This window comes from Rhea americana, unplaced genomic scaffold, assembly GCF_003343005.1.
Source record: "Rhea americana isolate MKP2758 unplaced genomic scaffold, rheAme1 scaffold_1, whole genome shotgun sequence".
NCBI classification, from domain to species: Eukaryota; Metazoa; Chordata; class Aves; order Rheiformes; family Rheidae; genus Rhea; species Rhea americana.
Window position 1 is genome coordinate 15,749,066 of NW_028185038.1, and position 70,772 is coordinate 15,819,837.

Genomic DNA, 70,772 nt, shown 5'->3' on the forward strand with positions numbered 1-70,772 from the left:
GGTGGCTTGCGGGGAGACGGGCCGAGACAAGGGAACGGGGAGGTTGAGCGAGAAAAGTGCCCTAAGGCCGGTGATTTGTGCGGGAGCCGCTGACGCAGAGCAGGATGCTGTGGGGGCACCAAAAAAAAGGGGGTGGTGGCGGGGGGGAAGCATGTAACCTTGCCCTGGTTGGGGAATTGTTGCCCCTAAGGTAAGCAAGTGCTGGAATTTATTTGGAACTCGGTARAGGAACCAAGGCTAAGGTATAATTYGTCCCAGAAAGTACGGAAAAGAARCAAATGCGTRCTGAGTGTGATCCAGGCAATCGAAAAAAGGAGTTTCTGGGATCTTTTGCGGAGTTAAACCTTGCAAGGCCACCGGTATGTAGGCRATATATAAGGCCRAGATTGCCCTCAGTGYTAGAAACACTAAATTTTGGGTATGRATGGRGCAAAAGTAGGACCAAGRTGAATAAAGTMTTTTCAAGCTGGATGTTTATTCCAAGACTGAGCAGGGAAGGGATGTTACAACAGTGGTGAAAAGGAGGATCTAGAAACATTAAAAAAAAAAAGTTTAAAATCAATCTAAGAAGAACCAGTAAATGGATATGGAGAGCGGTGATAGTATTGCACCCCCATAGTGGTATGGGAGGTAGAATAAAGGGCAACAGAAGTGTTAAGCTATAGTAGTTGTGTGTAATTAATAGCACTTAAGAATAATAAATTGTAAATAATTGTGTGTAACTAATGATGGTATGAAGGATAGAGTTGTAAAAACGCAAGTTCTATTAATTAGTTCACTAGTTCATTGATTTATTAGATTTTTTATTAGTGGTTATTGAATGAACAATGTCATCTCTTTTATCAGTTCCGTCTCAAGCCTGCAATCTACAGAGAGAGGAGTTGGACCAAAGACAAAGTCCTGGCCCCAAAGTTTGTCWTGTTTTGGGAAAGGTGAATGATCTTTGCTTGCTCTCTTCAACCTGTCAGGGAGCTTTGGGGAGTTCTGAACCGGTAGCACATTTTCAATCTTAGAAACACGTTTTTTAAAGTATTTGAAAAAGCTGCAAATGCACAGATTCCCTTTTTTAAACTTCAGAAGTATTCTTAAGGGAATTAGCATGGATGGATGCTACCAAATATTCACAATAACATGACCTGTGTTTCCTTGTCTCTTCTTGGAATATGGGTTGACTGCAACGAAAGGAAAGTCACAGGATTTATTAGGTAAGGAGGTTCCTAGTTCATGAGCTGCCTAATTTGAGCAGTTCAGACTCCTCCAAACAGCATTTCACACCAACTGGGTCAGCTTAATGGTGACAACAGACTGCTTGTACTGTAAAACTGAGAGAAAGAGCCTATCTCCATGGTTCCTGCTGTTCAGCTTGAAGGACCTGAGCTTCCAAGTTTAATTCCCCAAACTATTAGAGTTGCACAGCTCCTGTGCAACTGTGYAATGGAACATGGCACTAGGAACCTTATACAATCCGGAGAAGAAACCAAAAAAAAGTATATATGAATGCAAAGATCATCATGGCTGAATGAGAGAAAGTTGAGAGCAAGTAAGAGTGCTGTAAATGTCTCCAGGGGGGACCAAGCATTCACTGCAGGGATTTGAAAAGATCTTCTTTCTGTGGATGTTTTTATTACTCCTTCGGTAGTATTTAATGCACCATACTAGGATAGAAACTTTGACATTGGGCTGTTGTCTTATCTTACACAGTGATTGCAATGTTTGGAGACCTTAAGGCCAAAGAATCTGAATTCCTCTAAAATCAAATGCTTAGTTCCTCCAAAAAAAAGAGAAGGAGTGTAAGCCTTGCCCCACATACACACATATTAACCTCTACCTATTAGGTATTTCACAGCAAGGAATGGGTTCCGAGAGCTGTTAGGACTCCTGGRTGATGCTTGGCTAAAGCGCAAGGCAAAGCATGCTATATAGGGAGGGACAGGACCAGCAGTCTTGCTGCAGAGCGTYGCTGGCAGAAACCCAGCCTCCAAGGCAGGGGGAGCCCACAAAAGGAGACAGCAGCCTGCAAGCACATCTCAGGGCCCATGGCTGGAAACCTCGACCTGGCCAGGACTCTGTGCTAAGCACTCCGCTGAGTCTTGAAAGGGGAAGAATTGAAGACAGGGTGAAGGATATGGAAAGTACTTTCTTGCGAATGATGTATGGGGGAGGAAGAAGGAAACAATCAGATGGGCTGGGGATGGCAGGAGGTCTGTTTTACTTTTCTGGGTGCCTGATGGACCCAGCTGACAGGGCAGAGCTCCTGTGTCAGCTGCTGCGCACCAAGGGCCAATGCTGCAGTTTGCACTTAACCAGTTTCAAACAGACCAGCACCCCGATGCTCAGCTTTACACAAGCATGTCATCCCTCCCTTCCTTAAAGGGAACATCTGGGATGTGAGAAACTGAGGGCTGCCTATCTGATCCACTGCTTTAGTTACACGCTCTGCATTCTTAGCTGCATGCAGGCTGAGCAAAAAGCAGGCATGGGCTCTTGTGCAGAGACAGCAGGGCACGCAAGGCAGTGACAGCAGGCTATGTAGCCGCAAAAACTGCACCTGGACAAAAATCTGCAACAATATGATGCTGCTGGAAAGCCTAGGCCCTACACTGTGCACATGCCRTCCAGTCACATGCATGGTAGGAAGTGCGTTCCCCCTCACTCCCTGGAAATGGCTTAGCCTGGTAATGGTTTTCCTATCAGGGATGCAGTTTCACATAGAAGAGGACGAAGAAGATGGAATAATTTATCAAGGAAAAGTGGATTTTAAATCATCAGGATTACCTCAGAAGTTTGCTGTTTCCAAGCAGTGTTTCTGCTAGYTTAGAGTATGCTTAAAGAATTACAAAATCGACTGAGAATTGCATAAGGCAAGGAACTCCTCCATTATTTTAACAGCCACCTTTGTATCCGGTGGCTAGTTTGTGTTCCCACATCTTAGTATTTCCTAAATTCACCCATTCCAAGCAGTCAGCCACTTGAGTTATGTGATGGTATTAGAACCTTAGTTCCTTAAAGCCATTAATTCTTAAAATAAGTGATTAGAAGATTGTTCTAAGTACATAACAAAATGTCTCCAAATCAGTCTCTCCAGTTTCCATGGATCCCACCTCACATCCTTATACTGCTTTCGTTTTTATCAATGTGTGCATCTAGGTGGACACATGCATTTATTAAACCATGAAGACAGCACACTGAAAGTGGTAGGGTAGCAACAGTACAGCACTTTATGAAGTTAACATGCTGCATCTGAGAAAGCATATTAGCTCAAGCTCAGCTTTTGATTATATGGTTCATAGACTAGTTGATTTATGTCCATCTCAATCCTACTGGTTGAGCATCTCAATGCTTGTCCTTCAGGTCATACTCAAAAACTACTTCAATACTCCATGCCATTTACATTTTTTTCATCTCTCTTCTACAGACCCTCTCCCCATTTTTCTTCACATACATAACCGAGTCTTCAAGGCTCTTGTTGTTTGCCAAARTGGAAGTAGCATCTTTCTGCTTTTAAGATTRTAACTGCACTGCTACTGAACATATGTTGCACTTCAGCATCCTATTTTTCCTTTCGTATATTTCTGTCATGTATAGTGGGGTTTGAGAACTGTGGCAAGTGTTACCGTATTTTACAGCATGTCAGTATATAAATAACCAACAAAAAAAGTACTACTCCTTTAGAATGAGTTAAAAAAAATAGGAAAGATGGGGGAAGGGAAAAATTATAGTCAGGGTAGTCAGCAAAATGTGACTTAACTCAGGATGCCTCCAGTGGGTGCATGCAGCCAGGGAAGGGCAYGTGGGACATGACTATGTCTTGCAGCCCWCCTGGGAAACCTGCATGCTCAATTACCTCTCTCAAATGCCTATACACCAATGCACGCAGCATGGGGAATAAACGGGAAGAATTAGAKATGTGTGTGCAGTCACAGGGCCRTGATCTCATTGCAATTACAGGGATATGGCAGATAGCTTGCATAGACTGGAATGCTGCCATGGATGGCTWCATGTTTTTTAGGAAAGATGGACCAGGAAGGTGAGGTGGTAAGAGTTGCTCTTTATGTTAGAGAGCAACTGGAATGTATCRAACTCTGCCTAGGCATGAATGAAGTCAAGAGTTTATGGGTGAGGATTAAAAGGCAGGCTAACATAGGGGACACTGTTGTGGGTGTTTACTGCAGGCCACCTGATCAGGAACAGAAAGCCAGTGAGGCCTTCTACAGACAGCTGGAAGTAGCCTCACACTCACAGGCCCTGATTCTCATGGAGGACTTCAACCACCCTGATATCTGCTGGAAGGACAACACAGCTGGGCGCAAACAGTCCTCACACTCACAGGCCCTGATTCTCATGGAGGACTTCAACCACCCTGATATCTGCTGGAAGGACAACACAGCTGGGCGCAAACAGTCCAGGAGGTTCCTGCAGAGCACTGATGGCAACTTTTTACACAGATGGCAGAAAAGCCAATAAGCAGAGATGTGCTCTGGACCTTGTACTAACTAACAAAGAAGGAGTGGTTGGAGGTGTAAAGGTTGGGGGCAGCCTTGGCTGCAGTGACCTTGGCTGCAGTGACCATGAGATGGTGCTTCAGGAGAACCACTTTTAGCCTCTACAGGGACCTCCTTGGAGGAATCCCATGGCTTAGGACCCTAGAAGGAAGAGGAGTCCAAGACAGCTGCTTAATATTCAAGGATCACTTCCTCCAGACTTAAGATTGGTGCATCCCTATGAGGAAGAAGTCCAGTAAACTMAACCATTTTGTGATTTGGTGTAAATAAAGACGAGTGATTCATATAATCACCTAAGTTCATTTTAGGARATGAATGCCTAAAAATGTGTGTAGTGTTCAAATGAGAGAGAAAGACTGGTGCTCCAAAGGCATGATTCAAAACAGTTATCTGGCCATGTCCCTCTTCAGCACACAATATATGTAACAAACACCCTGAAAATAAGGTGTTACTATTCTTAAGAAAACACCCACCTGCATGCTTTTTATGTCACACATTACAAAATGTAGAACACAGACTTTTAAAAAAATAGCTTTTTCAAAGAGTAACCAAGTCAAATCTAGGTATTTAGACAACTGAGAGCACTTGTTTCATGTAAGTGGTTTATTTTAAAGAATTTACAGGTATTTCTGGGGCTTTACCACTTCATAAAATGACAGGGTAGTCACATGAACAGACACAGGCAGATTAAACCATATGCTCAGAAAAGCTCTTCTTTACCTGTAAGAAAAATTGAAGCATATTAGAAACCTTCAAAGTATCTTTTTTCTTTTTGTATCCTCCAGTGTGAATACATTATCAATTCATTCATCTTCCCTGCCACAACCCCTCTTTCAAACCTATTTTCCCATAACATTTTAAAATTTGAGTCTGCTTATTTCCCTTCAGATTTTTTTTTCCCAGAATCAATCTAAGGTACAGAAAATTCACTGCATATTTTCAGGGCACTATTAAAAAAATTAAAGCAATAACCACAAATGAATCCARTAACCCACAGATCCATAAAAAGACACAAACGCATGCCAAATGCAGGTGCATGCTATCATAGATACATTTTTTTTCTTAAAATTACTGGTCTTCAAGAACTTTTTATATAGACAGAGATTCAAATTAGCAGTGGGACTGGAACAGCAGTTTCCCAACTCTTGAGGAAGGGAAGTTTCTGTAACCAGCAAAACTGAACTTGGCTTCCTCCTTTAACTGCAAAATTATCTGTATTTATTTTAAARTATAGTTGATCTTCTATTTTGTAACTTTACCTCTTGTCTTGGTTGAACCTCTTTTTCTGATTAATCCCTGGTTTTGATATTATGAGAAAAAAAAACAGAACAAGCAGGTTAGGAAGCAGCTCATGCAAATTAAGGCAAAACTCCACATGTATTTATAACCTGTATTGCGAGGAGCACAATACAGCACGTACTTGCAGTACTGCATATCTTGTATTCCAGGCATTTTATAAACACACAGGATATTAACATATGTATTTGCATCTTTCATTATAACAGAAGTTTTTAAARTGTTAGATGTAATATACACTAGCTACATGCAGTTACAAATTACAGTTTAAGCTCACGCATCGTTTTGTAACCTGCGGCGCACACACTCACMAAACATCTTTCTCAGGGAAATACGTAAAATATTGACTTAAAATATTGACTCAAAAATGTGCATCTTACTCAAAGTYCAACAGACTTCCAAATCCCTCCTTCCAAATCCACTCCCAATCGCTCAGCTTCTGAGGGCCACAATGGACTGGTACACCCACAGGCAATTAAGTTACCTGGGATGGTCTCCCTCATTTAACGCTATATCGTAGCAATGTACTGGGCTGTTTAAATAGACAGAGCAACAAAACCCCAGGTAGAGGAAGGGTAAAAAAAAAAGTCTACTCAAATCCAAAAAGGAGCAGGRAAAACACTGCTTGCTCAGGAAAGGACATTGTGTCAAAGCTAAAGATTTATTTTACTAGCTTTTTAAGTGTATGCGAAAAAATGACCAGAAAAAAAAAGTTAAATATCACACTAGTTAGTAGAACTACCTCAGGCTGAAAAACATAGGATTCATGCCATGTCTTCCCTTTGKCGTTAGAACCTATATGTCTTTACTTTCCCATTAAGCTGACAGAAGCAAGACATACAAGCATTATATGATTTTAGAACAAGTCATATTTCACATTTTTAAAGATACTCACAGAGCAGCAGCACCAGAGATGATCTCAATAAGCTCCTTGGTAATTACAGCTTGGCGGGTACGGTTGAATGTCAAGGTCAATTTGTCAATCATCTCAGCTAGAAAAAAATTAAACGTATAATAAGTATTCAAATTCAGATGAAGAGAAGTTGTATGAATAGAATACCAAATAGCATTGTTAACCCAACCAGCAGGGCTACGGGTAGCCCTATTCCAAATCACAGCAGCTCCTTTCAGTCACCAATATCCTTTATGCAACACTCAAGTCTCATCATTGTGACAGATTATAAGCTACTGTCTCCCATTAATACCAACTGCACACTTGCTGCTGCACTGTCCTCAGTTTGGACATCTTTTAAGGGATACTTGGATATTCTCAACTTGCTGCATGACCAGTGGTATTTAACTCCTATTTATCCTTTAAATTGGTGCATTTTATCCTTTAAATTGGTGCATTTTATCCTTTAAATTGGTGCATTACTAATTACATTGGGCTTGCAAGCAGAAAGATTTATAGAGATTTTGGAAGTCCTTAGACCAGCCACATCAGAAGAGTCTACAGAATTCTTGGCCATTATAAGATTAGCTTAATATCTCATGTACTTACAAAAAAAAATCTGGTATTCTACTTCCAGCCACCTAAGTCTTGCTTCTTGTATTAAAACCRCAGGTATACTTAACAGCTATCTCTCTATCCAGGGACTAAGTATGGTTCACACATTCATCCTGGTGTCAAATCAAAAAAAAATGGACTTGGGTTGTGATTAAATGATAAATTGTTTCTTTTGTTATCCCTCTGAAAGCAAAGGGCTATGTAAATGAGAGTCAGTTTCTTCATGATGAACTGCTGGAGTCCCAGAAAACCCATAGAGCAGCCTTACAAGCATTTTTGCTAGCGTTGTCCATAGCAGTCATCCGAGCACTTTGCTCACTGGTGGTGGATTCTTTCAGGGAGTAGTACAGAATATTTGCTAGTGTAAATTCCTGGTAGTTTCTCAGCACATCAGCATCAATATCATCRTAGATACTAAGGCTTTCTGTAAAACATGAAAGAGTGGAATTAGAGAAATCCAAGCCCATGACATTCAAGTTACCATTCATTTGAAATAACTGAGTTGCCTTTTCTTCTCAGTCTTCATACATTGGCCTAGATCTATTCTTCTTTTTGAATTATCATATATGTACTACTCTTAATTGGATACTTGGAACATTAAGCTCTTGTCAACTTTTTAAAATTCTTACATTTGGACTGAAGGAAAAAAAGAGTATTTTTTTTCCTTCCAAATCTGTCTTTTTGATTCCTCTTTAAAAAAGTCCAAGAAGGTAGACTGGTAGATAATCTACAGTAAACGAGTACAGAAACATTCTGGGGAATATTCAGAATGTTTTTTTCTGCGATCTGTCTCGTCACATACCTGGTGGTTTCTAGGTCACTACTTACCAGAACCAGCAACTGTTTCAAGAGAGAATATTGGTTTTTCATCAGTCTTGTAGGAGATGACAGATCTATTAYGGGGGTGGGGGGGGAGAGAGAAAAAAAAGCAGCATAATATCTTAATTGAACTGAAAAGCCTAAATTTAACATTTAAAATCCAACAGGAACAGACAACTTTTGGCCTTCTTATTCCTGAAAGCTTTGTGATACTCCTGGTGAAATATCAGTGCATCATTACGTATTTATAGTATCTAACTGCGAAGAGAACAGCATCCAGTATAAAAATAAAAACTCCAACTACAGTCTTCAAATACAATAACTCTTCATATACAACAACAAAATGCACTCCTAAAGAAATAAACATACCAATTCACATTCAGTTTTCATGCTATTTCATTGGACTAAYATGCTGTTTGAAAGTCTTCTATCCAACACCTTTCCAGCACACTTCTAGAACACACGCCAAAAGAGCAGTTTTAGTTTTCTCTTACCTGAACCGATTGTAGATGACGGATCCTTCATCAAATTCATACCCAGAGTTTAGCAGCTCTGAAGCAATGACTGAAGCATCTCCAAAGCTAGGAGGTCTCCGTCCTACTTCTTTGAATGTCAGCAGGAAGTAATTGCTATGTGTCCTGCAGTAACATGCCCTCTGTATTAGAACCAAGTTAATGTTCAAGTAGAACTAAGTAGCACCAAATGCAAGCAGCCGCAGTAACTCACTGGTGTTCATAAAACTAAGCATTATAGTGAAGTCTGGCTTAAGAGAAATGTTACTTTTTTTAAATTAAATTATCACAATAGGTTTGTGATAAACACTCATTTGCAACAGTGCTAGTGTTGCTAGCTCTGACTCTCATTCCAATATAACATTGTCATGCAGCAGTTTCACAAAAAGTCCAAGGGAGCAAAACCTATTTTAGCAGACTTGCAGATTTTTTAAACAGAAACTTGCATTTATCATAGCTCCATAAAAAGTAACTGTCTGCGGATGCCAAACAGCTTTCTGAAGAGCCTCAACATTCATTTCTACTATAGAAAACAAAACAATAAACCCAACCCAAACCAGATCCCTCTACTTCTTTTTACCTTTGAAGTAGACCTCTGATCTTGTCACCTACTCCAACCACCATAACTTCTTTCCCTGCGTTTGAGAGGTTGGTTATCTCATTCTTCATGGTTTTAGCAATAGATGTATGAATAGCTCCACACAGGCCTCGATCAGAGGACACACCAATAAGTAGGTACTTCTTCTTGTCCTCGGGTGCTTTAATTTCTGCTTTCTCATACAGAGCTGAAGAAAAAGACAGGTAACTTATTCAAGGGTACCAGGAAGCAAACAGGTGACACCAAAATACCTTTAACTTTTTCTAATTAAAATCATTTCTAAAGAGGCTTCAAATTACAGCGAGATGAATTTTATCTCCTTGACAGTCATTAAAGGTTACATGTGGTGTGACCAGATATGACAAAAACAAAACAAACCCCACCACCCACCCAGCATCCTCTTCCTCCACAATTAAAAGCCAGCTACATTTCTATATTCAACATCATTAAATAAACATCACTATTTAAGRTTAACAGTGCAAATCCAGTTTCTCAGGAGCCTGTGGAGCCCAGAACTTTACAACAAAGTTTGTCAATAACAGTAGTACCACAGCTGACAGTAAGCGCATACCACAAAACTTCATTAACAGAAAGMAGCAGGCCAACAATTACAAGTAGTGTTGACTTTATGACAAGCAARATTAAGTATAGAACACTACACTTAAAAAATAAACATGAATCATAATGAATTTCATATTAGAGCTCTTAAAAATGACTTTCTAAAAATTACCTATGAGGATAAGGAATACACAAGGTGACAGTGCCCTAGGGATACAAATTCTTTTGAAGATCTACCCAAAAGGTTAAAACAGATCTAGATGTTCAAACAACACCATGAAAGTCTCCCTCTTCTGCTCCTATATCACATAGCATGGAGTGCTCTATTACCCAGYGCTCCTGTTCCATATACTCTAGCAGGCTTCAGTTCCCTCTCAGCTCTTGCATATTTTGCTGCAGATACCATCTTCATGGACTTTGTAATTTTCTGAATGTTCTTGATGGATTTTAAACGTCTGGTAACTGCAAGATTAACAGTTGAAGGTCAAAACTGGGCTATATTGAGCATGATGTCAAAAACAAAGAAAAAACATTAACAATATTTGTCCAAAAAATGTCTCACTAAGTCCCTCAAAGACRAGAAATAAGTAACTAAAAAACAAACCAATAAGATCTAAAGTTCTTAGAGCAGTAACCTGGTTAACCCAAATGCTTCCTTACAATAGATTCCCCCCCCCCACACAAAAACCTATATTTATGCCAAAAGAGAAGTTTAAGATTAAACTGTATGTCACAGAAGTCTTACTCCCTTTCCTTCCACATCTACCTTTTTCTCAAATACACCATTTGATGTACACTATAGTATTGAGTCTTTTTTTTCCCCCTCCTCTCATCATCTGAGAAAAGACGATAAAGAGACAGAACAAACTCATTCCTCTGTTCAGATTCTGGCCAAATAAAGTTCATAAAAATACCAATGTAAGAAGAAAACAAATCAGTTGTCCTAAATTTAGCCCCAGGACAATATCCCTATATAAGAACCTAAGACTAATGGGGCTTAAAGAGGCATTATCAAAGCTGAACTAGCAGCGAACCTTGTTTTCCAACGTTGGACAAATACACAAAGAAGTCAAACTAATGTAAGAGAAAGTAAGTTAGATTTTTAAATCTGAGTGAGAATCTACTTTAGCACATTTGATTAAATTATTTTAAAAATATGTTGGAGTAAAACTATACTGTGTTGCTTAAATGACATTTAAGTTCATACTAAAAACATTTCAAATAATGCTTTTTTGGAAAGCGCTTCTTCAACATAAAACATATTGGAGCTTTATATATGAATGCTGTGATGCATCATAATCACTTCATCTACCTGGGGAAGTCACAAGATAATTAACATTGTATTTTTAACACATGGTCTTCCTGCAACAGCATCCCCCYCTTGCAATTAGAGGGGAGCAATACTCACTGTCCTTCAGAGTTGCCATATTCCTGACTTGGCCCCTGAAAACGAACACAGCACACATTAGGGTCGCTCGCTAGCGCTCCGCCAAACCCGCATCTGTTCAAATCAGGGTCCCCCCAAGAGAAACGAGATTTAAGAATTGCTGTTTCTTACAAAACACCCGTAGGAAGGTCGCTTCACTCCSGACCCATGCCCCGCGCCCGCGCTGGCCCTTTTCTTCGCCCCTTACGCCGCTGTGGCGCATTTAACGCCGTCTTTTTCTCTCCTACAGCGCTCCCACCGCCCCGGGTGAGGCGCAGCGCGACACGGGGCCGGCAGCGCCGGKCAGCGCCGCAGCGGAGCTCCCAAACCCTAACCCCCCGGCTCCCCRAGGGCCGCCCGCCGCGGCCCGCCCGCCGCGCCGCGCCAGGCCGTTACCATTGCGGCTGGTAAAGGGCGACAGCGGCGGCACGGACGAACATGGCGGCGGCGCCTCCACCGCGGCCCCGCTGAAGGTCAGCGCGCCCGCAGCGCGCATGCGCCCAGCGGGCGGCGGCGGAAGTGCTTCCGGGGCGCGCGCCGCCGCTTCCGGTGGAGGGGAAAAGGGGGGGGGAGGGGAATAGCGCCGCCGCCGCCATCATGGGGAAATCAGATTTCCTCAGCCCCAAGGCCATCGCCAACCGCATCAAGTCTAAAGGGCTGCAGAAGCTGCGCTGGTACTGCCAGATGTGCCAGAAACAGTGCCGCGACGAGGTGAGCGCGGCCGGCGGCGCTGGGCCTGCGGCGGGCCCCCATCGCCCTGAGGGGGGSGGTGGCAGTGGGGGGGCGCTGGGCCTCCGATCCCCCTCGCGGGGGTCCCMGATCCCCTTCGGGGGGCCCTTGGTGCCTGTGGGAAAGCGCGGRGGGCTCTGACCCGCCTTGTAGGGGGTCCCTGAAACCTTGCAGGGCGCTGATGCCCTTTGGGGCGGGCCCAGGGGGTGCGCGGAGACCACCTGCGGGACCCGTCGCCTTTGGGGGTATGCTTGTTTCCTTGAGGGGAGCACGAAGGGGGTCGTGACTCCGTTTGGGAGGTTCCAGTACTCCTTAGGGGGACCCTGATCCCCTAGTGGGGAGTTTAGCGGTGTTTGGTCATTCCAGTGATCGGGAAGAAGGTCTGATGCCTTTGCGGGGAGCATGGGAGACTCTGGGCTGATTSACAGGAATCCCCAACCTTTTTAGGGGTGCTCCTTATCCTTTCTGGAGGAATCACGGGGGTCCTGATCCTCTTCTGGCGAGTTCCCCTGTGGCAGGAGTGATGTACAAGCAATGGGAGAGAGAGCATGGGGTGGCCTCAGCCCCCCTGGGGGGACCCTGATCCTCCCTGCTGAGGGACTGGTGCGGTTAAGATGGGGTGACTCTGATCTGGCTTTGAGGGGAGGTCATACGTGCCCAAGGGATGCATGTCTGGAGCACAGATTGCTTCCCCTTGCTCCTGATTCTGACAGATTTTGTTCCTGCTTCTCCTGTTTTCAAGAGATACTTTTTTTTTYCTTTCCTATGAAACTGCCCCCTCTCCTTTTCACCTCTCTGCTCACTTGCRCCCAGATCCTCATGGGATGTCAATGTCCTTTTTCTCCCCATTTTCATCAAAGATTTGCCCATAAAGTACCTCCTCTCAGGCTAATGGTGCTTTTAAATTCAGTTTTGCATGAATAGCCTATTTAATGTGCTATAGAGAAAGAAGGAAAACATCCAGTGGATGTTTAATTGTATTTTTCTTCAGCTGTTTCTGTTTCTTGAGCATGTCCATATGTTTCTTCAGCTATTGCCTTCCCAGAAGCTGCAGGTGAAAAAGTATCACTGCTTCATAACCAGGTCTTTTGCAAGGGGACGGAGACCCCATAGAAAGAAAGCTGTTGTAAATTAAATCATACTCTGATTAGTGTTGTACTAGACAAAAAAAAAAAAAAAAAGAAAAAGGTCAAACATTCTATATCTAGGTGATTTTGGGGGAGCTCTGATGGCTTTAACCCTGTGCCAGAGGTGATCAAATATTGCAGTTCATAGTTTGAGCCCTCCCAGGACACTGTCTCCTCCTTACACGTTTGGTATCAGTGTTGGTCAGGTAGGAAGCTGGCAGGTATTTGCAGTCTCTTTTATGAACATCTGGACGGATCCTAAATGCACCTGGGTGGCACAGAGTCTGTTCCCATTCCACAAGGGACAAACAGGACTGCTGCAATGTCCCAGCTCTTCGCTCTCTCAGATCTTCTTACCTGATGGCTCTTGGCCTCATGAAGAGCTCTCTCTCTGGCTTGCCTGGTTAGGGGGAGCAGCTGCCCGGTGCTAGATATTTTTTGCAGAGCTTCTAAGAGATTTCATTTATAAAATATTAATGCTCTTCAGCTTTGTGACTTTTTTAAATTGAGGTAAAGACAGACAACATACTTATTTTTCTTTTATAGAATGGCTTCAAATGTCATTGCATGTCTGAGTCCCACCAGAGGCAATTGCTGCTGGCTTCTGAAAATCCTCAGCAATTCATGGATTACTTCTCTGAGTAAGTTTCGTAGATATTCTCACCCAKGTCTTCATTCTTCAATCAAATCCACGTTGTCATACCTGTAGGGCCCAGTCATGTCTATTGAAGGCACTTTATTCAGATGGTATTTTAGTGTTAGCTGTTTTTAATGGCTATTTGAAAGGTTAAGCCATGACACTTTTGAAACGTACAAGGTTTCAGGGAACCATGATATTAAAAAAAAATTGACAATTTAATCTCATATTTAATGGTATCACTTTAAGTTGCTCTATCTTACCTGATACCACATAGTTCTGCTCCAGCTAATTGACTATGACACGCGCAGAGTGTGTCCTTTTTAGATCTTTGACTTCTTTTGTCTCTGAAAAGAGCTAAAAGAGCCATTACAGAGAGATAAGGAGTGGTATGACTAGCATCCCACACAGTTTCCCCTGATTCCTTTGTCCGGCTATGACCTACGTGATAGCTGGGTTGACTGGAGCTGTCTTCAGCACAAATCTGAAGTGAGGCTTTATGCTCAAGCCATTGAATTTGCAGTGAGATGAGTGATCAATCTACCACTGTTTCCCTTTGTACTGCTGTGTGTCTTGTGTCAGTGTTAGTCAACCTTGGAAGTTACCTGGTAATGAATACCAGCGATTAGTGAAAAGTGTTCCCATTTCATCCTTTCTGTTTCATCCTTTTGAAAGGGTATTATCCTTTTGAAGATAAAACTTGTGTGTGCATGTGCAATATTGTGTTTCTTTGTGCATACGTACTGCATTTAATGTTACCTTACTGAAAAAGAGAAATGATTATCTGAATGTCGTAATATTCGCTTCAGAATAATATTTCTGTATTGTAACTATTTCTTTTTTGATGACAATAAAAAATTGCTTTGTAATTGGTTAAGTTTTACTAAAATACTTTCTTTTTTGTTTCCTAAGGGAATTCCGAAATGATTTCCTAGAACTACTCAGGAGGCGCTTTGGTAAACATTTTACTGTTTGTTTTTTTGTTTTAATGTCTTTTTTGGGGTCAGTGCAAGAAGTTTGGGTTAGTTTCTTCTAGGTCACRTACTTGTATTTAATAATAATTTTGTATTTCAGGAACGAAGAGAGTCCACAATAATATTGTATACAATGAATATATCAGTCATCGAGAGCACATCCACATGAATGCTACGCAATGGGAGACACTGACTGATTTTACTAAGTGGTTGGGTAGAGAAGGTAAATATAGTTATTCAGAGTAGAAGAGTTTTAAAATTATTGAGTAATTGGATTGCTGATAATAAATCTATAAAAGATGGTGTTAATTCCCCTGTTTCCTTTTTCTTTCTTCCTCTTGCCACCTGTATGTATAGTAGCAGATGTCCAAATATATTCCTGTGCTAATCATTAGGAATCTGCTTGTGAAAAGTATCAGAGGTCTAGGATGAATGCATCAATCATTAACCTTTTCTTGTTTCATCTGCCAGTTTATACTTACTAGAGTTATTGCTAAATTCTAAGTCAATGTCCAATAGTTGCTAATTTAAAAAATAAGAACTACTACAGAACGTTTCTTGTGACTGCAGAATCCGTCCATATATAAGGTGACAAGAAGAAGTGAGTGGTCACTTCTTTCATTCCTGGCCTAGTGAAAGGGTTAAAGCTTCAGATCTGCAATCTTCTATTCAATGAGAGGAACAGAAATTATATGGCACTGTGGTATGATCTAAAGTTTGCATTTATTCTGATTGCCTGTGTCCTGCAGGATACATTCATGAGTCATGTCATGTTTGCAAAATCACTCTAATGAGAGTTGGTAACAGTAGTGCAGCATAGTAAGGCTTTCTGTGACATAATACTGTTTTGTATATATTGTTTACATATGTTAGATTTCTATTTTCTTCCTTGTTAAAATACTGTAAAGGAAACATTTCCTTCAATAAGGAAAGGATGCTAAAACACCTCAATTTATTATGCGCTCTGGCCTTTTTGAAATGGCTAGTTAAAGAGCAGAAACAGATGCTTAAGATGGGTCAAAGTCAATTTTACTGGACCATAAGGGATACATTGATTCTGTTAAAGTATCTTCATTGCTATGGTAAACATGACCTGTGAAAATGATCTTGATATTTTATTGGTTCCCTGCTTGTCTATGTTAATGTTAATCTTACTTAGTTGTGGGCTGGCTTTGGTGGTAAGCTAATTTTTGTGTTGATTTTTTAGGTCTTTGCAAGGTTGATGAGACTCCAAAAGGCTGGTATATCCAATATATTGATAGAGACCCAGAGACTATTCGCAGGCAACAAGAACAAGAGAGGAAGAAGAAGCAGGACCTTGATGATGAAGAAAAAACTGCTAAATTCATTGAAAAACAAGTTAGAAGAGGTTTGGAGGGCAAGGAACTGGTGAGGAAAATTACACTATTTATCAGTCTTCAACTCATAAGTCCTCGTAGTTAAATTAATGCTGAATTTGATGCTATTAAGATTCTTTCAGTGGTATTTCCTGTGCAATCAGTTAGAAGGTGGGAAGCAATCTTCATGCTTCAGATTACCAGTTGGTCACCAGTTCCAACTGCTGAGCATCTTTAACTACTTTGCTGAATAGACTCTTCTCAGAGGCTTCTGTAGCCTCAAGACAGCAACCTTGACTACCTTGTTTCTGTTGAAATTACAGTTTATTACATTTCCTGGACTAACCGATTTGCTAACGGTTGTTAGAGCTGATGAGCGTCTAGGTCCTCTATGGAATCACAGTTCCAAAAAGGCAGAAATAGAAGTTTCAGCTCCTTTAAGATGTGATGTGTTTTTGAAATCGGCTGGAGTTGTTTACTGTATCCCTGTTGAGCCATCTTGGCCATTTCAGATTTTGATTTAGACTGTCTTCTCCCTTACTTGAATCATCACGTTAACTTGCTTATGTTCTGAATTTTCTGTTAAATAATTATCTTACATTGTAACCTGCTCTGGATAAAAACTTGGAATTACTTTGTACCTGGCTTGCTTTAGTTCTACATAAGTGATGATTACTGCTGTTCAAGTGATTAGTAACTTAAACCTCTCTGTTGAATTCAAGAGGAGAGAATAAGCAATACAACAACCAGCATGGCATCTCTTCGTGTGTGGTATGTCACTGACTTTTAGGGCTGCAAATAACAAGTACCTTTTGCAGTAAGGAGGCTGAGATAACTAGGAAGGCTGAGATAAGCAAATCACCATAGTGAAAAGTCTTATTTTGGTAGTCCTACACTAATGTTCAGGAGCTGTTTCTTTGGCATCGTTCCATGGCTTCATAACGCGTTGTTGCCTGGGATTAGAACCTCCCATTTGATCTCAGGTATTGATAGGTGCATTTCAATGCTGTTATAAACAATTATCTTTTTCTTAATTTAAAACTAATTGAAATTTAAATGGTCTGAGCCTTCAGTGCTAAAAACTTGGAAAGATTCTGGGATTTTCCTTCTTTGGTTTATCAGACAGTCCAGAAACCAGTCTAATCATGCTAGTTCAGAAAGAGAAAGTTATTACAGTAAGCAACTTTCTTTTTGTGCTGGGATCTGGCAAGTTTAAACAGCATCTCTGTAGAGACCGTTAATTAGACAATTTTACACAGGGGCCTGTAATGAAATAATATTTTCAGTTCATAATCTTCTTAATGGATCAAGCCAGGGTGAATATTACAGCTACTAGATAATCTTGCAGTAGCATGTAAAACTGAGCTAATCAATGATCACCAAAAATGATATCCTGGGTCAGTTTGACTCTTCAAATGTCTTTTCTATTCTTTTGGCAGGAAAAGCCAGTCTATACTGAGCTGAACAGGGAAAATGAAGAAGAAAAAGGTAACTRGATTTTGACATATGTCTTACTGGAGCTTATTTTGTGATTAAGACAGGAGATGAGCGCTGAGACTTGCTCAGTGTTCATAACGTGCTTTGGTATCAGTTATTGAGAGCACTGGAAATGTGGAAATACAGATAATTCTTCTGTCTATTTTTTTTAAGTAATTTATTTAAAAAGCTGAACCAAACTATCATTTAGCAAGTATTTTCAACTTTATGACCTTTTCCATTTATAGTTTTTAAAAATCGTAACAGCCTTCGATACAGTTTTATTTAAAGAGAAATAGAGTAACATCTTTTTATTTTTTAGTTGCATTTAATTTAAACAAAGGAGCAAGTACTTCAATAGCAGCATCTTCTAAAACAAGGTGAGAAAAGAATTTAAGGACAATCCCTACTATTGTAAAGTATTTATGTGGCAGTACTATTTGGATGGGCAGGAAGATATACTTTGTCCTGGAAAGTTTGTAGTCTAATATCTCATCCTGTACTGTTATTCAGGATGAATATAAGCGTATTAGATGATTTCATGGTTCCTTTTGCATTTAAAGTGGATGAAGGGGAGTATCTTAGATGTATGCTGTGAGAAGCCCTCTTAAATTCCGCAAGGTTCATGGCAGATGCCCATAAAGTAACAGGCAGTTATAGCTTTCTCTGAGAAGATACTAATATATGAAAGGGTGGATAAGGGATCTAATCAAAGCATTTGAAGTGAATGCCATTTAGTCCCAACAGCTTTCTACCCATTTGTGACTTGTTAATTTCAGTTTTTAGAAGGTTTGATTGCATTGTCTAATTGGAGGTAATAAGTTCAACTTAAATGCTGATCAAAGAAAATATCTGATGTATATCTTTCTAAAGTTCATGAGCTTAGTTCTCATCTTATGAGAATCACAGGACAAAAGGGATCAATAATGCATGCAATACAGAGTTATAGCAGTCTAAAGCTGTTTGATGAACAGTATACTTTTTCTTGTGAGGCAATACTGTAATTAAGTGTATTACAGGTAAAACGAAAGATTACCTCTCATCACAAGCTCAGCTCTTAGATAAGATATCTGATGGGAGATATGCCAGGCAGAAAATGAGACAATAAACTAGTTCTTTGCAATAATAGATACAGATTTCAGGCTTTGAGTATTTTTCAATACTTGTAAATTATCTCAAAGTGTTGAATTGTACTTGAGTCTGAAATTTAATGCAGACACTCATCTGAATAGTTTCTCTCTGAGAGAAATACTTAGATCTGTTTTTAAGCTGCTTTCTAAAATTTGGCTAAATTTGAAATCTTACATCAGTCATCTAAATTTTTCAGAGCATATGGCAGATAGTTTTCTGTAAATTTTGAAATGGTGATATAGAAGCAAAGTTAGGACACAGTTCACAGTAAAATGGCCTGACCGTGGTTTCTGTGTCTTTCGTGATACAGAAATCTCTTCAGAGTTGTATATGGATACCTCTTCCCTGTGTCAATGTAAAGGTGTGTTCTGCAGCTGTGAGATACTTTGGCTGTTACTGCTGATCAGCTGAGGTCAACTTGATATCCAATGTCCTAGTGCAGTGTACAGCAGGACTTCCTGGCTTCCCACCTTCTCTGCTTACCGCCCTTGCTGCAGAAACCTGTCCAGGGCTAGGATTTGTGTTTCCTGATCAGAAATAGGGGCAGGAGATTGTAAGTTGTGGATGGTGTAGGTCTGGGGAAGGAGATGCTGCTGGTTGGGWATAGAGAAGGAGTTGGAGCCTTGCTGAGAAGGGGAGCAGGAGGTGGAGGTGTGCCTTCACCTGAACATCAGTGTGGATGGCATAGAGGTAGGAGCTGCCACTGCCAGTGTGATGCTGTATCTCATGCTGACCACCCTTGAGCAAATTAGGAGCCCCTGACTTAGTTTGACTTCATCAATAATTTATATCCTCCAATCACTGCTTAAATCATACAGTGGGGCTGCTGCAGTGGACAAGTTGATGTAGGATTAGAACTACTTGTAATTAAGGAATGAGAAGCTATTGGCATGTGACATGGCCAGTTTATACTAGTTGCTGTGATGTTGGTGTGGGCCTTTAACATAAATGATTGTTTTTCTGTCTGGTGTTTGCTTTCTCAGATGATATAGGGAACAGTTATATCCTCTTAACCTTCACTGTGCTACAGAAACTGGYCTACACTGTGCAAGCCTCATTTCCTCATTCCCCTGATCAGATGAATATCCCCTTCCTTGCCCTTGTTCCAGCTTCAGCTAATCTTTCTTGAACAGGGGAGCTGATCAGAGTTGTGTAAATGAAATCTCACCACAGCTTATACAAGGCACTAATACTTGTCTGTCTTGATGCCCGCTAGGATTATATTTGACTCTTTCATGCCTGGTTCGCAATGGTAGCTCTCATCACTGAATATAGCCAGATCCCTTTCTGCTTTTGTTGTTCTTAAACACTGGTGATCTCCCAGTAGATAGCACCTAATCAGGGTAAATTTATCCAAAGTATATGAGCTTGCCTGATGTGCTGCTGAATTTTATTAAAAAAAAAAATACAGTTCTGAAGAAAACCAGTCCTTCCTTGTGTTCAGTTCATTCTTGTGTCCTCCTTACTGATGATACACCTGAACTGTGTTGGCAATCTCCTACTCTTTGTCCCAGAGCCCTTAATGAAAATGTTAAGATTTGTTTTAGTACTGTCACCCGGGAATCCCTCAGTAACTTTTGCAGCCAGATATATTTTCTTCTTAAATGTAGACATTGCAGTTGTTATTTTTCAATTGTATGTTACCCTTTATGAGATTTTATTTTAAGTGCTTGCTATTGGATTTGTGATTTCATGTGCTATTTCTTCTAGAATTCTGCTATGGAGATTATCCCATCTTCTGCAGAAATACATATTTTCTTCTGAATTTTGCTTCTAATACCATTTCTGTATCTTCATTCCCATTATGTATTTTCCTTTGCTAGTTTATGTAACATCCTCACCACTGAATGCAGGCAGAACATCAGCTTTGTCGTAAGGCCATACTAAGATTGTCTTAATCTCTACCTCACAGCAGCCTGCTTCACCTTTCTGCATGAATGAACGTCTAAATTTTTTTACTACATTTGAATGTCTTTTGTACAGCCTAACTCGGGCTGCTTTTAGTTTACCTAAGTGTTCCTAAATGTTGGGAGGTGACTTTTTGTGTTGATTGGCCTTTCTTTTATACCCTGGAGGCTGTTTGCTTGTTTTGAATATCATTTTGAAGGTGGTGTATATTTGCAGGATGTGGAGCCCTCCCTTCAGATCCCTGCAGATTCCTCTCCCTTCTCTTCCTGTGCCTCTGTCTGGCAGGAATCTAGGCTTCTGCCGTGTTTGAGAATTGCTAAGTCCCAGAGGTGACTTCACTAATACCACAAGTTTGTCCTTTCAGATTTGAGAATCTTATTTGCAGACCTGCTTTTGTCTTTTCCATTTAACTCAAGCCCTTGATTGACTCTTTGCTTTTGCACTGGTGAATTGATCATTAGGTTGTTTTCATTTACCTGGACGGCCAGCAGGAAGCGTCAGAGCAAGTGGAATTTATACCTCAAGGAGATCAGTTCTAGCTGACAAGTGCAATCCTAGAGAAGGAGACATGCAGGGTCTGGACGGTGGCTTGCGCAACTGAAATCCTATAGATCAGCAGTCGTTTTGCACAACCAGTCCATCAAATGCATCTTGGTAGAGGAGACAATTTAAGGTGTGCTGTGAAAACACCATCTTACTCTTCCAGCAGTGTCCTTGGACCAAATGCACTGAAGATGGTGGAAGGGGCAGTTAAGAGAAAAGAATCTTCTCATAGCTCTGGTCAGTCCAAAGAGAAAAAGAAGAAATCTGCACTGGATGAGATTATGGAGGTAATAATTGTGCAAGGATCTGTATCTTTATAACTGAACATCTATGGCAATGAGTCCACTTTGCAAGACCTTCCTTTGGAGTGATCCTAGACCTTCAGTTCATGTGGAATTCAGACTTTCACATCTTATCAGGCAAAACAATATGACTTCCCCTTTAAAAGTAGTTTCTGCTGTTCAAATATACCTTATTCCTAAGATGGTCAAAGTTTTGGAAGTAAAGGAATACAGATTTTACAGGAAAATATATAGAATAGAAAAAAAAGTTTCAATCTCCTTTCTTTTATCATGGATTCCTGGATCTCATCAGATTGATTTTTATGCAGCAAATGCACTGACCTACTGACCTGGCCTGCTTCCCCGCCCCCCCCACCCCGCCTTGATGTGAGCATGGAGTATTGGTTCAGCTTTTTGAAGGGGTGGAAAAGCTGTAGTGGTAAGAGGAAATATATGGTGATTATTTGTTATTGATCTGTAGCTTGAAGAAGAGAAGAAAAGAACAGCTCGAACAGACTACTGGTTGCAGCCTGTAAGTATCTTAAAAATGATTATTTTGCCAAATTCAACCAAGTTCTGCATCTCTAAATCTGCTTTTGATTTGAAGTAGGTATAGATCCAAAAACAGATTTCTAACTAAATGCACTCTTATTTTCCAAGCTGCCAAATGTGAAATATTTATCTTAGCTGGGAGGAATTCACTCTTCCCAGTTGAGCGTGATCTGTAGCCTGAAGTGTCATATATTCAGTCTCAAATGGGGTAGAATTCTGTATTTAAGCAGATGGTACTTTGAGTTCCTACAGATTGCATTTAAATTATGAGATCACTTGAAGTCCCTTTCTTCCTACACTGATAATTGACTCACATAGAAACGTAGAAGTGAACATCACCCTTTGAGCTAAGAGACCTTGTCTAAGCTTTTACTTTTTGACTGGACTTTTAGATTCAGAAGTCCTGCTCTTGACTCCTCATGGGCTGTCATATTACATCTTTGATTCAAATGTAACTGTATTTGTAAAAATAATGAAAGCCTCTGAGAGATAATGCTCTGAGGCAGTAATCTGAGGATAAAGAGCATGTTCCTAAATGCCAGGTTTTTACGGTCATTGTTTCTTGTGCTATGTTGTACGGCATCACCGCTTGTGGTCGCGGGCAGTGGGCAACCAGTTTAAATTGTGTACTTTTTTGTATATTTTGTCATTTTCATCTCTCTCTCTCTCTTTTTTTTTTTTTTCTTTTTCTCTTCCTCTCCAGGAAATCATTGTAAAAATTGTAACAAAAAAACTTGGAGAGAATTATCACAAGAAGAAGGCAGTTGTTAAGGTAAATTATCTGGCAAAGCATGCAAATGGAAGCTTGTGGGGTTGGTTAGGCCCTTCTGGTATCAAATGACTTCTGAAGTTTTCTACTTCTTTGTGCAAATTGTTCAGCCTTGAACCAAAACTAATAGGGGCTGAAACTGCACTGTAACTTTATTAGGGCTTATTCTAGGCGGAGAGTGAATCTCTGGGTTGGTTTAATGGCATTTGCTCAGTGATCCTGTCTTAAGCACGGTTTTTATCCTGCGTAGTTTGTCGTTATTACCACATCCATCTTAGAGAATAGTCTCTGTGTATGTAATGTAACAAAGAGCAATGCAATTGCATTTTAATCTGAGACTGGTCAGTTTTGCACTGGATTTAAATTGCAAGCTGCCTTTGAACAAGGTCCCATTTGCGTATAAACTCTTCAGTCTGTAAGCCTTGCTCTTTGTTCTGAAGTGCTTGCTTTTAGCCACTGCCAATGAAATGATGTTGTACTAGGCAGTCCCAGTGCTCAACAGTCTCTGGCAAGAGTGCCAAAGATGGCACCCAGGCATGTTTTGAATCGTCCACAGCAGGGTTTAGAGCTGGAAATCACAGCTTTTTCTGGTAGACAGGTTTATGAGTCCCAACTGCTGGCTTCCACTGAGCTTTGAATGTGAGAGATTGAACATGGTTTATGCTGAATGCAAAGATGATCAGTGCCATTTTGCTTCCTTCAGAGGCAGTATCCCAGTTGTCACTGAGTGTCTGGCTTCCAATCAGCTTAGCCTCCATAAGAGCAAGAAGCCTCTGGTTTATTCTCCTCCTTGAGGGAGTGGCTGAGATAGCTGATCTGAGATAGGATGACAAAATCAGTGGTCTTACGTTCCAAAGACGACCAGTTGTTGATGCTCAAGAGGAGCCCTTTTAATCTAGCTTTAATTTCAGAATGGGGCCAGTCATCAGGTTGTGAAAACTGGATACTTTTAGGACAACTCAGAAGTGCTACTTCCTTTTGAAAATGTAGAAGTGCAGTCTCATGGACCTGAATCTATTAATTTTGAAAATGAAAATTCAGATAAAAATTGTAAACGTAATAGTCACTGATTGACCTGTATGTTTCATAACAGGAAGTAATTGACAAATACACTGCGGTTGTGAAGATGATTGATTCTGGAGACAAACTGAAGCTTGATCAGACGCATCTGGAGACTGTAATACCAGCACCAGGTACAACTGTTTCATTATGTTTGTTTTCCACCCTACCTGTCACATTAAAATTTACATTTTACTTCTTTTAAACCATAATTAATCGATTTGAAATTACCCTAATGATAGCCCTCTTGTTTCATCTGTTCTTGGACAGCGTTTTGTAAGATGCTCTGATCATTTACCAAGTGTCTTCTGTTATTTTTTGGTGAAAAGTTGCATTGCTTCTGCTTGGAGTCCTCACAATCCTTTCTGACAAGAATTACTCTTTCTTCTAACAATTTATATGTGCTTTATGAATCAGTTTGTTTGACTAGAGGAAAGTATTTCTCTCCATCTGTCAGTTAGCATCTCTGGGAGCCCTACAGAGCCCTTGATGATATTTATCCCATATGTTCACTCTAAAGTCATCCCTCAAGTAGCTGTGGGTGCTTGGCGGAGCTTGCCTCATCTCATGTTTGCTTCAGTGGCATGTCTTTGGCTGTGACGCAGTAATGTTTGTATGTGGCATCTGATCAGTATTTCAGGGGTCATTCGGGGTGGCAGCAGACAGACCCAATGTCATTGTAGAGGGAAACAGGATGCAGGTTTTGGGGATTCACAGATTCTTCACTGTCTGCTGAGCTGACATACCATGCTCCACATTTCTGCAGGTGATGAAGAGCTGGTTGGTGTTCATGAACACTGTTAAGCATAATGGCACTGCCAGATGAGCTCTGCTTACCTTTGTATAAGAATTGATCCCTTGAGGAACTGCCTATGAGACAAAAGTCAAAAAGCGTGTGCACTTAAGCTTTTTGCATAGAGAATGGGACATGGAAGAACTGGCTTGGGCTTCCTTCCATGACACAGATTCAGTGACTTCTGCCTGTCATGTCAGTGTAGCCTGGAGCAGTAAACTTAGGCGCACTTCAGAGATGAGCAGACTGTAAGGGCCTGCTGAGTGTTCCTTGGTGAGTCTCTAGAAGAAACCTTCTCTGGCTTAGCTCTCAGTGAAGTTGAGCACAACTCCACCAGAAGAAATTGAGAGCCCTATTGTGCAACTACTTTCCTATTTCTCATTTCAGGCAAGAAAGTTTTGGTATTAAATGGTGGTTACAGAGGAAATGAAGGCATCTTGGAATCTATCAATGAGAAGAGCTTTTCAGCAACTATAACTATTGACTCTGTAAGTATTAAACACTACAAGATCTAGCTTGTGCAGAGCAGTTTTCCTGTGTAGTCAGCCCATTGCAGACTAATGGCCTTTTAAGGCTGTATGATCAGGTCTGTGTGCATGTGGCTGTTTCTCTGCTTTCCATTGCAAGACCAATTTTTGAAATCGTTGATACGGCAGGAAGGATACTGGGCTCAAAGACAAAGCTTATAGTGGAAAGACCCTGTTAGGATCCTGCTCAAAGAGCAGCTGCAGAAACTCATCTTGTATTAGATGCTGGAGAATTTACATGGGGAGAGACCTTACAGAGGCCCTAACCACAAGAGAAGCTTCGGAGCAGAGGATCATGATATGTTAGTTTTACAAAGTGAGGGCAGTCTTTCTGTGGCTCTGGTGCTTGTAGCTGTTAGGATTTCTCATTTTTGCATGAACTTTGAGTTTAAAGATGAAAAATGGATGAAGCTACTCTGCGTAACCAGTGATGTCTGTGAGAATTTTTCTTTTATTTGTATTCAAAAACAAATCTTTTACTACTTTTAATAAGTTCACAGTGAAACAATTCAAAAAGCTGCTTATGTTTGCCCCAAAATTGCAAGGACTTTAAATAACACAAGAAGTGTCCTAAAAGTAAAATGATTTCCAGGGAAGTGGTGAGACTCAGTCACATTCCCCAGACAGATTGCAAATAATGAAATAGAAATCATTGTGTTGTGAACAAATGCTAAACTTGCAATATATTGAATGCGTTCTGTTATGCATCCCCTGTACAGGAGCCAGCGTGTAGTTATGTTTGGCTTTTGGACAGAGCTGTTAAACAGAAAGGCAGTAATTGTGTTTTTACTGTGACAGCACTGGGTAAAGATTCCAGTGTTTTTGATACATAGGCTTTTCACTTCCATTACTGATCACATTAGTTGCACTCCCTGAAAGATGTCTAAATACAGAGAGATTTGATATGGCCTGTTTAGCTATGTTATTTTAAGCTATGTATTGGGAAATTCAGCCAACAAGTTTGTATTTTGAACTTATTTCTTGCACTACATTCTTCTCCAGGGACCTTTAAAAGGACGCCGAGTTGAAGGTATCCAGTATGAAGACATTTCCAAACTTGCCTGAGGTGCTGATTATGTAATTATGGATCAGTGATGACTCCCCGAAAACAACTTTCTGGCATCTTGCAGGCAGACACAAGACTCTACCATGTCAGAGTTTTAACTGTGTGTGTATATGTATTTATAATGTATATAGAAATTAATCACAAACAAATTGGATTTATTTAAAGATCACTATAAATTTGTTACATAAAACATTTGTGGAAATCTTTATCAGAGAAAATATTTCATCTGGTTCTATGTCAAAGTTATGTTAGAATATTTGATTCAATTTCCTTTTGTAAAATGTAGCAGATAGCTGCAAGCTGGAGTCTTTTATTTAATAACTATGTTAGAAGTTCTGTAAAATGACCTACAAATAGCTGCCTAAGGCAGACAGTGTGTGTTGGAGCCAATGGAGTTTAAACAACACATTTTTCAGTCTGCAGCCAAAATTGAGTTTTGGCTGTAGAAACAAGGGAAGGGATTAAGAGAATAACAGGAAGGTAACAGCGCTGCAGGGGATTTTTTTTCCTGGATTTTGTAAGAATGGTCTGTTTTATTAAGTGCTGTCACCAATTCTATTTTTAGTTAGCACATCAGCTGTAGCAGAATGCTTTTAATCAGTCCTCTCCATCAGCCTCTGATCTTGTGGTCAGACTTCCTAATAATACCARTATGCAACTTACCTGCATATGGCCTCCAAGTTGAGTGGCTTCTAAAATGCCAACCTAACTGTGCGCAGATATTAAGTTAGTAATTGCTGCTCTGGCTTCTCCAGAGCCTTTTCCTTTGTTCATATTTCTTTTGTCTCTGTGCTCTGCTATGATGCTAAATGAGTGTCATTACTTTTTTACTTATTGAAAAATGTGACATTTTGTACAGTATTTTATTTTTAAGCCAGTTCAGGAATAAATATAAACCTCTCTCAGGTTAATGTATTCCTTATCAGCATCTGAAACATGGGACAGAGCTCTGTATCCACCAAAGAGGATAGTAAGGAAGTACCCAGCTGGTGCTCTATCTTATCACGTAAGAGAAAGATATAAGTCATACCAGACAGAATACAGATCAACATCTTATGGTCCAGTCTATCTCTGATTAATTTGTGAATTCGATAAATTTGTTAATTTGATTAATATCTGAAATCTAGTGGAAGGAAAAATGCTAATAACCCCTTGCATTCCCAAGCAGATCTCAGCTGTGTAGAGAGCAGTTGGTGTCTGATGCTCCAAGGCTTCTACCATCAGTGCTTTTTGGGGAGACTGATAATATTTGGATCTACCTGCTAGCACAGCAGTTTTCTGTGGTTGAGCAAAATCCTTCCAAAAGGCTTGATTTGTTCTCAGAAGAAGGGCTCAGCTCCTTCCTTCGTGGGCTGAGGGTTGGATAGGGCAAGATGCCATCATGATGTGTATGTATCAGTTATGTTGCAGCCTAAAAGTTGAGGGCAGCTAGAAGCAAAGTAACTGTTCCCTGTCCTCTCCCCTGCCTCAGAGAGTCATTTTYCTGTTGATTTGTGGTTTCCAGGGGACCCCTGCAGGAAAATTCATAGACTACAGAAGTTAAATCAAACAAACAGCTGCTTTCTGGAATAACCTGAAATAACCTTATGCAGCTCATCACATAGCTTTCYAGGAACCCAGGACATAAATGCAAGGCAGAGTTGAGCAGTAAAACAGTATCTAAGAATGTAGAATTACAAGGAAAGAAACTGAGGACAGGAAAGGAGACACACTTGTCTATAAATGGAGGTTATAGCTGCAGCTCGAGTTGTGTTAGCAGCTGTGTGCCTCTCCTCGAAGAACAGATATCAAAGGAGGAGAGGTTCTTTCCTCCCACCACACACACACAAGGCCTTGTTAAATATTGGAACTCATAGCTGCAGGATGTTGTGGAGGCCAAAAACATAAATGAGTTCAAAGAAATACTGAATAGCTTGTAGAGAAACTGCGAACACCACTGAATTACTTTGGAAAGACACTTCAAACGTGTTAATCCTCTCTTCCTAGACACTGTGTCTGCAGGAAGGATCAYGGAGAAGTCTGCAGCTCATGGATGAAGGAAACTAAAGTTCAGAAGGGCAAGTAGATTACTTGAGTCCTTATCTTAGATTAGGGCTGCGGAGAAGAACTTGGCCAATGTTTTTTTTCTAAGGCTGCCTGAAAGCGAACCTTTAAATCTGGATCTATGTACATGCATGTATATATTCATTTCAGTAGTGATCCCATTCATTGCTTGATACTCCTCAAGACATCTGTTGGGAGCTAATCCCACTGGAAGGGGGGAAGCTTTTAATACTGATGATGATTTCGATATAGCCTGAATTCGAGGCTCTTTCTCCTATTTTCCCAGATTAATTCCTAGGTGTCAACTGCAAGAAAATAACACTATTGACATTTTTTTCAGAAAAATAGGCTCAAGGAAGTCTCAGGCTCGTGTAATTCACCTTCCTGTGATATGGCAGCATCAGCTATTTCAAGATCATTTTTGACAGCTGTTTAAGCTATCCTTAAAGGCCTTCATTTCTGGAGAGTGCATGCCTTTCTCATGATACCTATATCAGAGCCCATGTTCATTTTCTGTTAGATTTCCTGTATATCTAATGCACAGCCTCCTGGCTGTGGTTTAAAAACCAGTTCTTTTTGCCTAGTTGTAGCTCCTGTACTGCTAAACACTTTTACAAGTGTACCAAGAAATGTATATTATAAAATAATTGGAATTTTTAATGGAATATAATATCCACTAAATCAGACATGGCAAGTGCAAGATATTTACTGCAATCCAACATGTCACTTTATTGCAGAATTATTATTTTTTTAAACAGGAAAGGAAGTTACATTGCTTTGAAACACTAATCACTTCCAAAGCAGATGGTTGTGAAGTCACCTTTGGTCGATCTGGCTTGTTAGGCTGAAGATATTGTTCAGAATAGTTGTTTTGGGCATGAACGACCACAAAGGGATTATTTTTGTGTAGTAAACAGGTTTAGTGTTCGAGCCTTCAGGGTTTCTTCAGAAAACTGTACAGGTGGGGGACAAGGTAATCTTTGTAATGGCCGTCTATGAAACCTTTCCCACTGTTGTGCACAAACCAGCACTGCACGTCTGTCCCAAACACGCGGTCTGTCCTGTAGTCCTTCTGCAATCCCCTGTGAGGGAGAAACCAACCTAGATGAGGGTCATGGCATGACAGATAGACAAAAATACATCAGTAATCCTACTCATCTGTGGTGCTGCTCCGCAGGCATGGTGAGGTGTGTGTCATCACCGGCACACAGTGGAAACAACCACAAGATGCAGTGAATTGTACAATTCTGTGACACCTGTGCCCTTCCGTGGGGGTCTGAGGGACAGACGTGTTGAGTGGGGCTAACACAGCCTGTCTAAGGTCGGAAAACTGTAAGGCAGAACTGGTCCTGCCCTTCTGAGCACGAGTGACTCACAAATATGAGAGAATCCAACTTGCCTTATAGTCTGATGTGGTGTACGCTTTGCCAGCAGCTAAAAACAGATCATTTGTTAACAGAGGGAATGTTTGCAGGAGATCCTTGACAGTTAGTAAGTCTAGAGTCACTGAAGTCATTAAAAAAAACAATAACCAATCAGGTCCAGAAAGAGAGGAATAAAGCAGTAATCTGTAATTCTTGGCTGTGCTGTCCTCTGATCACAAATCCTACCTGGTAACGGTGAACTTGTTTCCTTTCACTTCCATGGTGGCTTGTGGTTTCTCCAGAACTTGMCCAGGTCTTTGGTTGTGGATATACACATCCGGTTCAGACACAAACTGACCTGATCAAGGAGAGGTTTAAAACCCTTTACATTTTGTAGCCTTTGTGACTCTCATGTAAGCTGCTCCCTGGCACATTTGCAAAATGGAACTAGCTGCTGCAGGCAAACTGCTCTTGCCTGTGTCACAGCACACCACGTCTCCAGTGCCGTAGGATCATCCACATGGGGAGGATAAAAAGCTCTGCTGCAGTCAGCTGCTTAAGCGGAGAGGAGCTGCAAAGAATATTTGGGAAAACCTCCCTGTAGCTTATGGGATTCACTCATCATAGAAGGAGAGCTGTGTGGGTCACAGTGTCATCAAGGTTGGTCAGGCCTTTTCTGAAAGCACCTTCCCAAGCTGGGACTAAGGAATCATAGAACCAGTAAGGTTGGAAGGGACCTCTGGAGATCACCTAGTCCAACCTCCCTGCTCAGCAGGGTCACCTAGAGCATGTTAGGCAGGGTTGCATCCAGGCAGGCCTTGAAGATCTCCAGAGCAGGAGACTCCACAACCTCTCTGGGATCTCCTGGTTTATGCACATTTTCTCTTGGATATCAGAAGTTTGGAGAACTAGAGCTGTTACCTTTTTTGAGGTATCAGCCTTGCTTGTTTGGCTTAGTCCTTCCACCTCGTGTAAGCAGAGGGAAGCAAGCTTCAAGCCACACTGGGGCTAATACTTCCAAAGGAGACTGGGGCAAGCACTGAAGAGAGAGCTGATCAGCTTGAGCTCAGCTGTGTTCTGCAATATCTGTGGGGCTTCCAGGACATTTTCCCATTCAGGACACAGAGATCAGCCAATTCACTCAAAGATTTTGCAAAACCCTTTCTAGTGTCCTCTACCCATCAGCCCATGCTAGCCCTTACCTATCAGCCCATGTGCTGCCGTGGAGAATTGGTTTTCAGGGGGAATATAGATTCCCAGGAAATCAACATTAACAGGATGATTCTTCCAAACGCGGTGCAACAAAACCATGAAGGACATTTTCTCACCCACAGTGATAGTAACGTTGCTTTCTTTCTTCACAGATATGAGAAGCCTAGCAGAGACACAGAGCAAAAGCAAGGACTCAGTTCAGCTGCCCTCACATAAAGCATCTCATGCCTCTCGAGATGCTCTGGGACAGCCAGAACATGCATGCGGGGCTGGCAGACATGACAGAAGACCCACTAGAAACTCGTGGCCCTGGGAGTGGTACCTAGTGGCCTGGCAGGACAGCGTTAATAGGACACAGCATGCCATGTTCAGGCAAACAAATCCTGCCCTACAGGTCTAAGATCCTCTTACAATTCGTGGAGATTTTGGAAGTGATTCCTTTGCCTAAACAGGTGTCTACAGCTGCAGGCAATGCTAACTTGGCTGCTAGCTGTTAATCTGCGGATGAAGGTCTCCTGGACATTGGGAGACATGTCTCCTAGCTGCTTGTGGATGTCAGGAATCCTTAGAGTACCTCAAAGAGCATTAGATGCTTGTGTTCAGGCAACTGATTCTGGCCTTAGTCAATACAGTCAGGAGCAGGGAGAGGAATTCAGCTCTTCCTGCTTATGTTTGATCAGCCGAATCCCTCTCTTGGCTTTATTGCCTAATCCCCACTAACTATAATGAAAGCTCAGATATCTAGCTGAGATGCACGTGCCCACATGTAGGCACACTGTGACCTGGATCCCACCCACATCTGGACAAGCTTAGTTCCAAACAGTTTCCATACGTCAAACAATAAATGCTCCTCAACTTACTGTTTCCGAATAATGTGTCCTGTGTCAGACCAGGTCAGCGTGATGCTGTAAGAGCCATCTTTCAGTGTTATTGTTTCTGTACTGATCTCCACTTTCAAGCCTTTGTTTTTGAAGTAAAACCCAATTTTGCCAAAGTAGGTACTAAGTTTATTATTTTCAGTCTTCTTGGCTCCAATGAGCTGCCCATTGACCACGACTCCTGGGAAGAGCAGAGAGGCAGATGTGGGCTAATCGTACTGCCTGGCAGTATGCTTCTGATCCATTTCAATGCAAAATAAAACCAGTTATCTTCAAGTACCATCAGCAGGGGTTTAACACTGAGCACAATCTCGTAGATCTGTTGTGTTCTTTTAAATTCCTTAAGAAGGTAGCTGCTAGGGTTGGAAGACAATGTGAGCTCTTACAGCATCACATGAAAAATATCTCTTCTAAATACCCCACTGCAACACTGCCTGCATCGATGGCAGACAGCAGTTTGAGGACCTGACAAAAATCGCTTGATTCTCAGCCATATCTGTCCTTACAGAAAAGAGCAGCCCCTGTCATGTTTTAGCAAGCAGACCTCAATTATTGGAAAAGCAAGTACATGAAGACAACAAGATTCACCCTGAACTGCTTTAAGCAATAGCCTTTGCTATTTGGAGAATGCAAGCAGCAAACTGGATCCCAGGAACGAGGTTCTGTGCTCTACTCACTGAGCCGGAATTACCCCCAGAAACTTGATGCTTTTGGTTTATGTGAATCAGTGACCTTAACGGCATGCAATTCATTTGTGTTTGATAAAATTGGTGTGATGAGAACAGCAACAGGGCAGAAATCATAGAATAATTTAGGCTGGATCTCAGAAAGTCCCTAGTCCAATTCTGGGCTCAGAAGAGCAAGTTGCTCAGGGCCTTGTTCAGTATAGTGTTGAGTATCTCCAGGATTGGAGATTTCTTCACCTATCTTGGCAGCGTTTGGCCAGCCTCACGGTGAAAAAGTTTTTCCTAATATCTAATCTCTAATCAACATTTTACCTGTTGCAACTTGTGTCTGTTACCTCTTTTCTTTTTGCTGTGCATCCCCTAGAAGAGCCTAGTTTCATCTTCTCATTACCTTCCAATTACATAGTTGTAGATAGCAACAAGCCCTACCCTGAGTCTTCTTTTCTCGAGACTGACCAATCCCAGCTCTTTCAGCCTCTTACTGTGCTCCAGCCCTATAATCATCTTGGTGGCCACCACTGGGTTTGATCCCATTTGTCAACACTTTCTTTTACTGGCAAACCCCAAACGAACACGGTACTCCAGATGTGAAGGGAAATAATCACTTTTGTCAGTTTGCAGGCCCCACTCCTGTTAGCATGTAGGCATTTGCCCTGCTCTCAACACCTTTCAGACTCTGGAGGAAGAAAAGTGCTACAACATAAACCATTCTCTTTACTCCCTTACCAGTACCAGGATCGGAAACCAAGTTTAGGATCTTTCCAGGCTCTGAGTTGATATTAAAGCAGATGTTCTTCTGGCTCTTGGGCAGATGTATGATGAAATGTGGGTCATTGTCAACTGAAACATGAAAATAAAGATATATGCATGAGAAACAGCCAGTACAAGATGTGAGGGACAAAAACACCGAGCCACTTTTCTCAGGGTATTTTGAGGCACTTTTCCACACTCCTCAGAATAGGAAAAGGACCCTCTGGGCACCAGCAAGAGCTAAGGAAGGTCTCAGATGCTCCTCACAAAAGCCTCTCAGACACTTTCTCCCCTAAGGCATGACATTCTTGGCTAGAGGAGCAGCTCTGAGAGCACTGAGCCACTGGGTTRACTGTTTGGCTGCACACTACAGCCTCATCCAGGAGTCCCCAAGGTTTTGCTTTATTTACTCAAGATGGAACACAGACTCCAGGTGAGGCCAAGAACCCATCTGGACACCAGATAGCCAGGGACCATCCCTACGGCCTAGATTCAGGAAATGACCCAGGTCAGACACATCCCTCTTCTCGGTGTTGCCTGCTGGCCTACCCTGGCCAGCTTCCATTCATTTACTGGTGTTCTTCACTTTTGGAAGCGTTTACCTTGTCCTATTCACTATACAAAAGCCCAGACCCTTGACTAGACATTTCTTCACAAGAAGCAGTAGTGTAGCTACCATTCAAGGGTGGAGGAGTGTTTGTCCTTTCTTGAACTTAGCCTTCATTTCTTTTTGTTGATTCTCATCAACTGCTTCATTTTATTCCACTTGATGCCAGAGTCTGTTCTGACCAACATTTCCAAGAATGCAAAGAATTTCCAGCACAAAACACGCGTATAAGATGGRTAGGTAACTGTCTTGCTCCCTTTCTTTTCCAAGCAGCAACTTTAACTGTCTCAAAGACTTAGATTAACCCTTGATCTGTGCTTAGGTGTTTGACAGCTCTCTGGTAGCTATGTAAATACACACATTCAAACACGACACGCGCGCGCTCCCTGAGTTCTTGTAGTTACACAGCTTTCGTAGGCAATGGGTCTCCCAGCTGGTTTTGTGCAAGTTAGGCATTAAACTGTGGCACAGGCCCAAGTGTTAACAAGATCCATCAGTCATCACTGCATTCAGAGATTTTTATCTACCACAGAGCACTTGTGCTGTCGTTTACAGTGGCAGTAACTTCACATTAGCTTTGCTACTGCAGCCAAGCTGAAAGMGAACTCCATGAACAGCCTCAGAGAAGAGCGTAGGAGAACATGGGATCTCTGGGAGCCTACTAGGATCTAAACCACTCTCATGTTTGTAACATAGAGTATATATATATATTTTTCAMAACTTCATCTATTCAAATTGAAAATCACTCAGTATTTTATAACAAAAAGCTTCAAACTTGGAAAATAGATGGATTTGTATGAATTTGACTGTGGTGGCTTTCTGTTTGGGATGTACCTAGTTGGGCCTTGCACAGACCATCAACAAAGGTTGTATCTAGGACCTTTCACACTGATGTTCTCTGCAACAGCTGTGGCATAGCTTCCTCAGCCAGCCCCAGCAATTGCTTTCTTCTCTTGTGGACTAGCCCCTAAATGAAGATACAGCTTGTACACAAACTAGAAAATGCAGCACGAAAAAGCAAGACACCTTTACCAGTGTATGAATAGACTCAGTGCAAAGCACTGCAAGAACATAAAGACAAATAGTCTCCTGTCATAGGTGGTGCAAGAAATGTTTGCTTTTTATTAGGTAAATAATGCATTAGCTGAGGCACGATCTATTGCTAAATTTCTGTGTCTGGTCTCACTTTACTCCAGTTGTCCCCACTGCTTGTTATAGGTGCTCGCCATCCTACCATAGAAACTGAAATCTCAAAGTTCCCAATAACTCTGCCTATCTATCTCCTTTTTTTTTATTTATTAGGTGATGAGTGTTGCTGTTTGCCATTTCTTTTGCAGAGAAATGCTGTAGCAATCACCCATAGCACCTGAAAAGAATAACTTGTCCCAGCACAAAACAGAGATATCCAAAATCCTTAGGTGTTTTGCAGTATGGACTGACTATTCTGGACACTGAGCTGTCAACAATAGCAGAGYGTGGATGAGACTAAAGAAATGAGGCTTTGCATTCTCCTTTCCCCCCGTGATAGCTGTTGGACAAATGTCTTTCTTTGCTTCCTTCGTTTCTTTTTACCTTGACCCAGCTGAGGGTCTGCTGTATCGGTATGCAGCTACTACTGCTCAGACCCCACCTTGAACTGACTGTTAGTGTCYGTTCTCAAATTATTCCTTTCCCAGAAAAGTAAATACATCTCAATTGACAGTGAGGGGGAAAGTGTGTTTTAGAGCCAGTGCATCATCACTTAGAGAAGGCAACATCTTCCGTGACCAATGAGATAAAGATAAAACATCTTTTCTTATTATTCTACACAGGATGTCTATAAAGCCTTTGGTGCTATGGTATACAACAGGAAAAGAGAATAGTTAACGCCTTTTACCTCTGTTTATGCTCACGGCGGACACAGGGGGACTCATTTGTTCAGGCATGAAGCTCACCGGTACGGCTGTGGCATTGGCCCAGGGGGGGATACCTTTATTATTATTAGGAGCATTTGGAGTTAAWCCTAAYGTACCTGTTAAGAGACAGTCATAAWTAGCCTTTTGTTARTATAGACATTTTTAATAGTGTAATTTTTAAAGCAAYGCGGTAAATCAGAGTCTGACGTCATTATCCCACAGTAACGGAGGCAGACCGTTGTTTCCTGCGATAGACAGATGTGTCTAAAGGAGTCCAGAAGACTCAGGGGTTCTGCCTATGGGATAGTGCAGTTATGATGAGAGCTGTGCAAGGATAGGCAGAAAAGTCTTCTTTAGATTACCTATTCTGTGCCTTATATGTACAGACATTTTGGTATAGTCTACAATATTTTCCACAGTCCTAAGCACAGATCTGCTTAGATATTTTTACAAACTCTGTCCTCTGCTAAGGTTCAAGAGTCATGTCCCACTCCCACTGAAATCCGCAGGAGTCTTGAACTCGGTTTCAATGAGGAAGGTTTTGATTATTCTGTCAAACATCAAATGGAACAAATGACCTTTGCTAATATCACTTAAGTCATCTGCACCTTCTAGATCAAGATAACTCTGATTTGAATTAATCAGCTGGTGCCATGTATAAGGAATTCCCACAGCAATACATGCCATATCAGTGCAGAACTGGTAGTCATGAGTTGTAATGCATAGCATAAATAACAGCTATCTTATTCCTCTTTGGGTCTCTACTGCAGACTTTACAAYTGGAAAGAAAAATAAGTGAACCAAACAGTAACAACTGACAGTCTTAAAAACCTCATTTTATTGAGCCAGCGCCAGGACTTTTTTTTTTATAGTTATCCAGGAGTCTGAGAACTGGGAATGCAGGACATGCTTGGAGTTTCAGCGAAGCTATAATCATTTCCAGTGTTAAATGCCAGGAGGATGGTTTTGTCTATCCCAGTAATGTAGGTTGCCTCTTTGTTTCACTACTGATTATAGACCCARTGTCATATCTCCTGTTTATTAAAAATGGTCACCAGACTGAGTTGCCTGAGCAGCTGCTATTTCATTTTCGATGCTTCCATTACATYGCACTTGCACTATTACCCCAACATCAGCAATCACATTTTTTTCTAATCAAAGACTGATGAGGGCACAAAATAACTGCTTTCAAGTTTTATTGGAAGCAAACTATTTATGGCTGTGCAGGGATGACTTTAGGCCTACTGGACACCTACAGATGTCCAYGGCTATTGCTTTGAGACTGACTATCATATAATGCCAGAAAAAGCCAACTCTGTCTTGTTTCACTGGACAAAAGATTGTTCTAACAATCTTGGAATGTATATTGAAGAAACAGATTTAAAGGAGCAATCCAGACATTCAATTAACAAGTGACCCTATACTGTTAGGATAACTCAGATTCCATGTAGGCTTGTGGCTGATGGATAAATATCTTGAGAAGCTTCCGAGTCTAAGGCCAAAAGGCAGYGGTAAGACATGACTTGCTCAATTCCACAGCTTGATTCAAGTGTGGGCATTTAAATGGATCTATATTGATTATAAGAAATAAATCTGTGACACTGGAGGTTTATYGAAAAGCTCATCATTTCAGTCTTGGCACACTCAGTCCCCACTGAAACCAATGACCCCAAAGAGCACTYGTGTGACAGAAGGTTCTCAAAGTGGCTGAAGATTGTTCAGCTCTCCCTGAAAATAACTGGACAAACCATGACACTGACCTGGGCAGCAGCCCCTTCTGGGGTCTTTGGGCTGGTCTGCCAGCATTATCTCGTCCTTTTCAGAGTTCTCTATGAGCATGGCTGTGAAGGGGGTGACGATGTGATGGTCAAGAGACATCTGTAGGATGGATTTAGTGATGTTCCTCTTCAAAGCTGCGGTGGGGGCCATGTTTCTGGGTGGAAAATAAAGTAGAAGACATGGTTAGCTGCTTCTCAGGCCGTCTGCTGGGAAGAGCTGTGATGCTGGTTATGCCTCTGCAGACCAGACACAGATRCGAGCTGGAAGGATCAAGGTGCAGCAAGAAGGAAGGGCTGAAGGCCTGCATGAATGACTCTCTGTAGCTTCCTCAGGCTTCGATCTCACCTCAGAGAGCCCAATTCAAACTCTCGAGCTCAGCGGGAGACATTTTACCGCTTCAGGGAGGATTCATCAAACTTTCTAAACACAGTGGGCTTTATCCTGAGCCCCGTCTTAGCTTTTACTTGGGCTCTGTGAGACAAATATCCCTTTCATTTCATTCACTCAGCCCACAGCCGTCTGACCCTTATTCCCCTAAYCAACTAAACCCGAACTCTGTTCCCTGGTATCTACGAGTGCTAAGAATAGGAAGAGCATGAAGAGCTGAAGATATCACTCGCCTGAGTTGATATTTGTTTACCTTACCCATTTGAAACCTTCTGAGAGGCTTTATCTCCCTGTAGTCTCAGGGAGGACCAGACTGCTCTCAGGCTTCACTTCCCTCATAGGCCGTGTTTCTCCTCACCTCTCTGCTAGCATCTGATTGACGGTCAGATAAGCCCACAGCTTCTTAGTGAATTCAGGATCTGCGTATTTGTCTTTCTTCATTAAGCCATCCAGTTCTTCRACATCTCGCAGGGTTTCCATAACCAGCTCGGCATTTGCCTTTGTAGTAAATGAGAGAGAGAGAGGAGATAAYGGAGGATGAGCCAGGAGAATGGGGCAGCTCCATGTTCCCTTCCTGGCCAACTCTTCGCATGGTTGACATTAAAGACCCTCTCTGGCTCTGCCCATGGTCACTTCTGGATCAGAAAGTCCCAGCACTGCTGGTCCAACAGGCATGAGGAAGGCAGCTCTGCCAAGAGGGGCTTGGTTAAATAAATAAAGCAGACAGCAGCAGTAACTRAAGAGGGGCTACTACATGCCAGAAGCAGCAGCAGCAGCTTTTCCATTGCTCTTCACAGAGCTCTGATAGCCTTCCTTCGGGCTTTTCATGTCCAATCCCTACTGTGCAATGGAGGCCAAATTCTGCTTTTTCCTCCAGGCCCTTGGACATGACTGTGTTTTGCAAGGAAGAAAATTGAATATGTTTGATTTTTGCGGCAAATAAAGAACAGCAAATCCTAAGCCCTTTAAGAGTCCAGAAAATGAGGATTTTTCTCAGAAACAAAGATTTGGTACTTCTCTTCTGCCCCATCCCACTCCACTTAGAAGAGTAGCCCTGAGACACAGAGAAAGTCTCATTGCACATGCCACAAGGCAGAATATACAAGGACAGTGCTAGGACTTGCCCCACACCAGCTGGAACCTCCCCTACAGCAGGACGTTCAGCCATCAGAGAAGCTATGTTGGAGGATCTCCCTTGTTCCTCTGCAAAACACGAAGGAGGACTCCATAACTTTAGAGCAACAATCTAACTTGCAGTTAAATTTTATACGATGCCAATGTTATATTAGAAGGTGGTTCCTCTGCAGGCTGCAGGACACAGGCAGTGACTATCTATAGCTGCACTTGAAGCAATTGTGAAGCATCAGTTGGACAAACCCTCTACRACGCTCCCCAAGCTCTCGCCAGGACCCAGGCAGACAAGATACTCTGCCGGCCCTAACAACCAGCAAAGCGATGGTGCACGTGAACGAATGCCTTCTTCAGGTATCGTAGAGAGAACGTCACTCACTGCTGTAGCTGTGACGATGCTTTCCAAGTGCTGCAGGTTTTCTGTGTCGACCTTCCCAGCCACTACTATCTCCGAGCCACCAAAGTAGTTGTGGAAGCTGCTCTGGGTGACGTCTGACACTGACTCCTGGGGGTAGTTGAACTGAATCTTCTTCAAGAGTGGGGTGGAGACTTGGTTGTAGAATTTCTGAAATGGGAGGAGATRGAGAAGTGAATCTGTTGTACCTGAAGCAACCCTCCCACATGTGCCACCGTTTCTGAAAGAAGAGCAGGTGACAAAACTGGAACCTTAATGGGAAGAGAGACTTTTTTTTTTGTCCTAAATACATAAACCTTTATATTTAGGCCTTAGCATGCCTACAGCAAGAAGGACTAGTCCAGGTCTTACGGAAGTCAAAGGATGGCCGTAAGCTCATGGACCATTACGAAGAGACTGTGTTCCTCCTAGACCTAAAAGGCTTGAATACAGATATATATGGGTCTAAATCTATATGCAGGCTGCTCTGCTTTTGGCTAGTGTGTGAAACACACATAACTACTTTCCACCTAATTCTTGCCAAAAGCTAGGCCTGTGTCTCACTTGTGTTCACTCCTGTGCCACAGACTCTGTCTCCTCTTCTGACTCCATTGCACCTGGCTGATTCGAATGGGGATCCGCCTACAGCTCCATTTATTTTTTTTAGCACCAGGGAATAAAGAGGGAAAACAGGTATCCACACAGTGTTACGGTTAAAGGCTGCATCGTACCAAGRGGCTGAAAGCAGCTCGGTTTGAAAAAACGCATGTAGCAGGTCCTTTCCTAGCACATCTGCCAGACTTGTTATTACATGAGCTACTTATGAGATCTTGTGTTAGGAAAGAAGAAACGTGAGAAGTCTCGTAGGTGATGAAACTAGTGAATACAAACAGAATGAGAATGTTGAGAGGTTGGTTATCAGCAACTGTTGCTTATAGATTTGGATGCAAACCCTCCTGGAWCTTAACCCTTTTTTGTCCTGGTAAAGCATTTATATCCAAGCCTTTTCTTAGGGCTGAAGTAGTCTGAGGTAAAATAGGGGCTAGAATTTTAGTTCAAAAACTCTATTTTGTGGTTAAGRTTGTTTAACAGAATATAAATCCTACACAAAGCAGTAGAGTAAATATATATTACAGATGCTATAAAAATTGTAACCAAGAACTCTTGAGTTAATACATTTGATTGTTATCTTGCAAAAATCTCTCTCCTTGTGACCCACCCCCGTGCAGCTACAATAATAACTCTACTGTTGTTACTGGAGTTACCCGAGTTTCACAGCTGTGGACAGAACTGCACCCTCATTTTCAGAGGTGATGGGCCAGAAATGCACCTTCATTTGGGTAGAGGTCTCCTGATTTCCAAAAATCCTTTGGGCCATGCCACGGTTGTCGGTTGCGATTCTCTGCAGGAAATCGTAATCTACATCAAAMCCAATCCCAAGGCAGAATAGGGAGAATTCATCCTTCATGCTCTGCTTCACATTCTTCTGGATTGTGGTCAGCTTTAGCTCGCCTTTGAGACACACAGAAGGTGACATTCAGCTGAGCAGCTGTGGAAGTCTCCTTTGGGATAAGAGAGTTCATGCCCTTGAAGCATCTCTTGTTCTCCCTTARTTGTTAGGGGAGTCTAAACATATAGTTCAGATGCCACATCTCCATTTGGACAGATAATCTCCATCCAGGAGAAACCTGGATAGGCAGAGTTTAACGCATTCTTTCCTGTGAATATGACTTCTTCGAACTATCTTTTGGTATCTGATACGTATTCTTTGCACACTCATGGCTCTTACTAACTTCCAGGGGAACTTTGTTTTACAATTGTAACGCATCTAGACTATTCCCAGAATTACTGGTTCAAGATCTCTGCAGACTAAGGGTAATACTTCTATAATGATTTTATTTCATTTGTCATATTTAAAATCTCTGCCACCACTATTTTTTTTTTTTTTTTAAACTTTTAAATAGCAGTTTCTCTTCTGGGCTGGCATCTTGCAGTAAAGGATTGCTTTTGACCTGTACTAAGTCCTACCAAAGCTCATGTTGATGCTTTATTTTCTAGATTTGAATGTTMAACTTGGGACATCATTGATCTGTTTGGGCTGGGATCATTGGAAGAGGAAATTTTCTGTAAGATTATTGCGATTACTTCTGTTATGGGACCTCTGCATCTTTGTAATTACAAAAGTACATAACCTGCATAGCAGAACCCGCTCATCTTCTGATAGGCTCTCTGTGAAGTCCCAGGGCACCTATAGCCCTGGGCAACAGAGCAGTACAGACTTCGAAAGGCAAGGTAACAGATTTTGTTTTAAAATTACTCTCAAAGTATCTGTGTGTTGCCTGAATTTCTCAGGTTAATTCCATTGGCTTTTTCACCAAAAGCAGGATCCCTACCTACTGTCGGGTCTCCGTCAGACACCAATACAATCATGGAGACTGAGTTAGGGTCCAACATCCCTAAGTTTTGGGCTTCGTTCAGGATGAACGTGGCTCGGAGAAGGGCTTCATTGATATTTGTACCTGTTAGAGACAATAAAGAAAACAGGTTTGACTGTTGTTGATTCTCCTTTTAAATACAGATGAGTTCTGAGATTCTAGCAGAATTAACCAGCATGGACGAAGATCTGAGATTAAGGCAGCAAAACCCCTCTTACATGATGTTTAGAGAACATCTACTAGTGCTTTTCTAGTTCCCTGAAGAAACAGAAACTGAAAGGTGTTGCATGTGGGTCTTGGAGTTAAACAGATCTTCTCTGATTTTCCTCATTTACAGTTACACTATTTATGGAAATTGATAGMATTAGTCAGGATTTATACCAGTGTAAGTGGAAATAAATGGTAATCCATCCACTCCTGGATTTGTTCACCAGCATGTTACTCTGTTCTTACCATGATGTTGAACTATATGAATATACTTTTATAYGATTTTACACACATTTATGCATATGCACAGATACATATTTTTCACAAAGTCGCATTAAGAGGCAGGAGTTTAATAAACTTTCTCATCTTGGGATGTCATCTCCACCTGGGGACCTCCCACTCTCATTAATCCCATTTGTGATACTGAGTGCTATTTGCTCAGGGGTGCAGTAGTGAGTCTGCAAGCAGACTGTAAAAGGAGAGTATGAAGAAACTTTCTTTTCTCGGACCAGTCTGTTCCTTGGACATCTTGATTGGAAAAGAAAGGTTTTGTGATTAATGACCCTGAGGTCTTAGTGACTTCTGACATTTAAAGGTTTGGCTGGTGGCACAGAAGGGCTGAGTAAGAAATGAGTATGGGAGGAATAGGAGCAGAGATGCTGAGCAGATAGAAGCTAATTATTTTCTTTGTCAGGAAAGGAGTAAAAAAGATGGTGGTTTCAGAGACAGAATAATCAAATGCTGCATTCCAGAAGAACTTTGCTGGATGGGAGCAGGTCTCTTATTTTGTCAATTCATTTGGGGAAGCATAATCAGGTGTATATGGGGCACTGCACCCATATCCCAGCATGGGTTCCTACTCCCAGCACACTGGCGATGTTGGTGAGGTCTCTAACTTTATGTTGATCCTGCCATGTGTGCTGACATTGAAAGTTTCTGCAGGTGAAGGCTGCCTCTTACAGCACAGAGCACCATGAGGCTCTGATCTGGGGAAGAGTCTATACACACCACTGGCATACGAAGAGCGGAACAACTACACCCAACCTGCACGTCAGAGAGCAATCGATTAAAATGATTGCCAGCCCCTTCTGTACAGGTAGCTCAACAACTATCAAATGAATGAAGCCTCCAAGGTCCCGTGAGACTGAAAAAGGCAACTGTCCTTGTTTACTAGATAGGGAATGAAGGTATGGAAAGGATGAACTGTTTGTCCAGGGTGAGGTGTAGTGATAGATCATGGTGTAGTCTGCAGTTTACAGCTCATAGAGACCCTGAAGTCAGGCTCCCTAAGATCTGTTTCACAAAGAACAACATGGCCCTGGTCRTGGGTATTTGGGGTCTGTGGGGCTGGAGGTAGCCCTAGAGATTAAGGGTAGCGGTACTACGGTAATGCAGAGGGACACAGAGCTACAGGCACCTTTTCTTTGCTGGTATATGCTATTGTGGTAGTGCTGACAGGGAGAAAGAGGCYCACATCTTGTAAAAGAGCTGTATGTTCTTTTACAGGAGATGTAAGATGCTTTACATCTTCCCTAAGCTCACATCTGTTGCAGTTTATTCAGTAGAGGGAAGTCCCATCCAATCCCATCCCATTCCCTGGTGCAGCAAACTGGAGGCTTTGCTGTCTTTTAGTCCCAGGTCATGCTTTTCCCAACTAGGGAATCAGGCTTTTTAAAAACATTCTGAAAATCTGAAGGGTATCTGAGGTACCTATTCCCATGATACCTAACTTCCAAGATCGTCTTGCAATCAAAACCTCATACCGCCATTGGGATGAATCGTCTGGATGTACTTCTTCGCATCTTCAACATGCGCTGGGGTGGCTGAGACTAAATTATCTCTCCAGCAGCGAACATTGTGGTTGAAGTCAACAAGAGAAAATTGATCTGCAGCCCGGAGCTCACTCAGTATTGCTTTCATGGCCTCAATGGTCTGAGTGGAGGAAATTCAAGAGTAGACAAGTTTAAGCTTTTTGTTGTTGAAAGCATCCTCTTAACGCAAGTACAAGAAAACAGTTGCTGATGAATAACAAGAGCACTGGAATCCAAACTAGCATCTGTTAGCTAGATGTCTCACCCCTAGGTTCTTCTACACTTCTTGGAAAAAAAAAGTTTTGCTTGATTAAAGAAATATAGACTGAAATGTAATTAGCAAGAACAGGACCGTATACTTCAACCTATCCTTTCTTCACATCCCTGCTCAGTTAAGAGAGAGAGCGTGAGAGGGAGAGCGTGAGAAGCACTACATGAAACCTCACGGTCTGGGAGAGAGCAGTTAACACAACAGTCCGGAGACTTATTTGTGTCTGCAGCGCTGTCATTCTAGGCTGGGTAACATCTGTTTCAAGATGTACAATTTAAACAAGTGACAATTAGCTTATGTTCCAGTCTTGCAGCATTGATTTCCCAATGGAAAAAAATCTACCAAGTCTTAGTATTGTGCTCTGAAACAAATTCAATATACAGAGATCACCCCAAACTAGTTTTATCTAGCCAGTTCTTAAAAACCTCCAGCRACACATGATCTGCAATCTACAATCTCCTGAATTTCCCTCTCAGTAACGCATTTTTTTTTAATATCTAATATAAGTCTCTTCTGCCATAAATCCATCTGATTCATTCTTTTCCTTGGTGTGCACAGATGTCAGTTGATCYGTTTTCCTTTTGGAACAACTTTCTGCATACCTGAAGGTTGATTATATCTCACAAAGACTTGAGAAAAATGGGGTCAGAGCCTTTGCAAAATGCTTTGTGATCTGTYGATTAAAAACGTTGCTTGAGAGCTAAAAGTCATTAATGATGACATCATCTCTTCCTCGTAACGCGGAAGGACCATTACAAATAGAGTAAAAAACACAATGTCCTTCATTTACCAAATATCCACCAGCTTCAGCGGGAATATTGACAGAACGAAGCATAAGGATCTAACCCGCTGATTTTGAGTGCCTGCCTGCCACGCAGTTACACAGTGAGGCAGATGGGGAAAACTTGGAGGCAGGTTCTTTCTGCAATGGAGATCAAACACTTACTTGTTTCATTTTAAGTCCCCACATTGAGCCGCTGACATCTATAACAAATAAAATGTTTTTTGGCAGAGGATCAAGATTTTCCGGAGCAAAGAAGTGAACAAAATAGCCATTAAAAATCTGAAAAAGAGAATAAAAACCCCAAACACAGTAAACTGAGCCATGGTAAAAATGCCAGGGAATGCAAGACAATAACAGAACAGAAAATGTTACTCTTTATGGGCTGAATCTAACTTTCAGCTCTGCAGGTCCCTATATTTGTAGCCTTACACCATCTACACTTCATAGTCTTTACTTTTTATCAGGGAAAGCAGAAGCTGGTCTTTGGAGAAATGCCATGCACTGGCAAGGGGATTAATGGCAACATTTAAAAAAAAAATTTTCTGGTTATAATAATCCAACCCATAACTCTGCTGCACGTTAACACAAAAATAGTGATGTTCTGGTTTGTCTTCTTATGATATATTGGTACAACTTTCAAAGACTCTGTCTTGTGATTCAACATTAAATCACTAGAGTGGTGCTAGGTATAAAACAAATTGGCCTGTGGACAAGATGGGAAACTGCTCCTGACGATTTGTAGGACCATGTCGTAAATTRAGTAAATCCATTCTGCCCACTTAAAATCTGTCTGTTTTTTCAATAGGACGGCGAGGTCTTTCTCATTCTCGTTCTCCYTGAGCATGCCAACGCGGCTTCATTTCTGCCTAGTGAACCGCAGAATTTACACAGTGATGAAATTTAGCACAGTTCGTTTAATGACAGCAATTCCTGCATGCACAGATCTCCCTTCCTGGTCAAAGAGCAGCACTTACTTCCAGTTCCCCACCCGTGGTTTCTCTGTTCACATCATACTGCACGACAAAGTTCCCATCTACTGCCGTAGAGGAGCACGTGGGGCATTTTCGCTGCTGAATCATCGATGGCTTGAAAGAAACATGTGCCTGGAAATGAGAAGTGATCATCAGTCGAATGTTGTGTAAGAGATGGACCGCCGAAACAAAAGTAGTTCCTCTATTTTTATGCAATACCTTATTTTGCTGAAAGCTCTTCTAATTTCTTTACTTATAATTTAAATGAGAAATAGATTTTGCTGCTTCAAAACAARAAGGATGCTGAGGTCTGCTTGGATTTATTGACTCAGTAGTAGCAACTGTGACAGAGATAGGGTGACGTGTGTCTACAGGGACACATATTTCTGACAGAGCTGGACAAACCGTTTACAGAAAGTAAGTAAGTAAGTAATATATTGGCTTTTTAAAATTTTCCTAGTTGAAATGATCCCTAATTTTATCATTTTTATGAGTTTTTAATGGTTTTTTTCTTCTGATCAAAAGAGAGCTTGCAATTTTTCTGTAAATTGAGCACTAGAAATTATTTTCACTAGTCATGTAGGCTTTYTTTTGTTTGTTTTGGTTTTGTTTTTTTTACACTGTTGGAGAGCTTATCTATACATACGAACTATGCTGGAGAAAGCTAGGGTGAGACTGTCGAGGGAAACAGAGGCCCTAAAACAACTCCCTGTGCAAGTGTTCTCTGTTGAAACAGCGTTTTTTGTAGAGTTATTCCAGAACGACCATTCCGCTCGATATTCATGACGTAACCTTTTTCCATCTAGCAGTTCCTGTTATTTTGCATTGCCCTTTCAGAATTCTAAACGAAAAGATTTGCACGAAGATGGAAGACTACACCCTGTTCCTATACTGCTGTCACTGTAGTATTTGGCCGTCTTGTCCACACAGTTAAGCTGCARTAATCAAGACACTAGAGGATTCATGGGGTTTCTGGCCTTACTTCTTTTCCATGGCAGATTACCTTCAGTTGCTGTTTTTGCCTGATAAATTTCCTCTTGTCGAGGTTAAAATTTCCCATAGCATGCAATATTCTTTGCTGCTTCTAGCAGATATGGGAGAATATCATAACTGTGCAGGAACAAATATGAAAACTTCAGTTTTCATGGTATTTCCAGTCTGTGACTGTTACCTTTTTCTCTCCCTTGGAGATGGTGGTGATTCCATCAAAATGATCTCCGAGTGAATTAGGAACATGCACGTAGCGAAGTCCCTGTGGCTCAATAATGCGGACATCCACCTAAAGACAGGCGTGGAGAACACTTAGTATGGAGCAGTGCTGCTGCTGTACCAGSCTCTCATGAACCCTGCACAGGCAAACTGCAGAGAAATGGTGGGATACTCTTAAGAATTCCCCTGTAGGACTAGCCTGACACTTGGTGGGGATCTGGGCAATATTGAAAGCAGATCACGTTGGAAAGACCAAAAAAAAAAAAAAAAAAGTGGCAAAAGAATAGGAAGAGTTTGATGGAAATGCTCTTTCCTCTTCCTTCTCCCTCCTCCTGGGACAGGTGGGGGAAAAAAGAGTCAAGGGTGATGCCGTAATTTATGCTGAAAGCATGAATGAARGGTAAAGTGACTCTGCTTAAGCGTTACTACGGTACCGAGGCCAAGTAGCCCTGCACCTCGTTTCTGTCGATAGATAACAGAGCACATCTTTGGGTGAGTGTAAGGAAYAGGGTAAGAATAAGACAAATCATCTTCTGTCAATTAGTTTTGGAGGGACTACCAGTCAGAGAACGTCTGCTCCCATAGGGCACTTTCTCATGGGGTTTGGATTATTGTGAGAAGCCTTATTCCAGATAAAGAGAAAATCTTGCACATCTTCCTTTAGTCAAGACAAGTCTACACACAGGTAGGGGCCAGGCCAGGACCAGGGCTTGTTCATCCAGGTGGTTCTGACGAGGGTCAGCTATGATTCAGGAGATGCTCAAACACGTTAGCATAAGTGGAGGCAGGACATATTTGCTCTTCACTGATGTAGCTAYATAGCTCCTAGTGTGAAGTGTCTTGTGCTGGTCAGCACTTTGAGGCTATTTGTACCAAACCCACATATAAGGAGGAGACTGTAGGAGAAGTGTCCTCCTATGGGGCTCGAAGAAACCTTAGCCTTCTTCTCAGAGAGGATTCACATGTGTGATGATAGCTCCACACAGCAAATCCACCTTACCTCCAGGTGCTTTGCCAAGCGTCCTGGCTTCACAGAGATAGTATGCTCATAGGAGCTCAGTTTCCTTCGGATCATTTCCTGGTAATGAAGTTCAAACTGGATCTTTGTCCCAGGAGGCACATTCACTTCAGTTTTGAAGTTTTCCATATCCAGTGTGTTGCTCCTGAAAAGTTAGTGGTGGAGTTATTTTGAGAAAGTACAAAGAGAAGGAGAAATTCTTTGTGTTTTGTTTTAGAGTTATACATCTGCTGAGTGTGATTCTGACTGTGGCCTGTACCAGGCAATTGCGGTTRTTTATTAGCACAAGATCTTTTGTCAAGCCGAGAGCAGAAAGACAAAATAAAACCTTGATAATTAAACATCATGCTTGCTATAAGTGACCAAAACCTGTCCCTCTAATCTATTTTTCTTGCTAAGGTCCCCCCTCTTCTCTGTTCTTCTGGGATGGATCGGTTTACTCCTCCTGTGATAAGTTCAGCACAAGATCCCAATGGCAAAGTTTTTGTACCTTACTATTCCAGCAGCTTTGCCTTTGGCTTTTGCTTGAGAGTACATTCTTCTGGCTTCAGATTTTTCTCGAATTGAGCTGGTAAATGTTATACCATTTACATCCCTAGGAGACAAAAGCATGGTCAGCAAATTTACAATCAGCGTCTGCTTCCTCGCTTTAGAGCATCAGTGGAATCTAACCTCTTTATAACCCGGTGGGAACTTAAATAAGATTCTAATTTAATTCAAAAGTAAYGAAGCCTGGTTTCCAGTAGATCTTCATCTCTGTCCCTACCTGATCTTCTATTTCATGCTGCCAGCGGTCTTTTATAGAAGATCTGCTCTTCTCCACCTCCTTCCCACTTTCCCAATCTTTTGGGCAGGACAGGTAGTAACTCATGTCATGGCTGTTTAGAAACTGTACCTGAGCTGACTGACGGATCAGTGCATGTCTGCTGATCAGCGGGCTGGCTGTTGCCTCTCTGAACGGATACTGAACCAGGCTAAAGCGTCTTTCTGTTTAGTGAGGGCTCAAATTTGGGACTTCCCCTCCTTTGATCTGGTGTCAATTTGCACAAGACAGGTAGGAACTTAGTCTATTTGAGACTTCCATTCTTTTGTCAACTTTTGGGGCCGGTTGGCCAAMGTTAACATAATTACCAGGGAGGAAGAATTAGACAGACAGTACAATGACATAAGCCTTTTTTCCCTGAGAAAGCCTGCTAAAATCACACTGAAGCTGGAACATCATAGGAGGTGTTTTGCTTTTGTGGATACTTCCCTCCCACCACGTTATTCCTTCTTACTGCAACTGCTAGAGCACAAGGCTGATGTCTGCCCACTACTCACATAGTAAAGTTGTCAATAAAAGCTCCTTTGGGGACTTGCACATCAAACACTATGTGCTGGGGCCGTTTTGCGTTATTCACCATTTTGGCTTGGATCATTGTGTTGGCCAACCGTGATGTTATAGTGGACTGAACTTTGTAGCTATAAAGACCTATCTTGTCATCGTCTTCCACCTGTAATGGACAGAATAACTCTCTAAATTTAGGCTGCAGCTCATATTACAATACAACATGTTAGCTGAAAGGCAGGCATCTTTWGAGCTGGAATGTCTTCATTGCTTTGGATCAAGTAACCAGTCCTTGGAATGAATCTGTCAATGCAGCTTGGCACAGAAGGGTTGCGTAGTAATTCCTCAACATGAGATATAATGGGGCACAGGAAGCTTATCTTTAGAATAAAGGTCCTAAATAAAAGAGAGTGGAACCATTGATAACTGACCTAGTACAGTAGATGGTTAAACCATGGCAGTAGGAGAACGGTACTAAACTGGTATTTTACAGTTTTGCCTTTGTCTAATTTGTTTTGTTGCTTATTTCTTCATAGTGACATACCCTCCTCCCTCCAAGTGCAGATGTATAAACAGAATTGTGCAAACAGTTGTCTGTTTAAAGAAAATAGGTTAATATCTGACCAGTGGTATAAACAAGGAACAGAACAAACAAAAGGATTGATTTCCAAAAAATGGTTAACTAGAAAATCACTTTGTTCAGTATTTTTTTCCACAAAGCAGGAAAAAACTCACCAAATCTCCAGTGTACCCCCAGTCAGACGTGCTTCTCTGGAAAAGAAAAATACAAAAAAATGTATTTAAGAAAAGCTGGGTTCTCAGGCTGTACTTGTTTTGAACTTGGGATCAGACATTGGTAACTATCTAAAAGCTGCTTTTCAAGATGGTCAGAATCAGCCTGAGGTCTCAGGCTTAACGTGCAGATTCCTTTTGTTTTATTTCATATATTTATACATGGGATGTTGGAGCACATGATCGCCCAACTGTGACTTAGAGGCTATCAAAAACAAAAGGACAATTCTCTTCCTCTTTGTTTTTCTGTTCAAGAACAAAAAATATTCTTCCTAAAGGCAAAGCACAGTGGCAAAAAGTCATACTCAGAAACCTTAGTTTCTAAACGCAATTTTTGTTTTCTAGGAAAACTAGAACATCTCAAAAACCAGTCCTTTTTAGCTCATTTTGTTTTTATCTACATTTATACYATTGCATTATATACAGTATGCATTTTATATACAATGTGCATATTGCTTATTGTATAACCAATATTATTACATGTAAWTACTCTTATGTATTTAACCTGCCCAGCTGCACTGCTTAGAAGAGCTGAACCAATGGAAACTGAGAGTGTTTTTTTACTGCCTTATGAATGCTCCCATTTGGAATTTATACACCGAGTTGATGACATCTTGTGGCTGTCCAAATTGTTGTTTTCAGTGCCCTAAAACTCTTAAGTCAYGTGAAGGACCCTGGAATGGGATTCGGCTCACCTAGTTCTAGGGGAAGATGCAATTGGTTAATGCTGCTGTCTACTTTGGTGTTGGTGTTGTTGTCATAACTAGTCAGCACCAGCTCTTCACAGTCAATGGCGTGGTTCCTCTCATCTGAAAACAGATACTTCCATTTCATTGAAYGAATCATGCCTTAAACCATGCTGACTATACCGATTAGGGGTAGCGGGCTGCTGGAGGTGCCCTTGCACACCACCCTGGCCTCCAGCTGTGGCTCCAGGAGGCCACAGGTCTCATGTAGGTTCTGCATCATACTGGACACCTCACATGGATGTCTTGGACTCTCTGTGTTGTCTGACACCACCACCAGCTACCTACGTTTAGGCAACTAAACTGGGCCCTTCAGCTACACTGATGACGACTGGGAGCCTTGGAGAGACAAGGTCAGCTATTGATCGCTAAACTACAACAGGGTACCARAACAGACCAATCCCATTTCACGTTTTAAAATAAAAGCAGGACYTGGATACAAGAGGGCACAAAATCACAGAAGATGCTTATGATAACTGCTTTATTCACGTAATCCACATAACGCTTGCTATAGATTTAGTAAGTTCGTTGGGAGTTAATTTATAAACTGTTAYGCAGAACTAGGCTTTTCCTGTTAAGAGGTAATACATTGCACAGCAAGATTGTCTTACAGAGATGTCTTTAAGGATTCCTTAAAGACAGACAGAGTGACTGCAGAATTCCCCACCTGACTAAAAACAAATTCAAGATTTTATTTCATATCTATACAGGCTCCACCTGAAACATTCCAACTGGCGTTTCAGGAGCTGGAAGCTTATGGTTCTGTAGAGACACKCTGCAAAGCATAGACCTTGCTTAGTCCTTCACAAGAACCCATAAACACTATTATACAGTAAACTCAACACTTCACACCCGACAAAGAACCAAACTATGAAGAATGACTGTTGCTGCACATTCCCTTAGGGTAGGAAACAGCACCACCGTGAATACAAATTAAGACTGAACCAACCTCAACTGAAACAAATCCAGTTTAGAACAGACCAAGACCATAGCATAAAGGGGATTTGTTTTATTACCCAGTACCTCTCTGCTTCACAGTGGAGCTCAGGATTCCTGGCTCCCCTTAGGAAYGATGCAAAAAACTTCCAAAATGCACGCAACAGCATCACAGAATAGTTGCGGTTGGAAGGGACCTGTGGAGATCATCTAGTCCACCCACCTTSYTCAAGCAGGGTCACCTAGAGCACATTGCACAGGATCAYGTCCAGGTGGGTTTTGAATATCTCCAGAGAAGGAGATTCCACAACCTCTCTGGACAACCTGTTTCAGTGCTCTGTCACTCTCAGAGTAAGGAAGATTTTCCTTATATTCAGGTGGAACTTCTTGTGCTTCAGTTTGTGCCTGTTGCCTCTTGTCCTGCTGCTTAGCAGCACTGAAGAGAGTTTGGCCACATCCCCTTGACACCTTCCCTTAAGGTATTTGTAGGCATYGATAAGATCCCCTCTCAGTCTTCTCTTCTCCAGACTGAACAGGCCCAGCTCTTGCAGCTGTTCCTCATAAGAGAGAGTTTCTGTTTTTGTGAGGGTGGGTGAGAGGGGGGAGGTGTTGATGGAGACATTAGCCTATCACTTGCACCTGCAGTGACTGCTGCTTCAGTTGCTAGAGTCAGACATCTGGTGGGCCTGCCAGCCCTCCTGGCATCTCAAAGGCTGCAGCRTGCAACCAGTCTAACAAGTGAGGAGAACAGAGCTGCAGATAATTACACTTGAGGTCTGAGCGCTGCTGGGGTTACTGAAAACAAGGGCCTTGCAGAGGCCTGTGGCACTTAAGAGACTCGTGCTGTTTTTGGCATTAGGATCTGTGGCTGCTCCATGCCTTTATACTGCATCCAATTCTGCTGATGGCAGCACAGCRTGGAAACAATATCTTGTGCAATATCTTGTGTGCAGCAAATTGCTGATTAGAGCGGAGGGAACAAGTGCCTCAGGAATTCTTTCTGGGACCTGCTCTTCACAGATGCTCAGCTCTATCGTCAGGGCACGGAGAGCCCTCTTCCCCTCTTGACATCCAGGCAGGCTGTGGATATTCAGCCCTTCGTAAGGATCATTGTCCAAACCACTGCATATGAATGTTGCAATTACTATGCAGACCTACAATCAAGAAAATACTGGGTATATCAAACTACATATTATCCAGGGCTGCCAGGCCCTGGTTCTTCTTGCCTTGTCAGTGGAGGAAGTAGTCATGGTGTCTAAGAGAGAAAAGTATTATAAGAGATCTGATTACAGTTTTTTAGGTTGCATTTTGCATGCCTTGCTTACCATGGATTTCAAGTTGAAGTCCACAGCCTCTTTAGAGGTTCGTGGACCACTTCTGAGGTATAACTTAGTGARAGAAAGAAAAGAAATTCATGGATGCTGTACTGTTTAAAGAACAGAACACTTCTACTGACACCTGCAAATTCCTAGGAAAAGTAATAATTCGTAGGGAAAGTAATAAGAATCTGTAAACTGAGAAAAAGGTTGAAAAGCAGATGCCCAGCAAGAGATATGGAAAGAGGATGAGATATACCTAGCATGTCCTCCCAGGATTTTGAGGTGCTGCCTGCTCACAGCTTCACTTGACTTTGCATGCCCAGTTCCTTAAGCAGTTTTTAATGCACTTTATTCTCCTTGCAACTTCTTCAGACTCCTTTTGGGGATYGTGATGCTTAATTTGAGGAGCAAGAGGAGCAATTTTAAACCTAGGGCTTGCCAGAGTTCAAGTTTTTATAGTGSTGCAGACTAACCTTGGATTCTGTGGTCACAAAAATACTCTGGTACCTAAGGGGCTCCCCAGTTAGCTGATTCCACCCTCTCCTTTATCATTTCTTTTCCACCCCATTTTTCATGGCAGGCAAAATAGCTAGKAAGGAAATAGATGTGATCGGACAAGTGCAGGCTCCAGGGAGCTGAGCTCAGGGCCAGAACTGGGGAGTATGCTGCAGAAATTGCCGACTTTCAGTATGGACACAAGCTCAGTTATCTATCAATAAAACAGAGATAAGAGTGCCGCACCAGCATACAGAGGTTCACAAGGTTACCCACATTCCAGACTGTGGGGCACTCTGCTTCTGTGGTCACGAGGACCATTCACTTACCTGAGACACTGTATTTCTGGAATTGCTCACAAGGAGCAAATATTTTACATCTAAATACCTGGTTCAGACCTAGAAAATAATTCTCTTTAGAACACATCAGTAGGGTCTACAGAGAAGTGTTGTCTTGATGTCAATGGGCTAGTGAGTTCACTGTAGAGCAATGTAGCCCTAAAACAATAATCTGGAAAATAGTCTTCCCTATTTGACAGTAATTAACTGCTGGTAGCCCCTAGCTAGCGTCTCAAGGAAAGATGTTCCAGGTAGTTTTTTTTTTTAATCTCATTTACTATTCTCTATTCTCACATGATTTGTTATTGTGACTTAACTAACTTGAGGGTAATTCAGCATATAGCGGAGATCTTAATGCTACTGGTTTGCAAAGACTCATTTGACAGGTAAAGGATGGGAAATAATACACGGGAATGTGAGGGAAAACTGCTGTAATAAAGACCATGAGCAGAACTGCAAACTACTGCATGTGTACATATATATCACTATGTATCTRGAGAGCTGGGGAATGGAGACAGTACAATAAATATGGCACTAATATGGATGTATTGAAAGGAAAYGAYGCTCTGAACAAGTGCAATTACAGARGATATCTACTTAGACCRGATTAAATTATTCAAACWTTGGTCTGGCAAATGTGAGCTGGTTTGATTCACATTTATGTTAAAATCTTCAGTCTCTCTGGCAGTGTCRTGAGGGCTTCAGGTGGGAATAACCTACATTCACACTCTGTGTGAGGCTCCTTTTAAAAAGCCTTAGGATRAAGAAGGATCATGATCGTCTGTGCTTGGCTTCAAAGACACAAGGAAATCCAGCTTCACTCAAGAGGATTTTTTTGTATACACTATGCTGACCAAGTTCAAGAAACGCGACACCAGAGCTCTGGTGAATAACAAGGTCCCTTCTGATCACCATTTCTTTCAGTTTGTGTAATAAAAGTTAATATCTTCAAACAACTGATTTTATTATTATTGTTAGATACCATCGTGTAAAACACAAGAAAAGTCCTGCAATATTATTTTAAACATTTCCCTCTCAGAATCTGACAGAACACAATAATCTGAAATGCATCAGCATGCCGGAAATAAGTTTTCTTCCCTGTTCTCCGATTCCACCAACTCATTTCCTGCGTGACAGTGTGCTGCACTCTCTTGACCTGAATTAAATATGAATGAATGGATTACCAGCAGGATTGGAAGGTGTCACCCGACATTCCTAGTAGTCCTTCTCTTCCATTTCCTCATAGAAAAGCCCCACCAGCATCAGCAGGATGTTTCCCATACATGAAGTTAGACAGACAGTATTGCCATTTTTTAGCATCTCTATTGTGGTCTTATTTTAGGAGTTCAGATATGCAGCAAGGCTTTGCTGTGCTAGGTGCTGCATAAAGGATAGCAGCAGTTCCTTTCCCGACAAGAGCTAGAGAGGTCTCCAAACATATTAAGACCTGCTGGTCCCACCTGATTGCACATTCATGACATCAATACGGGACTAGCCACTTGGGGAGAGCTTCGAAGCATTCTTCCTCTCTCCCTTGCTTCCCGTTTTTTGAAGCATTTCTGAGTACTATACCTGGTACCTGCCACTTCTCATCTTGGAGCTTGAAGGAAATCCACTGATTTCCAGGTCAATTAAACTCTCCACTTCCTAGAAGAGAAAGAAGAGGAAAGAAAGACGTGTTGCTGCTCTCTTATATTTTGATTTAGCATTTGATTTATTATTAACACTCAGTATTTTTCCAAAGGGTATTTACCTCCCCTTGCTGTAAATGGGGAACAGAGACAAAAACCTTCTCAGATTAAAATGTTGCTTCTTCACACATTCATTGTCCCTCTGTGGCCAAGTAGCTCTCTATACTCTTACAAGATCATGACTTCTACCATCATTTTAAGTCCATTTATTCTGAAACATGGAGTGAAGTTTAATGGACTGAAATGTCCATAATATGCAAGAAGCAGGTCCTCAGTAGGAGTTGCCCAACCACGATCACCACAGCGTGACAGATGCTAAGCTAACTCAAACCAGTGAGTTCAGAGTATTTCAGTCGAAACCAGTAAAAATCACCTCCAGTTTTATACTAATATAACGGAGAACTAAATTTGCCTCATTGAGAGAGGAGGCTCTTTGCTCCTACTTGCTTCACTGATAGAGGATAGAGTCTTTTCCAAGTGCAAAGCATGACTTTTAAATCACAGCAATACTCTTAATTGAAGTTTGTTAGCTGTTAAATTTATGCCAATAAAGAAGTTAATCAGTTGCTCTCCAACTGAAGTGATTGCATATACACAAACATTTGCACAAACTTAAATTGTTTAAGCACATTGAGGCTAAACTAGTATAGCACCTGTGATTAGGCAGGACAAAAAGCCTGAATTTTTTCCTAGGAATTATAAACTCAAACAATTTCAGCATGTCATGAAAAGTGCTGTTAGGAAGAAACTTAGAGAGAACAGCCCTCTCACTAACTCTTTTTGTTAAACTTGTGCAGTTAAAGCTTTATACTGTCCCTGCTGGCTTCATAGAAATACTGTAAAACACAGCAAACTTCATTTTGAAAAATAGCTGTATCATGTGGAAGTGGATGTGGACACCCAAATCTAAGATCACCTGAGTCTAGGAGATTAAATTTGGATTCAGTTTTAAAGTCAAAACTGTAACTATACTTTCTTTTATTATTATATTCTACTAAGCAATTACATGCTCTGCTATAAATTATATCATCCCTCTGCTGAGGAGTGAACAGTCAATAGGATCTTAGCTCTGCCTTTGAATTCATGCTGGGAAAAAGCTAAGTCCGTACAAAACTTTGCTGAAGTTCATGAAGTTCATGCTCCCATACAGAAGACCTCATCCACCAAGATATCTACGTGCTGGATTTCTACTTATTTCAGGAAAGCAGGATCCAAAATTCATCTGAAGGTCTGAACATAGGAATCCACTTGGGTGTGTACAGGTTAAAAGCCCCAAACAAGCAAAGCTGAGTTAAAGGCAGGAATCCTGCTTCCAAGAGACACATGTCCAGCTTCAATAATATTAAAAAGCCATACCACAAATGACAGGTAAAACCCAATTATCAGAATAATCCCAGGTAAAGGATGAAGAGAAATTGTGAGATATAAGCAGAACTATGAAGAAACGACCTGATTCGGCTCTCACTGAAGCCAATTGTAGCTTTAATTTTGACTTCAGCAAGGAAGGTAGACCTAGGCCCTGTTTGGAAATACTCACATCTGGGATTCCATCGATGACAAGATCAAAGCTTCCTACTTCAGAAATGAGGAAAAAACCCAGGAAGCAGATAAGATGCTTCATTTTCTTCCTACTTGTCTCCTGAGAACAGTCCGCCTAGGTACTAGACACAAGATCTTTCCTTCTCTGAGACAAGTTCAAGGAAACAGCTTGGTGTTATGTAGTATTTTGAACAAAGTTTTGAAATGCTGACTTTGTTTAGGCCCTGGGTAAATATTTGCCTTGCAACGCAAGTCAGAGCTGTGGTGCCTGAGCAAGGGTTATCCAAATACAGTGTCTTCACTCGCCTCTGCCCTCGATAACAACTCAGGCTTGGATAGGCTCAGTTCTTGCTTTTGTAGGTTCCCATGATGTTTGACTAATTTCCTGCTAGGCACAGACCTTGGAGTACTCAAAACTTAGAAAGATCAAAGTAAAAAGTCACTCCCAGGCTGTTTGTTTATAATAAATGAGTTGCTGACTAGTTCTCAGAGTGATGGAGGCAGCAATATTCTCCTTCTCCAAGGGCCCTCCTCCCCAGCCGCCTCACACTGGTTGGCAGGGGTCTCTGGGCTGGATCCTGACCCACACAAACACTCCTTTTCCACTTCAACTGAGAAAAGAACCATAGATGGTGGTGTGATAGCTCTAGTTTTTCAAAGTCAGTCATGTGAGAACATCTGGTAATATTTTCAAAGGCTCATTCAAAGGCTCCCAGGTACTTTTGAAACTATGTTGGCCTGCTGCCTCACTGCATACTTTGATAAAGGTAGCCAATATGGCAAGTAGGGAAAAGAAGGGACAAAATAAGTTCCTGGCAAAAGGATCTGGGGACCCACTTCTCACCTAGGAAAATAAGGAAATGTGCAGACATCTGAGCAACCTCAAAGGGAAAGATTGAAGACTAAGTGGATCCAGGAATAGAACAGCAGACAAGGCTATGTTATGTTATGTTATGTTATGTTATGATATGTTATGTTATGTTATGTTACGTTATCTTATCTGATCTTATCTTAATCTTGTGTTATCTTATGTTATCTCATGTTACAGTTTGATATAAACATTTCAGCAAAAGATTTTAGCAGCACCTGTCTGCTTTTGCACATTTTTACTCCATCCTTTCAGCAGATTATTTCTCAGGCTTTRTCTCTGAGACCTGAAACTACATCCAGAGGAACCCAAGCAGAACAGTGAGTGAGCTTTCAGTTCAGCACCATGTGAGAGTTGCCAAAGGTGCTTTGGAAAGAATTTAAGCCTGGAGCAAGCAGGTATGGCACTCTCCAAGCATCCTCCTAGTCTCCAGCTATTTGCAGCTGTGGTGCATCCTGACCAGGACATGTTTTCTATTTATTAAGTAGTGCTCAATTACTTTCTTTTCCATTAAATTATTCAGTTCCCCCCTGAAGAACCTGGATAAATGCTTAGCATCCATAGCATCCTATGTGAAGAAGTTCCAAAGCTTAACTATACATTGCAGGAAAAAACACAGCCTTTTGATCATGACTTATTTCGTTAGTGTTAAGCTGAAAGAGATATTGAATAATCAGTCCTGATTTGCCTTCTCCCAAGATCTTCTGGGCAATCTTGGATCTTGAGCTCAGAGGTAACAACCCCTGAACTGTTAGAAAGTTTAGGAGTCTGTAGACTGTATATAACTGGTACACAACCTTCACAGCACATACATCTTGGTTCTGCATTGGTCCACCCACACAGTGGTCCCCATTTCACCTATTTATCACGTCTCTCCCTAAACTCTGGTTCGCAGTTTTTGAACACTCTCAGAGYTCTTGTAGGCACAGATAATCCAAGCAGTTCTGTGCTCTTTGGGCCCAGCAGGCATGACCTGGCTCATCTTCCTCTCCTTCAGTCGCTGTCGGTCTGCTTCTGTGTTTCAGCTTCCTACGGTGGTGTGGGGCAGGGGCCTGCGTGATAGCGAAAAAAGCCCACAGAAGAAGAATGGTGAGGATAAGTAGTGTAGATGGGATTACCCTCYGGTACATCTTCATCTCCCTTTTCAGTCCCTAGAGAGAAGTGGGTATTCCTGATTATGCTTGACTCACCTTAGCTACCTGCCTCCACCATAGAAGGAGATGAATATCCTGCTGTCGCAGTGTCCAGGTCRTGCTATATATAATATAGGGTATCCATATARAGAACTCAGAGAGGCACACAAGCACTAGGRATGTCTATGCTTCGTCAGATGACCRCACGCCTGCAGTCCTCGCAGTATTTAAGTGAGCTAGTTCAAAGTTAGCYTCGGAAAGTCTCCATGAGTGTAGTCAGATCTGTAGCTATATGCTTTACCCAGTATTGTAAGGACAGCAAGCACAGGGTACCAAATCTTTGCTGTGTTGTTAGTATATACAGTAATTTGAATTTTTCCTCTGCCCTGAGTTAGGGCCACACACATGCCTCTAGCTCAAACTGAGCAATCCTTTCTTAAAAGACTTAATGCTTAAGATAACTGGTCTGGAGRTATCTGGGACCCTGGACTTGAAAGCTAATCACTGGAGCTCTGAAGAAATGCAGAAATTGCAGTGGAACATAATTTTATTTAAACACTGATTTCCCAATCCTTTATTTTAATTCTCCCCTGAACTGAAAATATGGCTTAATTTTTTTAGAKAGAAGTAACAAGATCGGGAAATTAGTGTGACCACTAGATGGCGGGAACTGCTCAAATATCCTGTCCAAAACGCCAGAAAAGCTGAAATTTCTCAAGGAGAAAGTAGAAACACTGCAAAGCAGGAACAAGTGTTGAAGGGTAGGTGAACTGCCCCAAAATTTCATGGGGCAGACATGATCTTGTTAAGATGTTTTGCRGCATGTGTCGCTTGTCCCGTTTCCTGACTGGGCTTCAGAACAGTCCCTGAGGCAGATCCAGATCCCCCCCAGTATCAAAGCCCTTTGGCAGATATAACGAAATATACCTCAGGCTTCAGGCATATTTTAAATTTTCGTGCTGAATCAGAGCCGTATCATATTTTTAAGTTCTGAAATGCTCTGCTGGGCTGTGGCACGCGTAGCTAACGGTGGTGGAGAGAACTGCAGCCACCTGGAGTTCAGAGAAGCTGTTTCAGGAACACAGGCTGCTGCCACATGGCATCAGAACCAGGGACCATCAGATCTTATTTGGTTGCTTCAGAGGGGATTGATTAGCTTAGGGCCTGAGAGAAAATATTTAATGTAATTCCCCAAATTTCAGCATAATTAATTTTAATTCTATACATTTATCTGTGTCTATGCCTGTGTAACCTTTCAGGAATCTTGCCAGTTGCTCAATCAAATCGCTAGCCATGAATGCTAATAAATTTTATGGTCTGCTATCACTTTAGATAGATTTAGTTACTAGTTCAGTACTTTTAGTTAGGCATTTTATGTACCTGTGTGAGCTGGATGTTTGGTCTGCTGTTGCAGCCAATGGAGAGGTAAGACTCTATGCAGCTGCCCACATTCATGTATCTAAAGGCAGCTGAGATGTCTTGAGATACTCAAGACACACCATATAGGATATATGGGCAACTCACACCTCTTTGGACTGGTAGCTGGAGGCAGGTAGACTGTTAGGGATATCTCAAGCAGCATTAGTGGTGTCTGAATGGCCAACTGAATCAAATTCCTACAGTCACAGTGTAGTGATTTAGCTGATCAAAAAGTAGGGTGACCTGTGGGATCCAAAACCGGCATCAACTGGATCTCCACTGAAAGACAGAACAGAATTGAGCAGGGAAACTCCTGCAGAAATCAGTGCAAATGGGGAGATAGGTCTACTTAGAAAAAAAGGAGAACTGGAAACCTTTAATTTATAAAACCGAGAAGCCATGACATGGAGGTCATGGTCAAATATTGCTGTAATGTGTTTCTCACAGTTTGTTTTGGAGTCTGGAAAACCATTGCTCGTGAGCTACAAAGTGCCAACCTTTTCCTTAACTTCAATGCTCCCTACAATTAGTTTATTTAACTGGCATGGTGAAAGTGAGGAAGACTGGTTCCACCCATGAGCCTTGAGTGGGAAAACAGGGAGACACAAGTGTGTGAAGGCAGAGCATCACCAAGGTGYATGAACTTGTTTTGTTGACACAGAGCGATTCCTTGACACAACRTGATCCATCCCAGGTGAAATGTGTGTGGCAGCTTAGCTGTTAGGTCATGCCTCTCCGAAATGTCTCTGCTTATGCTGGTTGCAGACGTGCCAAGCAATTTAATTTGGTCAGCTCCCACCCAAAGAACAGCTGCCARTTTTGCCAAGTCAGTAAAAGTCAGCATCAAACATGTCTAATGTGAGCGGGCACATTTGAGTAATTGCTTATCTCTGTCTCTGACGGCATCCCCAGAGCAGCGCCTGTCATGTTCTCCCCAAAATCAGGAGACCATATTCCAAGGCAAGGGGAGAGATGATAACATGAACAATCAGGACCTCAGGCTTAATGTTCACACCCTGAACATAACTGCATCTGAATCATGTTAAAACACAACTTGATCTTATTAGATCATGCTCCGTGCTGTGTCCTTATATACCCTTACTGAGAGCATGAGTAGAGYTCCTCATCCCTTTGAGAAGGGCAGTGCTTTTCCCAGTGGATTTCTTTATGGGGTTGGTGACCCCTTGCCAACTCTMGGCTCCTGTTTTGGGCTGCTGCTCCTCCTTTCACCAGATGTGCTTAGCTATCAGCTCTATAGCAATATCTTTGCACCGTCTGTGCTCTGTCCCCCTCTTTTAATTTACCCTGGGACTCAGCTTCTCACTTGTTCAATGGGAAAGGTACAATGGCTGGGGAGACAAAATAAATGCTGATCTGGTGGCAAARAGTGATAGCTGGTGGGATGAGCAGGTTTTTCCAAATGCTTCCTGACCATTCACTGGTTATTTCAAACTAGCAAACATTTCCCCTTCATTTCCAGACCTTCCTGTTACACCTAGGGTCAGCAGGGAAGTTTTGACTTGCTTTTACAGGGTTGCCTCAGTTTCCAGTTGGTCTTTCAAACACWGGGAGAATCATCCTGCTGTATCATTTTAAATACCTGCCCCTTTCTGCGCATAAGCACATGCTGGAGAGCTACAAGACTATTCTATCTCACGCTTGGCCCATGTTTAGTGAAACATGGACAGGGTAAGGCTTAGGAGCAACCCAACCTAATGCCAGSCACATGAGCCCACAGCCCCATTTCTCCCTCCTTTCCTGTGCCGAGCTCTTTTGTCTGAGCTATTAAATACATAAAGGAGCTGAAATGACACTGAAATCAGTTTAAAAAAATATTTCCAACCATTGGTTTTTTCTTTCTTAAGCCAGGTCTCAGCCTGAACCTTTAATTTGAAATATTCCTTGAACCCAGACTGGATTGGTGTGCCCTTTCCCTACCTCCCCTACCTCCCCTCAGCGTGGTGAGGAGCTGAGGGTAAGGATGTGACCACCTGCCAGCAGAGACCTGCTCAGCACAGCAGCCGTTTGGGGTCTCTCCAGGGCCTGGAGCAAGCCCTTTCTGGATCCTCAATTGCTAGATTCAGAGGATGTAATGCTCCCAGGATGGATGCTCTCAAGGGATGTGAGAGCTCTCAAGGCTTTTGGGGCATGACGTCTGGGTGCACAYGTGTCTGTCCAGAAGAAGCAGCTCCAGTGGCCCAAGAGTGTGTTTTTACACCTTCCAACAGGACTGGAGAGAAGTTTAGGCACCAGGTTGGAAATACAAATGCTCTCAAGGCCGTGATACAGCCACAGATGATCGTTTATTCTGGCTGTGGTCTTACGCCCTGGTCTGCCCTTAGTAGTGGCCCTCTCCATCTGAAAATGTTATCATTCAAACTAGGTACCGAGCCACTCACCAGACTGCTACTGGCCTGAACTGGACCTGAAGCAAAGCAGCTTCAGTCCCTTATGATACAGAACTGGGAAGGAAAAGGAAAATACAGTGGTTTGAATCCTGACGGGTGTGTGCAGCACCTTGCATGTGCAAAAAGAAAAAAAGAAAAAGAAGAGAAAAGAGACAAAAAATTTGCGGAGCTGAGAAGCACATCTGCTGGGGGCTGAGGCGAGCGCTGCAGACGCCGGTCCCCAAAGGAAGCGCCCCAAGGGTGCTGTGAGCCGTGGGAATCCGCTCCGGCAGCTGGCGAACCCGGGAGGGCGAGCGGGAGGAGGAGCGGGCTGAAACGGGTGACGGGGTCCGGGAKAAGGGTTCCCGCTGGGAGCCCGGAGCCACCGTGGTGAGGAAGGGTGCRGAGGGAGCCGAGCGCTGCTCCAGGAATGGGGACCCTCCCCGCTCCAGGGCAGCTTTTGATGGAAAAACAGGCTTTTCTGGAGCGGGGAAGTGGAGGTGCGAAGGCGGGGGGAAGCGGAGGGGCTTATTCGTGTGCACGGTGCTGCAACGTCCTCGACCTCATGGCCGCGTCCCCGGCCATCGTCCCCTCCAAGGGTGGAACCCAGGCTTGGTGGGGCTGGTCCCAGAAGGATGCGGGGTGACGGCGGCGGCGGTGGCGAGGGAGACGGAAAAGGGGCCGGTCCAGGGATGGGAAGGAGGAGAGGAGGGTGGGGGCGGCTCGTCTCCTGTCAAGCCTCTCCGGCAGCCTCGCAGCCCGCAGCGGCGGCGGCGGTGCGCTCGCTCCCCGGTGCTCTCCTCTCGCTCCCCCCCCCTCCCGCCATCCCCAGCACCATGATCTTCTGGCTCTGGTTCTGCTGGGGTTTCTCTGCCTCCACGGCGCAGCCCGACTCGGAGCTGCTGGCGAGGTACCTGGAGGAGAAGCTGCTGGCAGATCACAGCGTCGCCGAACAAGTAAGTTCGGAGGCGATCGCTCCGCCGTTACGGCCGGCGGCCGGGGGCCGACTCGTCCCCTGCTAATTGGCAGGGGGTTAATCGAGAGCAGCCGGTTGGAGAGAGCTCTTTGGATGGGCGCCTATCGAGTGCGGCGGCGTGAGAGTCGCTCCCCCTCCGCAGCCAACCCGGCTTGCCCCCCACCCCGTGGCGAGCGAGAAGCGAGTGGGCAAGACGCGCTTAACTTGTCGCTCGCCTGCGGTAGCAGGTCGATGCCCGCGTCGAAGCGCCGATCCCCTGCGAGCCTCCTGCCCTGCCTCCTTTAGCCTCTGCCGTTTGTCGCTTCTGCTTCATTTACGGAGTCCCTCTATCCCGGGCTTTTACGGCGGACTGTGCAGAAAACCACGGCGCGTGTGCTTGGTCTTCCAAAATTTCTCGGGGGGATTCACCTGCTCCGGGGTTCGGTATGAACACGAGCGGCAGCCAGCTCCAACCGCCTCCTTTGGGAGTTTTGAGCGAGGCTGGTGCGTTTATCGCGCCCGTATCTGCAGYGTGCCCCGTGCCACGTTCCCCGAGGCCGAGGAGCAAGCTGCTGCCCCGAGGCAGCTCCCCTCCGCGGGAAGCAGCTCGGGATAAACAACCCGGTTGCTTGAGGTGCTAAGCCGAGAAAGCACCGGCACCCTCCGATGCTAGCGACGGAGAGGGCGGCACTGGCTGCGGGTTGCTTTAAAGCCGACAGCCCCGTAGCTATGTTAACAAGGCGTTTTGCAGGGACAAGAGAGTTAACTCAATATCCTGGCCGTGCGCCAGTGTGAGTAATTCTGCGTGCTTCAGACTTGGAGGAAAGTTTTCCTGCTTTATCCGACAGTCCCAGTCCTGCAGGGCTTGACGAATTACATCTTTAACTCATGCTGTATGAAATGACCCCGGTGGATTTCAGCTCTTAAAATGCTTCTCTACCAGAGGAGAAAAAAATATGTTTGATGCATTGCAAAGAGGACTATCATGCTATTTTATTATGTGGCTTAGATATGGGGCTGAAGGTAGAACGTACTTTTTGCAAGGAAGGAAGAAAGTTTGTGCAGTAATTTGGGAGACTGTGTTTTAAAACACTCAGCTTCTGATTGGTACTCACATCCTCCAGGCCTTTAGTCACTTACCCCAAGGACCTGTGACCTTGGGTAAGCAGTTTACCTAAGTGGTCAGTGTCACATGAGCCAGTAACCTAAATTCCATCAGATCTGAGATGCTCTGTAGTATCTGAGACACCCATGTGGGCCTGGTAGGACCTGTGGAGGACCTGTGCCTTGTTGGAGTTCAGGTAGGATACCCTAGCATGACTAAAATGCCACCAGATGGCAACTTGATCACTCCTTTGACCTCTTTGTGTTCCAGGTTCCCCTAGCACTTCTGTTCCTTGGTGGGGAAATCATAAATATCAGTGCACTAAACACTGTCAGAAGTTTCAGAAATAGGCCACAGAGAAGTAGTCTGGATGGACAGATTTCTCTCTAGAGATTTCCATTAGCAAGATTATTYTGTTTTTGTGAAATGCCCTAAAGGCAAGACAAGGAGTCACGTAGGGRTGTCAAAGTAACAGCTCTTCTACCATGCAGTAAGTGGAAAGAGTGAGCCTGTTCACACATATCTGTACCTGTCTTGGAATTAGTCATTTTGTCACATCCAGCCCATTTTAGAATGGAAGGACTCTCTCTAGAAGTGCCCARCTTTTCTTCCACTACGATGACCACRACCTCATTGCTGATCCTGCTTARCAYRTATTTCCTGATGAGGAATGTAGGCACATGCTATCATTGCCTTCCAGATCCAGTTGTCCTAATGGAAGAGAATATTTCCACCATTGGAAACGTCCTGCCAATGGAGTGGTATCTTAGAGCTCTCACTCATTTGCTTCAGGGTAAAAAACTGACTGGGAAAYCTAAGTAACTGGTTAACAGTGCTGAAATAACCTACTTGATCTTGCTTGGACAAATGATGGAGTTTTCACCGCCGCCATGTCGCTGCAGATCATCAKCAGCAGTAACTTCTGACAGAAAAGCTGTGATATGTAGAGGTTGTGACCTAACCCACTGGGACAGCCAGATCTGGAAAAGAAYGTCTATCTGTCCTCTCACTGGATACATGAATCAAGTTAAGAGGAGACAGATACTTTCTTAGGTCAGTATATCACTTCTCATATAAACAAATCTCTAACTTACCCCGGAGAGCATACAAGACTGTATTTAGCTGTAAGCTCCTTGGATGATCTTCCTACACAAATCYGAGCAAAGATATGGGTCTTTGTAGGATTTGAGTACTTGTAATGAGTGTGGGTTATTTGTTGATTCATCCCATGACAACTCTKCTAAGATAGACAACAAGGTAGCAAGGTAACAAGGTTATTCTCATTACACTAGAGGTAGTTYTGGACAGCTGTTAGAAGGTAGCTGGGTTGCCACTGCCCAACTTTTTCTAGGTCTGCCATGCTAAGACTAGGAGATGGCAGTGACTGTGAGGCATTGCTAGCAATTATTGTGTTTTAATGAGTGYCTCAGAAGTGGAAGGCTTCTGATGATGCTAGGGAAACTACCTGGTTCAAAATACTCTGATGGATTGATCGAGATCATAAACCTTGCAGTAGTACTTTGACAGTAGTCATGGAGTCATAACAAACAGAATACTCTTATCTAGTGGTCCTCAGCTACTGACCAATGTCTACTGTTTGTCCTCAAGATTTTAGAAGGTATCTCTTGAGGGACCCAAGCCATACAAAACCTCCTTATGCAAATCAGCAAACAAACAAAACGGGTGCATGATGAGGGTTTGAAGATAAAATTAGTGCCAAACGGCCAGTTTAATTTCATGAAAACCACTGTGATTGTGTCGTGCAAGATAGATTTGTTCCAAAAGCTAATCTTCTAGTTAAAAATTACTGAGCAGCACTGATTTAGTCATTGTCTCTGCTCCAGGCAAGATCATCTTCAAATATGTTTGTCTGGCTTATTCTTAAGAACTTGTGACGATGGAGACTCAGCAACTTCTCATAGCARTCTCCTGAGGTGCTTTAGTAACCTGAGATAACATACCTGGGTAAAAAGCTTTTTTCCAAACTTTCATCAGCAAARAATTTCTTTCCCTTGAAAATTTCCTGATGGAGTCGCTTTTCCTCAGTTACAGATGTTGGCTAAAGTAATGAAGAGCAAAATGATRAAAATTCTAACAGAATAGACTGTTTAATTTCTCCACTGGGCTTTTCTGAGCTTTGCAATGAATGATATAAACAGACACAAAATCATCTTTTTGGCAAGGAGTCTTATTATTTTAGTATAAAYAAGCAGAAAGGCAAATTGTGTAAAAAAAATTGTCATTACGTTCTTCTGGTCCTTTGAGTTTCACCAACATTTAAAAAAGTTACTTGGCTTCCTACATTGACAGGAGAGTCAAATTCCTGTTTTGGAGGGGGGATTGGATTTGGAGACATTGCTAAGCTGAAACTTGCACCATAAGCAGTGAAGTTGGAGGAGTTTTATTGTTGTGAAGGGCGATAAAACGAATGTAATTGGGTTGTTATAGGAGAAGCACTTTGTTTCATAACCAAACCTGTGGCAAAGTTTACATAGCTTTATACCCTTCTTGCACATAACTAGCGATTTTTGGTCACTGCAGTAAATCCAGCATACCTGTGGAGCGTTTTAAGGCACCAGAGTTCCTGTTGAGGTACACTAGTCGTTACACTAGTTTATACAAGTCCTTGACACAAGTCTGCGCTTGTAGCAGAGTGGGATTATACTTGCTGAGCCTCACTGCCTGGGTGCCTTCTGTCTGCATGTTTGGGACCTTGTTGCTGCTCAAGCTCCAAGCATTCACACTGTGCTGAGCTAAGGGTGGTCTCTAGGCTTGTAGTGTGCTCAGCCCTGCTCCTGCCCAGTGTTTGCAAACCATGATGAGGTACTGAGTGATCTTACATGGGAGAAACGTGTATAGAGACCAAGACTGCTCTCGGGAATGGGCTTTGGGTTTTACTTGTTTGAGGCTGTGGATAGCCCTTCATTACATTTGATGAGCAAACTAAACTATTCCAGGTCTCGGTTTCTCCAGCTATGGACTGATTAATTACAAAACCTGCCAAGATAAGACATAAATGATCTAAGGAAGGATGTCCTGCCTTGGACTGACAGGCTATATCCAGCTTATGAAGACAGTTCATCCRCTCCTTGGCAAGATTACAACTTTCCTTTCCTAGCAGAGACAGAGGCATGTAGATCAGAATTTTTTTCTAGTAAAACCAACTTATTCTTGGTCATTATTTTCCCTGCAGACCATTTAACAGCCCTTCTCATTGCGTGACATATACTGTGCAACTGGAGAAAGACAATACTGCAGAGTCCTTGGGTACCTCCATAAAAGACTATAAGGGAGTAAGTTTAAGGGCTTACATCTTCAAATAGAGGGTCTCTTGAAAAGTAGCATTTAAAAAACATGCCATGGCTCCTTGCCTGTGAGAACCACATTCCATCGCTGAGCTTTGATCAGTGGGTCTGTTAATACAGAAGGAGATTTAGGTTTTAATTTTAACCAGAGAAATGCTTGAACCTGGCCATGGGTAATCAGTCACACAAACCCGCGTCTGGAYTGAAACAAATGACAAATCTGCCTGCAAGTTGACTAGGCTCCATTAACTCCCTTAACTCTTTGTAGGTTGCACGACGTGTTCCAAGACAGACCAGATTTTTGCAGAGGCTGGTACGTATCACATTCTGTCTTTATTTTACTACTTGGGAATCATAGTAGCTCTGTACGTRTATGAGTGTGTGCATCCTTGCAGCCAGGAAAAAAAAATTTGTGTTGGTGAGTGATTGCAGGGTGAGATTCTAGGAAATAAATCTGCATTTTGATGAATGCAACAAGTGCAGCTTCTTCCAATGCTTCCCAATCAGTCTTCTTGACTCCAGGTTTGGGGAGACAACTTTCAATGTTATCAACCTCAACCATGTGAAAACGTGAGACTGACTGAAATCTCATTGCATTCCAAGAGAAAAAGAAAGCTCTTTGCAACTGACTTGTGTTTTCTCAAAACCTGAGGATCCTGGCTGGTCTTTGTTGGTATAGAAGCCAAAATTTACTGAGAAAAAGGAAGCCCATATGCTGCTTTTAGCTTTTTCACCKAAGCTCGAAGATGTGTACTTTGAGTTGTGAGGTGTACAGCAAGCCTGTGAGATCTGGCTACATTGCTGCACTGAGAGCTGCACGGCCTAAACCCAATGAAACTTTGACTGAAGAGGCAGCCAGTGAAACTGCTGTTCATGATCAGTTATTTTTCTGGCTTTTCTGAGGTATGGATGCTTCCCCGCTGAGAATGGGAGGCATTTCACTCCACACGCTGAACAACCATCACATGGTAGTAGCTTTAGATCCCTTTGATCTTTGGCAGATCTGAATGAGCAGCTTAGAGGAGAACAACTCTTATCCCTACTGCAACTTTATTACTTTTAATCTGACATGTAGTCAATCTATTTTGATCAAAGCAACTGATAAATGCAAAAACATGCATTTCACTTATCTTCAAGTCTTTTCCATCTTTTTAAACATTTGATGAAAACAAGCATAAAATCACTTGTTTGGCAAGAAAATTTCAGCTCTCACTTCAGCATAATAAAAGTACACCTTAATAAAGCATCCAGCCAACCTGCCTCGTAGCAACGTGCTAATCTGCTGCCTTGGTGTTCCCTAGCTTTATTTTTAATAGGGATAATAAATCACAATAATAATAATATTAAACAAATGTTTTGGATTGTTTTTTTCCTTTGTGCTGCCTCTCATCTTCTGAAAGGCTTAATAACAAGTGGAGAAAACAAACACGCATTTGTGCAGCTGTAGGTCAGAGCATCAGGCGCTGACGGATTGTGCAAGAGCTCAAGGGCTTGCAGAAGAATCACAGATTGGAACCCGGGCTACAAGCCAGGCCTGACCTAGCAACCTGTTTGGAAGCTGCCTCTGCCCCCACTGTTTATTTTTTTCTATACACAAGGAGCAGCAGATCCCTTCCAGGGCTGGGAAGATGAATCGGTTCCTTCATCCTCAGTTTTAAGTTATCAATGTTTGCCTCCTCCAGCAGCAACTCCTACTCACCAGACGGAGAAGGGAGAGGTGTTGAATTGTTGATTAATTTTTTTTTTCTGTTCTTCAGTCTGTGAGGATATTGGAGCTGGAACTTGTTTTGCGTGACAGAGAGATATGACAKAAATCAATTGAAACTAGCAGATGGTAAATTCAGGAAAAAACTCCTAAAGGATGTGATTCTTCATATAAAATACCATTAAGCTGTGGAACTCCAAATGCTGCCAGAATTTTACATGGATTCAAAAGGAACTGGATAAATTCATAAAAGAAAATCCATAGAGGGTTACTAAGCAAAAAGATACCACTCTTAGCTCAGGAATTCCTTGAGACACAAATTATTGAAAACTGATGGCCTGGTTTTACACTCTTCTTTAAGCATGTATTATTAATCTCTTCCAGGGATAGTGTTTTTGGTTGGCATAACTTTTGTTCTGGCTCAGTACAACCTTTCTTATGTTCTTGTGTTAACACGGGCAGCTCCATATTCCCTGTCATATTCTAAGGACTTTCTCACTTCAGGTGAATCCAACTCTGCATTCACATTGTGTATTAAATCTCAAAGTTTAAGCAGGATTCAACCTTGTTCCGTTTTAAACCTCTTCCCTGGATTTTGGAATACACACATTTTCACAAGGCCTGAGCTGGGATAATACAGCAGCACCATCTTGTATCTCAGGTAAAACTCACAGTAATATATACTTACGTCTTCCAGGAAGAAAACTGTAAAGCTCTGTGGAAACACTGCTTTCAAAAATCGCGTTATACTGG

The 70,772-nt window shown here is 42.3% G+C and overlaps 4 protein-coding genes across 7 annotated transcripts in view; 2 read left to right on the forward strand and 2 right to left on the reverse strand.

Moving 5' to 3' along the window:
• Window positions 1-5,087: 5,087 nt before the first annotated feature.
• ATP5F1C (ATP synthase F1 subunit gamma) lies at window positions 5,088-11,721 on the reverse strand. 3 transcript variants are annotated; one of them, XM_085299517.1, is made up of 10 exons: window positions 11,615-11,721; window positions 11,201-11,235; window positions 10,123-10,254; window positions 9,217-9,421; window positions 8,619-8,762; window positions 8,134-8,198; window positions 7,574-7,729; window positions 6,694-6,790; window positions 5,762-5,798; window positions 5,088-5,222 (listed from the first exon to the last, which is right to left on the reverse strand). In XM_085299517.1, the coding sequence occupies exons 1-9, from the start codon at window positions 11,656-11,658 to the stop codon at window positions 5,792-5,794; spliced, it is 885 nt and encodes a 294-aa protein (XP_085155643.1). In that variant the 5' UTR covers window positions 11,659-11,721; the 3' UTR covers window positions 5,088-5,222; window positions 5,762-5,791. The 3 variants fall into 3 exon arrangements, with proteins under 3 accessions (XP_085155643.1, XP_085155653.1, XP_085155662.1); XM_085299527.1 differs by lacking the exon at window positions 5,762-5,798; XM_085299536.1 differs by lacking the exons at window positions 5,088-5,222; window positions 5,762-5,798 and having other exon boundaries at window positions 6,690-6,790.
• Window positions 11,722-11,788: 67 nt separating this feature from the next.
• On the forward strand, window positions 11,789-26,333 carry KIN (Kin17 DNA and RNA binding protein). Of its 2 annotated transcripts, none has more exons than XM_085299543.1 (13): window positions 11,789-11,929; window positions 13,621-13,715; window positions 14,624-14,667; window positions 14,786-14,908; window positions 15,893-16,074; window positions 17,462-17,510; window positions 17,821-17,878; window positions 21,244-21,367; window positions 21,843-21,893; window positions 22,617-22,685; window positions 23,776-23,875; window positions 24,922-25,022; window positions 26,064-26,333. In XM_085299543.1, exons 1-13 carry the CDS (start codon window positions 11,816-11,818, stop codon window positions 26,124-26,126), a joined length of 1,173 nt encoding a protein of 390 aa, XP_085155669.1. In that variant the 5' UTR covers window positions 11,789-11,815; the 3' UTR covers window positions 26,127-26,333. The 2 variants fall into 2 exon arrangements, with proteins under 2 accessions (XP_085155669.1, XP_085155677.1); XM_085299551.1 differs by having other exon boundaries at window positions 21,247-21,367.
• A 2,768-nt stretch (window positions 26,334-29,101) lies between these two features.
• On the reverse strand, window positions 29,102-57,230 carry ITIH2 (inter-alpha-trypsin inhibitor heavy chain 2). The gene is made up of 21 exons (XM_085326040.1): window positions 57,141-57,230; window positions 55,485-55,559; window positions 50,022-50,057; window positions 49,280-49,452; window positions 48,450-48,554; window positions 47,942-48,104; window positions 46,904-47,011; window positions 45,736-45,864; window positions 44,924-45,040; window positions 43,659-43,827; window positions 41,647-41,772; window positions 40,584-40,765; window positions 39,239-39,424; window positions 38,087-38,226; window positions 37,323-37,495; window positions 35,544-35,678; window positions 33,037-33,150; window positions 31,607-31,805; window positions 30,737-30,909; window positions 29,781-29,892; window positions 29,102-29,252 (listed from the first exon to the last, which is right to left on the reverse strand). Exons 1-21 carry the CDS (start codon window positions 57,222-57,224, stop codon window positions 29,105-29,107), a joined length of 2,847 nt encoding a protein of 948 aa, XP_085182166.1. The 5' UTR covers window positions 57,225-57,230; the 3' UTR covers window positions 29,102-29,104.
• A 6,440-nt stretch (window positions 57,231-63,670) lies between these two features.
• ITIH5 (inter-alpha-trypsin inhibitor heavy chain 5) overlaps window positions 63,671-70,772 on the forward strand; it is a 49,211-nt gene continuing 42,109 nt past the window's right edge. The window contains exons 1-2 of the mRNA XM_085299562.1: window positions 63,671-63,905; window positions 68,583-68,627. Of these exons, the coding sequence (XP_085155688.1) occupies window positions 63,786-63,905; window positions 68,583-68,627 (165 nt within the window). The 5' untranslated portion in view covers window positions 63,671-63,785. The remainder of the gene's footprint in view (window positions 63,906-68,582; window positions 68,628-70,772) is intronic.

What these genes read in the sequence shown, in the direction of transcription:
- KIN (XM_085299543.1), top strand. Translation starts at nt 11,816, where the DNA reads ATGGGGAAATCAGATTTCCTCAGCCCCAAGGCCATCGCCAACCGCATC. An exon ending in GCAGCATCTTCTAAAACAAG is followed by an intron (nt 17,879 to 21,243) that starts GTGAGAAAAGAA and finishes TTACTCTTCCAG; the next exon opens with CAGTGTCCTTGGACCAAATG. An exon ending in AGAAGAAGGCAGTTGTTAAG is followed by an intron (nt 22,686 to 23,775) that starts GTAAATTATCTG and finishes GTTTCATAACAG; the next exon opens with GAAGTAATTGACAAATACAC.